Source organism: Coptis chinensis, chromosome 2 (genome assembly GCF_015680905.1).
Source record: "Coptis chinensis isolate HL-2020 chromosome 2, ASM1568090v1, whole genome shotgun sequence".
Classification (NCBI taxonomy): Eukaryota; Viridiplantae; Streptophyta; class Magnoliopsida; order Ranunculales; family Ranunculaceae; genus Coptis; species Coptis chinensis.
Genome location: NC_141457.1, coordinates 97,488,293 through 97,557,926, shown reverse-complemented (window position 1 = coordinate 97,557,926; position 69,634 = coordinate 97,488,293). Strand labels below are relative to the sequence as shown.

General features: G+C 39.7%; 7 protein-coding genes, 1 long non-coding RNA gene, 1 other non-coding gene and 1 pseudogene across 12 annotated transcripts in view; 8 read left to right on the top strand and 2 right to left on the bottom strand.

Annotated features, from left to right (window-relative positions):
* Positions 1–17,838: 17,838 nt before the first annotated feature.
* Positions 17,839–18,812, top strand: LOC147519413 (transport inhibitor response 1-like protein). Its single transcript, XM_086591013.1, has 2 exons — positions 17,839–18,461; positions 18,589–18,812. Exons 1-2 carry the CDS (start codon positions 17,980–17,982, stop codon positions 18,713–18,715), a joined length of 609 nt encoding a protein of 202 aa, XP_086447139.1. The 5' UTR covers positions 17,839–17,979; the 3' UTR covers positions 18,716–18,812.
* Positions 18,690–20,333, top strand: LOC147519412 (transport inhibitor response 1-like protein). Its single transcript, XM_086591012.1, has 2 exons — positions 18,690–19,089; positions 19,180–20,333. The coding sequence occupies exons 1-2, from the start codon at positions 18,811–18,813 to the stop codon at positions 19,936–19,938; spliced, it is 1,038 nt and encodes a 345-aa protein (XP_086447138.1). The 5' UTR covers positions 18,690–18,810; the 3' UTR covers positions 19,939–20,333.
* Positions 20,334–23,407: 3,074 nt separating this feature from the next.
* Positions 23,408–27,641, bottom strand: LOC147519411 (pyridoxin (pyrodoxamine) 5'-phosphate oxidase). The gene is made up of 13 exons (XM_086591011.1): positions 27,347–27,641; positions 27,244–27,282; positions 26,988–27,155; positions 26,792–26,897; positions 26,272–26,438; positions 25,917–26,159; positions 25,628–25,716; positions 25,402–25,452; positions 25,136–25,226; positions 24,741–24,845; positions 24,570–24,640; positions 23,907–24,002; positions 23,408–23,814 (listed from the first exon to the last, which is right to left on the bottom strand). The coding sequence occupies exons 1-13, from the start codon at positions 27,617–27,619 to the stop codon at positions 23,748–23,750; spliced, it is 1,566 nt and encodes a 521-aa protein (XP_086447137.1). The 5' UTR covers positions 27,620–27,641; the 3' UTR covers positions 23,408–23,747.
* A 3,551-nt stretch (positions 27,642–31,192) lies between these two features.
* Positions 31,193–42,695, top strand: LOC147519410 (eukaryotic translation initiation factor 3 subunit C-like; annotated as a pseudogene).
* Positions 42,696–48,914: 6,219 nt separating this feature from the next.
* On the top strand, positions 48,915–50,756 carry LOC147519409 (dof zinc finger protein DOF5.7-like). Its single transcript, XM_086594860.1, has one exon. It carries the CDS (start codon positions 49,256–49,258, stop codon positions 50,303–50,305), a length of 1,050 nt encoding a protein of 349 aa, XP_086450986.1. The 5' UTR covers positions 48,915–49,255; the 3' UTR covers positions 50,306–50,756.
* A 4,048-nt stretch (positions 50,757–54,804) lies between these two features.
* On the bottom strand, positions 54,805–61,458 carry LOC147519408 (Di-glucose binding protein with Kinesin motor domain-containing protein). 4 transcript variants are annotated; one of them, XM_086591005.1, is made up of 20 exons: positions 61,108–61,458; positions 59,921–60,219; positions 59,643–59,814; positions 59,486–59,544; positions 59,225–59,408; positions 58,941–59,050; positions 58,752–58,851; positions 58,578–58,664; positions 58,311–58,487; positions 57,957–58,230; positions 57,633–57,794; positions 57,302–57,517; positions 57,177–57,214; positions 56,874–57,037; positions 56,418–56,753; positions 56,022–56,090; positions 55,868–55,936; positions 55,714–55,782; positions 55,560–55,628; positions 54,805–55,426 (listed from the first exon to the last, which is right to left on the bottom strand). In XM_086591005.1, the coding sequence occupies exons 1-20, from the start codon at positions 61,322–61,324 to the stop codon at positions 54,914–54,916; spliced, it is 3,384 nt and encodes a 1,127-aa protein (XP_086447131.1). In that variant the 5' UTR covers positions 61,325–61,458; the 3' UTR covers positions 54,805–54,913. The 4 variants fall into 4 exon arrangements, with proteins under 4 accessions (XP_086447131.1, XP_086447133.1, XP_086447132.1 ...); XM_086591007.1 differs by lacking the exon at positions 55,714–55,782; XM_086591006.1 differs by lacking the exon at positions 55,868–55,936.
* A 169-nt stretch (positions 61,459–61,627) lies between these two features.
* Positions 61,628–65,287, top strand: LOC147519407 (Ribosomal protein L4/L1 family). Its single transcript, XM_086591010.1, has 6 exons — positions 61,628–61,963; positions 62,575–62,723; positions 63,390–63,497; positions 63,584–63,703; positions 64,451–64,624; positions 64,965–65,287. The coding sequence occupies exons 1-6, from the start codon at positions 61,729–61,731 to the stop codon at positions 65,064–65,066; spliced, it is 888 nt and encodes a 295-aa protein (XP_086447136.1). The 5' UTR covers positions 61,628–61,728; the 3' UTR covers positions 65,067–65,287.
* Positions 65,281–67,429, top strand: LOC147519406 (tRNA/rRNA methyltransferase (SpoU) family protein). The gene is made up of 4 exons (XM_086591009.1): positions 65,281–65,618; positions 65,696–65,975; positions 66,314–66,364; positions 67,013–67,429. Exons 1-4 carry the CDS (start codon positions 65,371–65,373, stop codon positions 67,403–67,405), a joined length of 972 nt encoding a protein of 323 aa, XP_086447135.1. The 5' UTR covers positions 65,281–65,370; the 3' UTR covers positions 67,406–67,429.
* Positions 67,430–67,722: 293 nt separating this feature from the next.
* Positions 67,723–67,808, top strand: TRNAM-CAU (transfer RNA methionine (anticodon CAU)). Its single transcript is given in 2 exon segments — positions 67,723–67,760; positions 67,773–67,808. It is a non-coding gene; the product is annotated as a tRNA-Met (tRNA).
* Positions 67,809–68,708: 900 nt separating this feature from the next.
* LOC147519404 (uncharacterized) overlaps positions 68,709–69,634 on the top strand; it is a 2,458-nt gene continuing 1,532 nt past the window's right edge. The window contains exon 1 of the long non-coding RNA XR_015214221.1: positions 68,709–69,469. This is a non-coding gene — a long non-coding RNA (uncharacterized LOC147519404). The remainder of the gene's footprint in view (positions 69,470–69,634) is intronic.

Sequence of the window (69,634 nt, the reverse complement as noted above, 5' to 3'; positions counted from 1 at the left end):
TACGAGGCCTCAAAGCCGCCACATGCCGGGGCGTTCCAGAAACGTCCGTCAAGATCGCCGCCAACCATCAAGAGGTCGCGAGTACAACCGAGAACCATCCACATGATCACTCTCCAAGATGATTCCGTCTCAAGTTCACGGGAAAAAAGAAGGCGCGTGGGTGCCCTCCATGAAGTATACAATTTCTCTTCACAAGCTGCAGCCGTGCCACGCAGTTCAGGGCGTAGAACAGGAGACATCACCTTCTCGAGGCCGACCTCAACAAGGTCTGCCTCCGCATAACGATGATGCACTCGTGGTCCACGTCAAAATCAGTGACTGGACCGTCAAGCGAGTTTTGATCGACCCCGGCAGCTCTTGCGATATTTTGTTCTACCACACGATCCAAGAGATGAACTTACCAAAGTCGGTCTTCATAGACCCCATTGCACCCCTCTTCGGATTCAATGGCTCCAGGGCCGATCCAATAGGAGACATCATCCTCCCGCCTCGGTGGGATCCCGGAAGACAAAGTCGGCCTTCAACACGCCAAATAAATCCTAGATACCAAGTTGTCCTACAACGCCATTCTAGGACGACGGTGGATACATCAGATGCAGGCCGTACCGTCCACGTTGCACCAAGTCATCCGTTTTTCTGGCCCAAGGGGAATGATGGAACTTCGAAGCAACCAGCTCGAGGCCCATCATTGTAACCAGATCATCGCAGCAAACAGTGTCTTTTCGGAGCGTCCTCCGGAAAATTTCTCGGATATCAGGTCTCGCAACGAGGTATTGAAGCAAATCCAGATCAGATTCGGGCGTTCTTAGACATGCCCGACCCGCAAACAAAGAAGCAGATACAGAAGTTGTCAGGCATGGTCGCGGCACTCAACCGGTTCATATCAAGAGCATCCGATAAGTGCCGACCGTTCCTACAGATACTAAAGAAAGGCGAGCAATTCTCATGGAACGATCAATGCCACCAAGCATTCGCCACCCTTAAGGAGTACCTCACAACACCTCCCGTCCTAGCCAAACCAACAGACGGAGAAACTCTGGGGCTCTATCTGGCGGTATCCGATTTCGCCATCAGTTCGGTCCTATTCAAGGACGAGCACAATTCAGAAAAGCCGATCTACTTCACAAGCAAGACACTCACTCCAGTAGAAGAACTAACTACTTTACATAGAAAGAGCGGTCCTTGCTTTGTTATACTTTCGGCAAGAAAATTCCGACCGTATTTCCGGGCTCATCCAATCAAAGTACTTAGCGATCTCCCTTTTGAAGAGGATTCTTCACAAAGAAAACAAGACTACTAGGATGGCAATATGGGCGAAGAGTCGAAAGCACCACATGGACTTCGTCCCGCGATATCGCGCAGAAGGTCGGTCGTTCGCGGACTTCCTAGCAGATTTCCCGGTCGGCGACCCTAATTGGGAGGTCAAAACAGGTCGCACCCAAGAAAGCGAGCATGCAAATAGTCCGGTCTCTCTCTCGTCGATGGTTCCAAAGAACCACAGAGGCAAAGTGGTATGGGAATCGTTTTAGTCTCCCCCAGGGAGCTATGGTAGAGAAGGTTTCAGATAGACTTTCGCAACGCCCAACAACAAAGCAGAGTCTGAAGCACTAATAATGGGAATCGCTGGCGGTGATCCAAAATCGAGTAAAGGAGATCCAAATCTTTAGTGACTTCAACCTCGTCGCTCGCCAAAGTTGCAAAAGAGTACACTACCAGCGAAGGTAACCTCTCCAAATACCTTCAAGTTGTTAACGATTTGCTTCCGTCATTTAGCAGAGCGACGATACACCATTTTTTGCGTGACGAGAACCGTCACGCAGATAGCTTGGCATATCTAGCCACTCAGACACCAAACTGTGTCCCTAGACAACTGATTATCGAAGTAGTCGATCGACCAGCTTACCAAGCGGACCAAGTCTTGACAATTAGCGACCTGTTCCCACTCTCTGAAGATCAGACGAGCCAAACCTGGATGCAGCCTATTATACAGTACATCCAGTACGGCACACTCCCAGATGAGCGCACCAAAGCCAAGAAGGTTCCACACCAAGCATGTAGCTATTGTTTGGTGAACGGCAGATTATTCCGCAAATCCGCAGGGGGACCTCATCTGAGATGTATCAGTCCAGAGCAAGGCCAGCTAATTTTTGCTGAAATTCACGAAGGAGAGTGCGGCAACCATGCTGGAGGTCGATCATTAGCCCACAAAGCGATCTCCCAAGGGTACTTCTGGCCTCGTATGCAGATTGATGCTAAAGCGTATGTCCTCAAGTGTGTCAAATGCCAAACATTTGGTCACAACATCATACAGCCAGCTCGCGAATTGATTAACATCGTGAGCCCTTGGCCGTTCCACATATGGGGCATGGACATTATGGGACCATTCGTCCCACAGAAGAGCACCGGCTTCCGCTTCGTCCTTGTTGCCACAGACTACTTCACTAAGTGGGTTGAAGCAATTCCATTAGCACACGTCAAAGAATCACACGTCAGAAATTTCATTTGGACTCATATCATCACCCGGTTTGGCTTACCACATACACTGGTGATGGACAATGGCTCCCGCCCAAGGGAAAAAGCGATCAAAGAGTTTCGCCAAATGGAAGATCGTTCATGCATTCTCTACACCACAGTACGCTCAAAGCAATGGACAAGCAGAGGCCAGCAACAAAGCCATTCTGGAGAATTTGAAGAAGAAAATTGAAAAGAACAAGAGCCAGTGGCCAAATCAGCTGGAGAACATACTATGGGCTCATCGCACTACAGCTCGCTCAAGCACCGGCGAGTCACCATTTTCCCTGTGCTATGGCACAGAAGCCGTCATCCCCACCGAGCTGACAATCACGACAACCCGATCCGAACTTGTCGAATCAGGCCTTAATGACTCGGTTCTAGCTCGAGATCGACCTCCTCGAGGAACGGCGCGACCTAGCGACCATCGTGGTGGCGACTTACCAACAGTCCTCAAGAGATCTTACAACAAACGAGTACATCCACGGTCTTTTCAACCGGGATCTCGTTTGAAGAAAACTCAAGATGACGCTAAGCTAGCACCAACGTGGGAAGGCCGCACATAGTGGAACGCGTCGTTAGCAACGGGCGTATTGGATTAAAACCAAGAAGGAAAGTTCGCCACCACCATGGAACACATACTTGCTAAAAGCAATTTTACCAATAGTTGTATTACGCATTGTAATTCTGCTCCCGTGCACTACAAAGTTCATATGAAAGAAACTCAAGATTGTTATCATAAATGGCGGATCTACTCACATCTCCAAACCATACCTCTCACCACGTTAAGCTCCATACGAAACACGCCTCTCATGCGAAAGCGGGACGCCTCTCGGGGGAGCTTACAGGCTTATCGCCTCTCCGAAGTCGCTAAGTTGAGGACCTATACTTCTAGGATCAGCTCAGCGAGAACGCTCTCAGGAGCACCACGCCCTCAGAGGCTAGACACGCTCTCATCGAAAGCGCTCGGGGAGCGAGACGCCCTCGGGGGCTAAACACGCTCTCATCGCGGCGGGGCGGACGCCTCGGAGCTTACAGCTTATCGCCTCTCCGAAGTCTCGCTAAGTTGAGGACCTATACTTCTAGGATCAGCTCAAATGAGAACGCCTCCGGGGAGCACCACCTCGAGGCTAGACACGCTCTCTCATACGGCGAGCGTAACGCTCTCGGGGAGCGTAACGCCCTCGGGGGGCTAAACACGCCTCATGCGCGGCGGGGCGGCTCTCGAGCTTACAGGCTTATCGCCTCTCGAGTCTCGCTAAGTTGAGGACCTATACTTCTAGGATCAGCTCAGCGAGAACGCTCTCAGGAGCAGAACGCCCTCAGGGGCTAGACACGCTCTCATACGAGCAGAACACCCTCAGAGGCTAGACACGCTCTCATACGAGCAGAACGCTCTCAGGAGCATTACGCCCTCAGCGGCTAAAACAAACTCTCATACGAGCAGGACGTTCTCAGGAGCTTACAGGCTCATAGCCTCTTTGATCCTCACTAGACGAGGACCGATACTCCTAGGGTTAACCAAAGAAGAACGCTCCCAGTGAGCAACATGACCCACGAACTCGCAGGGGCACGGTCCCCTTTCGTCCAAAAAGATCAAACACTTACATGTCGCGTTCCTGCGCATTATCATACCAGCTTAACATATAACAAGAATACATCTCAGAAGCAAAATCCATGGACAGAATCAAAGCCATGAACAAACCAGACCAAAAAGTATATAACATTAATCAAGTACTCACCAAAAGGAACACACATTTCGGATCCAGGGAAATCAGCTCTAAAGCACCGACCTGGCCGGTCTACCCGAAAAATCGTGTCGGCTACCAAATTACAAAAACCAAAGTTAACGGACTGCCACTTTCGTGGAAACCAGTTCTCCAAATTCAAAAGAAGCGAACTGCTCGGGCAAGCCCGAAAACGCAGCTCTAGTGTTTAACCCTCGTAGGGGCAAAGAAGACACACGTTCGTATCAAACACAAAAACAAATTCTCACCAGAAGACAGAATCGGCATCACGGAGCAGCGACCACATGTTTATCCTCGGGGGGGCGGTTGAGGGAACATGCCCGCGTTTCAGCTTGAGAACAACACGCATACCGGCCTCTCGAGCCCCATCTGCCTTCTTTAGCTGACAGTATTTCTCGTCCAGCTTGGCGTACTCACTACAGGCAGTGGTATACGCGTTCTGAGCCTTACGGGCAACCCTCTGGCATTGCTTCGCGTACTCGGTGACTTCCGCGATCTCCACTTGCAGATCAGCCATAGACGCAGCAAGTTTCGCATTTTCATCAGCAACAGCACGACATCTATCCGACATAGTCTCCAACCTTTTCTTGTCAGCTACCCGAGCAGCTCGCAGACATCCCAGCTCGACTCGGGCATCAACATCAGTATCAGAGCGTTGCACAACACTCTTCAACTTATCATAACCAGCAAGAAACTACAAGTACGGAAAGACAATGAAAATCAATCAAAGCGGACGACTAAAAAGTTAACAAACAACGTACTCACCAAACAGCTCGTCATGTCCATGGTCCCCAGGAGCGTATCCATATCTTCGTCCTCGACCTCAACTTTGTCCCCATCCAGCACGATACCCCTCAGGAGACTAGTCGCTATAGGCGCAGAGTGGAAGCTGCAGTCGGAGCGCTTTACAGCACGCCTCTTCCCCGTCTTCCCGACGTAGAAGAACTCACTCCCCACGTCCCCAACGTGAGAGTGCGGGCTCCCACTAGCGACGTGGCCCCCCTGGTCCAGGTCGTCTACCCTTTCGGCGAGGGACGATCGTCCTCCCCAGATGGGGCGACGATCCACAATACCTCCGATTAAGGGCCCACGACCTCCGGGGCGTTTAGCTTTTGGACCCCGACGCTACCACCTTCCTCTTGCCACGGTCCTCGTGCACATGAGGATGAAACTCCATTTCCTCCATCGGTGAGGAGAACTCTCGTGAGGACGCCTTCTCCCTAACAAAAGGGTAACACCGAGCCATAGGAAAAGCTAAAGCACAGGGAACAAAACAAAGCCAATGAGGGAGAGATAGCATCCAACATCACGATCAAAGAATGAAAGAGCAAACATACCTGAGAAGATGACCAAAGAAAGCAGGCAAGTTCAGAGGAGAAAAGACAGCAGCAACAGGAAGTCCAAATGTCGTCGCTCTCCCCGAACAGTTTATATTTATGCAAGGGAAACGTCTCTTCCCGAGGCAACTCATTATGGCATCGAGACGCCAAATGCCAATCCAACCGCAACCATCATTTCATATTTCACGCATCGTTCATATCCGCTGCGTGCCAAGCACTCATCAGTAATGGAGGTGACCATCGCTCACGGGGCGTTCGGCCCGTACCAATACCGGGTAACTAGAGAACGCCGTGGACCAATCAGACGATAATAGTTCAAGAGTGGCACAGTCCACCAACCTAGAACGCTCTAATAACCTACCACAATAGCAAGCCCAAAGGCACACAAACCAAACAGGCATATGATACGCAGGGAAGAGAGACAAAAGCCAATAGTACGTCCTTAATATAAAACAGTCAACAAATTGAAGACCACAGTTCGGCCTCAGTTCGCCGGATAGCCGAGCTGCTGGGTCTACCCAGGAAATCCAGCCCAGCTAAACATCAGTATCATAAAACAAGTAAAGGAAAAAGACAAAGCCCGCAACCCGGAAAACAAATCTATTGTTTTAGGCCGAGGCGCCGCTACAAAACACACAAAACCGGACATTGACCGCTCAAATAACATCATCGAAGCTTTTCAACAAGAGGGGACGGCGACAAGAGGAGGGGAAAATTCGGATCACCGGAGACGCCACCACTCCTTCCGGTTAAGCGTCCCACCCGGACCACCAACAACGGGAGGCGATCGGCAAACCACCACCTCACCGGGAGCGAGAACGACCGCGGGACCGGACTACCGACCTCGAGTGAATCGACTTGCCGGGTCTATTGTAGGTCCATGAGTCGCTCCTCGGGCGTCGCCGTATCTCGCCTCCAGCTTCTATTTTTCAAGACGGATAGCAAGATAGGCCTCTTCGCCTCCATCGCGGTAGCTTTTACAACGTTCAAATGAACGTATTAGCGGCAACGAACCTTTTTTCTTCGACGGATCGACCTCATGCCTCGTGATTGTCGCCTCGTTCGCTCACAACCGACGTCCTCTCCGGAGATAAGCGTGACCCGTTTCGCCTTGAGTATCCAGCTCCACCTTCTCCATTTGAGCTATCGCCGGAGATCGAGACCTCGAGCCTCAAGGACTCGACCTCCGACTTCTCCATTTCGATGAAACGGTCGGGTATCTTCAATTTCGATACCAAAGAACCACCGCAGCGGCTTCGCACATAGTACCATAAACAAACGATAAGCAGCGATTAATACAATAAGTAATAGCACAAACAAGTAACAACGCGTGACCACTTACCGACAAATCGCCTTTATCCACCCCTCTCGATTCGACTCCGGCTCCTTGGCATCAAGGTCCTTCCTATCACCATCAAAGCGTCATCCCTCCAACAAGCAAGCGGTATGGGTGCGGACTTGTAGCCGCGATCCGACCTCTTCACATAGCGCTTCTTCCCGCCACCTCATCAATGTACATCGGGTTGCGCGCTCGGATCGTCCTTGCCGATATTGGATCGCCTTTACCAAAGATCTCTTGAGCCAACCTTCCCCTTCATCTTGCCTGAGGCATCTCCAACAACCCGGGGTCGAGCGACCTCCGGGGCAACCTCCGGGCCGTCCTCAACTAGGACGCTGAAGTCGGGCATCGGCCTCGACCTCGGGTTGCGAGCTGCCCTCCCACCCGTTCGCACCTCACCACCCTGTGCGGTCTGGGCCACCCTCGCAGTCTTAGCAGGTCGGTACTCCGGAATGTCGGAGGGAGCGTCCTCCACATCAAAAGGAGCAACCTCCCCGACTTTTCCCCGATCCGGACCGGAGGCCCGGCCCAAAGACTTCGGTGGGTCGCTTCACCCCAGTACGGCCCCGGTTTCTATCCTCTCTGGTCACCAGATCACTCCCACGCTTCTCCATAACACGTTCCTTGGACGCTCCCTTACCACGAGCCCTTGTTTTCTGAGCTTCCCTTCTCTTCCGAACGGCAGGCCCTCCACGCCTTTAAAGAATCCGGCGACCTCGGCAACTTCGCCTTTTTCACCGAAGAAATTACTAGCGAAGCTCTCGATCACACTGCTTTCGTTCGTCTCTCGTGCGGGGACGGTTATCCGTACAAAAGACAAAATAACAAATGTTAGATCAATACAGGGATCGGTCGATATCGATTAGGAAACCTAAGAAAACGTCTTCGTACCCACCATAAAATCACACGCTTTCACGTCCACACTAAACCCGCCGCCGACGAAGTTACCGACTAAACAGAACGGTCTTTTATCCCAAGACTTCGTTACTCACTCCATCCGCAGGGCGGAGTAGCTTCGGGTTTGCAAGCTAAAGTTATATGCCCTAGATCGCTTCAAAGTGAAGTGCTCAATAATATCAGCGACTTCGATCTGGTATTCACCGCTGGCGTTCAACAGGTCGAACACCTTCAACAACCGCCACGCGTTTACCCACGAACCGCATGTGCTTTTTGCCACAACGGTTCAAAAATTCACAAACCAACTTCGAAAATGGTATCGTCATATGCGCCCTCAGCTGCCCCTCACAGACGATCACCCCGTGGTGCGGTGGGACGTACCTATCGCTAAAGACCAAATCGCCTCGCTCAGGCTCGTGGATCTCCAAACCGTCCACGTTTATACCATATCTCTTCCTTAGATATGGAAACGCCCTCAAAGCGTGTTTATCCACAGCCCTAGGCGGCAGCTCGCTCGAAGGCGACCTCTCACCGCGTCCTGAAGTGCTAACGTCAGCAACCACAGGAGCAGATCGAGCATCGCCTTCCTCACTCACAGCCTCATCCCCATCACCCTCACCCAAAGATACCAACCGATTCGATGCGTCTCCTCCTCATCTTCCCAACCGGGGAAACTTCCACGAACCTCGTCGAGCGAGTGTCATCGAATCCGACATCTTTCTCCTTTAAGCTTAACAAATCTAGCTACTAGTATCTAACGAGTACCCTAACAACTCTAGCACGGAAGCTTAGCACCAAACAAGGGAAACGGGTTCAAAATGGCGGAGAGAACTAACTCAAGATTGATGCTAATGAAGTTCTCTCTACCGCACGGCGACCAAATGAAGTCTCGATCAAGCAAGTAAAATTTTTGAACAACCGCCCCTCAATTTCCAAGGCATTATGATTACACCCCAGCCCTAGCCGCCCACGACTTCCAAACAACTGTCTTGTCTTTTCACATCCCGAAAAAACGGTGTGCCATGTTTTCTTCTCTGCAACTGCTCAGATCCTGTCACGTGCTGCACACGCGTCACACGATCGCACCAACTAGCTCACGCGGTTAACACTAGCTGTTCTACACTGATCGTGGCAGATTCCCACCTATCACATAGTACGCGCGTGCCACCGTTCTCTCTCAGCAGGTCGTTATCACAACCTACTGAGAGGGGGCTGTGTAGGGGAGTGATATTCTCTATCCAACACGCGCTTAACATGGTGGAACTAATACACCGACCTATGGTCTCAGGTCGCATCCATGAGCCAACATCGCGCCACAGGACAGATCGCAACATCATGCGAACTACGCCAGGCAGTGCGACCACGCACCCCCTATCCATAAGCAATCATGACTGAAGGTGTACTTGCACTCATCCTGACTGTCAGTCACTGGTCACGGCCGCAAGCTACTTGCCCAGACTGCCACTCCTCATCATCACAGCAGACCTATGTAGATATTTCTCACGTGCTCCCATGATCCACACCCCACGTTGGTGACATCCTTTACACGTGGAGGGTTAGGATACACTTTCAATCTCTATAAATACCTCTCCTATGAACTACGCCAGACCTGATTCTACTCTGACCCCAAGAACCCAGAGTAAGATACGTAGGCAGTTCGCTCTAAAAGCCGAACTCGGTCTCACCCATCCATCCATACCAGTCCCCCAGAGACTGTTTGTAAGGGAATATCACATCACACCTTTACAATTCCCATGAATATTTCGGAATCAAAATATCGAAAACTCTAAAAAATGTTAATTTCAAAATATGATATGAATATGATGTAGGATAGGATACCTATAGTTGATTCTAGAAGAATTTTAATTAGTAGTTAAGTAATTTCTAATTTTGTGTTTAATTATAATTAAAAGTAGTTTCTATTTTGTATTATTTAGAGTCCAAAAAACCATATCTACAAATATAGTTTCTACTTAGAGTCTAAAAAACCATATCTATAAATATGGTTTTCCCAATATTTTGTAAGAACCAACCTATTATGATTATTATAAATTGAATTACAATAAAAAATTCTCTCAATTGATTTATTTTTGTTTATTATCTGTCTTTCTACTTTAAAATTTTATCTTTTTCTTACTTTTTGTTCTAATTCATCTATATTTCTTATTTTTCCTCTTCACTTATCTACTAATTGAGATTTCCATATCTTTCTTATAAATCTCTATTTATTCTACGTTAACTGGTATTCAAAGCTACATTTTTTAGATCCCTATCTAGAAAGTGATCCACCACCCCCATATTTTTCTTTCCCATCACCATCATTTTTTTTTTCATCATCAAATCATTTCCGCTCACTTTCACCTTCAACTCACTTAAAAAAATTCATCCTCTACATCTTCACCACAAAAAAACGTCATCTTTCAAAAATTCTCCAATATGAATACTTTGAAGCAGAGTGCATGTCGTATATCAATACGAATCTTGTTGAATCTAGTTTTAAGAAAAAAAACGGATACACGTTTTGATATCGGAGTAAAAATATACATCAATTTTCGTCCAAGGTGTCAGATTTGAACTAATTTTGAGTTTGGCAAAAAAATAAAAATAAAGATAAGTTGTTCTACTCTCTTCACAATCTTCTCCTACCCACTCTTTATCACACCCGGGTGGAATTCCGGTTTTTCAACAATAATCTTGAACTATGGTTCGAAGACAAATTTTTAGCAATAGGTTAAAATACCATGGGATTGCTATCTATCTCTAAATCTTTTATACTTTTACATGATTAAAGGATAATAATAATACACGTTGTTTATGTTATTAATAACCTAAAGTGTTAAAAAAATTATTTCACCAAAGTTTCTACTTTCAACCTAAGCTTTAGTTAGGTAGTAAGTGACTTTATAACCAAAGGTTCAACCTAATTCAACAAAAGTAAATGTCACACCACTATATCGTATCCACTAATTAAAAAACTCCAAAATCTATTTAGTTTGCATACCACTTCACATTTCATTCAATCTTTGCGCTTGGGGCAATGACGCAGCTAGTGAGGGCTCCACATTTCATCATTTCTCAATTAACTACTTCTCATGTTGTTCGGTCTTCATGTTGCCTAGCCACTATCTATAAATATTGAGCATGTCTTCAGTGCGCAGGTCGTATGGTGCGCAGGTAATATGGGCTTTTGGATCAGTACTTTTACCATTAAATACACACGCACCCCTTGGTATGAGTGGCCGAGATGTAATGGCGCACTATACATCTCGCGCACCATAGATTTAGCCATAAATATTTGGTTATAATGATATATACTCTTAAAAAAATATTCAAGTTTTATAGATGATAAGTTGAAAAAATTTATTCAAAATCCAAAGCCATTGGGCAACAGGAAGACAGAACCCAATCTATCGGGCCAGTTCACTTATATTTGTTACATAATTTGAGGCTGTAGTCTTAGTTTGAGATTTCAGAATTGTTGAAATGTCAACAGATTAAAAAATCAAAATTCCGTTTGGTATTTCGCCTACATCATCAGAATTGACACGTTTTGAAAACTATGAGATTCAGTTTTAAGCTAATCTGGTTCGTCCATTTTAATTAAGGCAATATTCATCTCTTTCACTTCTTTAAACTTCACCTACTAATTTGCATAATCCAGTTTACCTAATCAGTCTCCATCTCTTTCCAGTCTCCATCTCTCACATTTGTCGCCATTACCAGCATAGCTATGCTTATTCATCTAGGCAACAAGAATAGAAATTGATGGTGTTGGCAGATCGAGTCAAGGTAGTTGATATTATCATAGCATGAAGAACATCAAAATTTAGCATTGATTCGTCAATTTCTGCTAAACAATTGAGAAAACAAACAAACTTAAACTTCATTCTACCATTTCTACACCAAGTTAATTAACAGTAATGTTTTACTAACATACTTATTTAATCTACTATTTGAATCTACTGATGTGTCGTAAGATGTTACAAGCTCCACATCAGCGCCCACAAATATTAGATGGAATACTGTACCGCAAATCTACCGACAAATTACTTCTTTTCTAAGGGCATCACCAATGGGGCCTGGATACGGGCCTCTATCTCCAAATTTAACGGACTTTAGCAAAAAACTGTTTCCAATGCAGCCTCTAAATGGGCCTCCAATTTAACCATCCTGAATATTTGTCTTCATTTCTACAGATGTTTATAAAGAACCTGAAGCCCAAAACTTTGCACATGACTTCACTTAAGTCAGCACGTGACTTCATTTTTTGATTTTTCAGTCTTGTTTTACATGTTATAAAGGAGCAGTCATCTTCTCCGTTGGAACACCCTTGATAAAGAGTTTTAGCTCCTCCTTATTGCCCTCCAAAACGCTGACGTGGCCCTTCAAAATGCTGACGTGGCCCTGGGTTTTAAAGGCCACCATTGGTGATGCCCTAAATTACCAAAAAAGAACAAAACTAAATATGAAATCATTCTCCTTTCTTCTTCGTCTATTCTTTTTCTTTCCCCAAACAGATTCAAACTCAAAGAACATCATTGTTCATGGAAGGAATCTCAAGCGGGAGATCGATCAGTAGTCATACAAAATCTCCATTAAAACTAAGATCTTAATAAAAACTGGACTCTCCATATTAAAAAACTTCACAACTTAAACTTGTATATGTTAACAAGTACATTGATGAAGACGATATACAGTGATATCAACATAATGAGATTTTTTTTCTTTGGAAATTGTGTATATTTCTTATGAAATATAAATCAATTTGTTGTATTTTAGATGTATTGTTAAGCTTCCTCCGTTTAGCATCAAACATTCCAATTAGGTTTTGAGGGGTAGATGGATGGAAAACACATGCAGCATAAACAGACCCACTTATCAGTGAAAAACCTTGGATAATTTAAGGCACTTTAGCATTCTCTCCTTTCGTACAAGTTAAATGAAACAAGATAAAACCCTGTCAAGTCCACAATTGAGATTCTCCTAATATAATATAGAAAACGTCACTGTTGCAGCAATTAACCTCAAAAGGTTTGAATTCCAAGAACTCAATCCCATCAGCCAAACATGTAGTTATTAATTTGGCAGATTGAGAGATCGACAGTTTCAAAGGAGGTCGGTTATCATTGATCTTGTGATGATGAGTGGTCGATAACGAGTGGAACGATTCGCAGTTTAAGATTTCTAGCTTGAGATTTCTTTAATGGAGATCGTTTTGTATTTGTTTGGGTTTGGGTAGAAGAAGAAAAGCCGGGAAAGAAACAAGGATTTCATTTTTATTATTGTTTCATTTTTTTCAATAAAATTAGTGGCCATTGACGTGGCTGCTACCTCTGTGTCCATTGACGTGGCTGCTACCTCTTTTGACACATAAGTAGGTTCAATTAGGGTTGTTAGTTCTATGTAGCACCACTTTAGCCGTCCAATACATTTTACACGCAAATATAAAAAACTCCCCAATGGCATGAGTGGCCCAGTGTATTCACAGCGTATGGTACGCCTTGCGCAGGGACGTCACTTAAAATAACGTCTTTTAACTTTTTCACTTCAACACACGTTTGATTTATTTTTTCATTTTTTCAATAAAATTAAATGGGGCGTCATTGACGTGGCTGCTTTAAAATCTTTTTTTACACTCTTCCATTGGAGTATATAGACACATATTTAGGTTCAAATATACTAATTAGAGGTGTAAAATCATAATGGCACCTAGTAAGTCTGGAGTGTAATTTTACACCCCCATTGGAATTAAAGAGTTCAAGCTTTTTGACAGATATGGCTCCATCTACTTATGTTGCTTCTTATTCAAAAATCTGCTAAGGGTATGTTGGAAAGTTTTCAATTAGAATTGGAATTGAAAATATAAATCAAAGACTTGCAATTTCAACTAGTTAAAATTTCTCAAAATATAAAAATCTCAAGTTTTTGCCCCCAATAGAAACTTGAGATTTATTGATTGGGGGGGGGGGGGGGGGGTTGGGCTTTCCACTCTAGCACACAAAAGGTTACCAAACGGAGTAACTCTTAATTCTCGAAAATATAAATATATATATATATTTTTTTGAATTCCCCCTTAAATCCAGTATTCCATACACACCCTAACTTGAATGTTTAATTAATTGTTGTTGTAGTTAAAATATTTGATTAGACTAATCAAGATTATTAATTTTAATCATTTAAAAAAAAAATTTGGAATTTCATTTTATTACGGTTTCATTTTTTCAAAAAACTGAATTAACTGTCGAAATTCCGACTTTCCGTTAGAAATCACGAATACTGGAATACTTATCATTTATGTGGGTAAAGAGCATCTCGTGGTGAGATCAAGTCCAATGGAGGGCTGCTATAATGGGTTGCTAAAATGTGCCACATAGGCCTTTTAGCATACCCAGCCAAATTTGGCAGTCCAAGCTCCAAACTTTTTAGCAGCTGTTAAGTTCGAGAGACGAACGGTTGAAACTCTGCCGTCCGTATGTTAAGTTGCAACAGACGGCAAAAACCTGTCTAGTCCAGACATCCCAACGGCTAGTTTTTCTGAAATTGTAAATTTATAGCAACTACTTCACACAACTCTCTCACCATTTGTTCCTAATTCTCATAAAATTTATATCTACTCAACTACAACAATCACTACTCCAAGTACAATAATGGATCCAAATGAACATGCAACCACATCAAAAAGAAAGAAATCTACAAGGTTCACCAATTTTTCAATTCAAAAAGACGAGGCTCTTTGCAAAGCGTGGATATATGTTAATGAAGATCCAATTGTTGGTGCGGGGCAACGAGTCACACACTATTGGGAGAGAATATTAGAGAAATTTTGAGAAAGAGTTGGCGAAAACAACAAGAGAAGCAAGGATTCGGTGTCCACTAGATTTGGACACATCCAAAAAGCTTGCAACCAGTGGGCAGGAATTATCTCCTCTTCGGAGAGGACCGCAAGAAGTGGCACAACAATCCAAGATCGGTTGGTCGAGGCAAAAATAATATATATATTGGCTCATAACACACATTTTCAATTTGAGCATTGTTGGGTCATCCTCAAAGATAGTCCAAAATGGAATGAAGAATTGGAGAGCCGGTCCACAACTACATCGAGGAGACAAACCAACGTCATTCTTGATGTAGATGACGAAGTTGTGCCTTCAACACCCACAACGCCGTCGGCAACTCTTAGAGGCGTTCCAATTGATCTATTTCCTACACAAGTTGGGGATGGAAGTAGAGGTGGAGGTGGAAGTGGAAGTGGAACAAAAAAAAATGACCACCGGGAACAAGGGGTGAGAAAGAAAGAATGAAGAAAGAATGAGATAATTACAAGATAATGGAGAAGTATTTGGCACAAATAACGAATGCCGCCGCCGATATGGTGAAGATGATGGAGCTCAAGAAGTGAAAAAGAAGACAACAAAATATTAGCACAAGATATTTCTACTATTGAGCCAGAAGTTACCGAATACTTCAAGACGATGAAAATAGAGATAATTCTCCAAAAGAGAGAGTGGAACTTTTGGAATTCCAAGTGGTGCTTCTAGTGGGGGTGGTGCTTCTATTACTTAGATTAATTTCAATGTTGTTTTAGTTATTTCATTTCCATTATTGTTGTTAGTTCATTTCCAATATTGTAATTGTAATTTCAATTTTAATTTGAATTGTCTTGAAACAACATAAAGTCAAACATAAATAATACTCAAACTATAGAACTACAAACATATAAATACTCATTTTACATTCCTTGATCCGCATGAAATTACCAAAGGTGATTGATGAGGTCAACTTTTAGTTGAATATTAGTTTCTCTACTATGAATGTGACGAAGTGTGTTGAGTTTTCTTGTAATTTTCTCATTTCAATTCCTGACAACATGCAATGCGACTGGTGGCTCCCAATCCATCTCAGTTTGTCAATCTTCAATATCAATATCTCGTTCATCCTCGACAATCATATTATGTAAAATTATATACGCCTTCATTATCCGATTAATGTCATTACTACTCCACATTCGCGCCGACTTCTTGATTATCCCCTATCTAGCTTGTAAGACACCAAATGCACGCTCCATATCTTTGCGACATGCTTCTTGCATCTTAGCAAATAATCCCTCTATTTAAGTTGTTTGGTGAGAGATTGTTTGTACAAGTGTAGCCTATTTAGGATAAATCTCATCGGCTAGATAATAATCCATTTTGTATTGGCGACCATTCACGGTGTAATTGCAACGAGGAGCATCACCACGTATAAGATGTGTCAAAGAGGTGAGAATATTGAAGCACGTTGACGTCGTTGTTTGAACCCGTCATACAAAAAAAATGTGCTAAATTCACAAGTCTTGATCAGCAATGACTTCCAAAATGATTGTAGGTTTCTTTTTATGTCCTATATGTGTACCTTGTTATGCCGTAGGACACATTTTCCATTGTCAATGCATACAATCCAAATTTTTAAGCATACCCGGGAAACCACAATTTTCACCTTGTACAAGTAGGCGTTGAATGTCTTTTTCGTTTGGAGCCATCAAATATTCTTCCTCGAAGACCGCCAATACGGCATCATAAAAATGCCTCAAACTTTCGAAAAATGTGTTTTTTGCGATTTGAACGTATTCATCCTACAACCACCTTTTGCATACTCGTCAAACATGACTTTCCAATGTCATCAACCTTGAATATGAAGTATTTGTCATAGTCAGAGACAACTTTCAAGATTCGGAGAAAGAGATGGCGTTGCATCCTAAACCTCCTACGGAAGATATCAAGAGGATACTTCGGATTTTGCATGAAGTAATCCCTCATAATCCTATTGTGAGCATCAATTCAATCATGATAAATATATTTTCTACTGGGGACCGAGCCTCGATGATCACGAGTAGCTTCGTGCATGTTTTGCAACAACAAGAAAATAGATATGAACATGTTCTTATTGTCATTCACCATGTTCTCATCTTCGAATGATGAGCTTGATTCAACATAACAAGAAGAAGCCATTTTGAATGTGAGAAGAAAGGTTGCAAAGTTGAGAATAAAGTTGAGAATAAAATTGAGTTGGTGGTTGAGGAGTTGATGGTTGAAGAGTTAAGGATTGAGGCTTTGATGACAAGTAAATGCATGTGAGTGAAAAATTGGTTGAATTTGGCTAAGTCAAAATAAATACACATCCATAATTGTTTGGAAATATTATAGGCGACCGCGTGTTCCAATAACTTGTTTTATATAACAAAAACTTGTCCATTTAATTAAAGCGGAAAGTCCATAACTTATTATTCTCAATTTCTTTTCTCACTTATTTATCCAATAGTTTCTAAAGGTTTCCTTTCCATACATAATAAAATAAACAGACCAAAAACACCCTTAAAAAAATGACTATAATCTCCCTCCCCCATCACTTGATTCAAAAGAACTTATCAAAGCATGGCAAAAATAGCAAAATTTTATGATATTACAAATAGTTTAACAACTTTGGCTGGGTTTTGACTTCTTCCAAATTTAAGACCATTTTTATCTGAGCAGGTTGAACTTTGAGTTTGTAGATTATTATACATTTTTTAAATATAAATGAGTTTTAAACTGATGTAGTAAAAAAAAATATATATATAGGCTCCTACCTAAAGCCCCACATTTTTGTGATTGGAGTGTTATATTTGCTTTTAGCAGTGTATATAGCCCCACTGGAGGAATGAGTTCATGTGTTAAACCTGTATGTCAGCTAGGGCCACTTATATATATATACCGTACACTCGGTACACACGAAGATTTTTAACTAGACAAATTACGGTTATATATATATATATATATATATTAGACAAATTATTCTCTCTTATTTATTTGATTTTCAAGTGGAACTTTTCCAATCTAAAATTTCATCTTAAATCTGGTACAATCAGTCAAAATCATGAAATGGAAAGTATATTTGAAGTTTGTTACGAGGAATGAACGTTCTCTAGTTGTATTTAAGAGAGAGAAAAAGTAGTTGAAAATAACGGAGTTGAGTGAATAAAGTGGGTGCTCACCTCACCTCAGCCTGGCGGCATTGCCTCATTGGATGCTCCAACTTTTATATCTTATTAGCTTATAGCCTTTATCCAACATACACTCTCCGGAGTTTATTTATATCCCGAGTTATTATTAGCAGATCCCATCGAAAAATGTCGGAAGAACAACACGCTTCTTCTTCTTCTTCTTCATTCCCCGAAGAAGTACTAGACAACATACTACACTTCCTCCCTACACGTCACCACCGAAACTCATTCTCACTAGTTTGCAAAACATGGTATAGAGCCGATACACTAACCCGACACGAACTATTTATCGGTAACTGTTATTCCATTACACCCCAGAGAGCTATTCAAAGGTTTGGTAATATTAAATCTTTGGTGTTAAAGGGTAAACCAAGGTTTGCTGATTTTAATCTTATTCCAGTTAACTGGGGTGCTCATTTTAAGCCATGGTCTACTTGTATGACTAGTGCTTATCCATGGTTAGAGAAGATTTCTTTGAAACGTATGTTGGTTACTGATTCGGATTTGCTTCTTGTTTCGAATGAGTTGCTTGGGTTTAAGGAACTTGTTTTGGATTTCTGTGAAGGGTTTGGTACTACTGGTCTTGCTGCTATTGCTACTAATTGCAGGTAATAACTCTTTTTAAGCTTTTACTGTTTTGAATGTTGTTGTTATTGCTTTATGGATTTAGGAATATTAAGCTGGTTTCGTATCGATTTGAAGCTTATATATTGTTATGAAATGTTTAATTTTCAGACAACTTCGAGTACTTGATCTGATTGAGAATGCAGTCCTGGAGGATGCTTGTGATTGGATATCCTGTTTCCCGGAGAGTGAAACATGTCTTGAATGTCTTGCTTTTGATTGCATTGATACCCTGTAAACTTTGAAGCGTTGGAGCAGCTGGTAGCTCGGTCTCCGTCTCTAAAGAAGCTTAGATTGAATCAGCATGTCCCCATTGAGCAGCTCTGGCGCCTGATGGTTCGTGCACCACAACTTACGGATCTTGGAACCGGATGCTTTGTTTCAGCCGACCCTATGGTACAAGTCGATGTACAAAGAGACCTTCCATTGGCTTTTGCAGCGTGCAAATCCTTAGTCTCGCTCTCAGGATTCAGCGTCATTGTGCCCGAGTATCTCTGTACCATATATCCTGTCTGTGCCAACTTGATCTCTCTTAATTTTAGCTATACCACCATCAACACCGAGCAACTCAAATCATTTATACGCCATTGCCATAAGCTTCAGAAACTATGGGTGCGTATCTGCTCTTGTTTACGTTTCCTGGTGCTATACATCTACTATTTGGTGGAATTTGGATTCTTAAGTAGTTGCTTTTACTTGCAGGTTCTTGACATTATAGGTGACGAAGGCCTTCAGGCTGTAGGAGCAAATTGCAAAGACCTTCGCGAGCTTCGGGTTTTCCCCTTGGATGTTCGTGAGGATGCTGAGGCTCTCGTCTCCGAGGAGGGCCTCCTTGCAATTTCTGAGGGCTGTAGAAAACTCCAATCCATTCTATATTTCTGCCAACGTATGACTAATGCGGCTGTCGTGGCCATGTCAAGAAACTGTCTTGAGCTTAAGGTGTTTCGTCTCTGTATATTGGGGCGCCATCTGCCGGACCACCTAACTGGAGAACCCATGGATGACGGTTTTGGAGCCATTGTCATGAACTGTAAGAAGCTTACCAGGCTTGCTGTATCTGGTTTACTAACAGACAAAGCCTTTAGTTACATTGGGAAATATGGGAAATCTCTTCGGACCCTTTCTGTTGCTTTCGCTGGGGACAGCGATAGGGGATTGAGATATGTGCTTGAGGAATGCCCCAAATTGGAGAAACTTGAGATCAGGGACAGCCCATTTGGAGATGCAGCTTTGATATCTGGTCTTCATCACTATTACAACATGAGGTTCGTTTGGATGTCTTCGTGTAAATTATCACGTGAAGGTTGTAAGGAAGTAGCTCGGAGAATGCCTCAGCTAGTCTTAGAAGTTATTGTGGACCCGCTTGTAGAGGATACTGGTGAAGCTGTTGAGAAATTGTACATGTATCGATCTCTCGGGGGACGAAGGAGTGATGCACCAAAGTTTGTGTCAATACTGTAGACTTGTTTGTTGGATTTGAGTATTGTATGAATAGTTCGATCACATGGATGCCACCAAGTGTGTTAATGTGGTTCAATCTTGTTGGAGGGATTTGTTCAGGTTGTATTTAAAATTGGCAAGAGATTCCTTCACTATTGTTTGAGTCTTTGAGATGATAGCACGTCTTATTCCTTTGAAACGTAACAGTTGATTCTCTATCTTAAAGTTGGGAAGAAGAACTGATGTAGTTCATTTATCTTTAGAGTAAGATAGGTTTATCAGGCGTTGTATTAGTAAGTGCATGTACATGTCTATTCTTCCTCCTAATTGTTAACGAATGGCAACATGACAAAGTCTGGACTGGTTCAATGTTGTAATCTGGTGAATATGTTAAATTCTGTCCGAGCTATATGTGCTCTTGTTGTTACTCTTGTTGTTAGCTTGTTCGGCATTTGCATTTGTCTTCTGTATATACATGGAGCTTGCTTGTGAGGAGTCAAAGATTCATAAGGTGGGATTGCAATTTCCCTACCATGCCATATATCATAAGTGGTGTCAATCCTGGAACTGTAAACACTAGTTTCAAGATTCTTACCTGCAAGTGAGACTTCGTTGACAAAGATTCGACTGGTAGGTTTAATGCCATTTAGGTAGTTTTTGACTTCCTGAGTGCTTGCCGTCTACATGTTCTCCACCCACTGATTGATAGTGATGGTTTGCAAGTGATGAGGATCAGATAAGCTTAATTGCGGTGACTTGTTCTATGCTTCTGTCATTCTGTTTGTATTTATGCAGGACTTAAGTCTTCCCGTAAGCTATCCAGTTCTTGAAGTAATTTTTTTACATGCCCCTTTCAATGGTTCTGACTTCTCACCAACACATCTATACAAGTTCGTTCTTTGACAAAGGGAGTCTTTAATCACTGATTCGCTGTCTGGCCTCTCTACGTGATGAGTTCCATTTGAAGGTTATATCTGTGCTCGATAATGTGGAGTGGTACTGTGAGCTTGTTTTTCACCTCATACTAAAACGTCAGAAGACTTGCTTTAAAAACAAGTTTAACAAAGGGACATAGAGCAAGACTTCAGATGACCTCGTATGGTCCATGGCTTTTTAACGTACAACACAACTGAATAGTTCAACTGATTCCCACACTGAAAGCTGTGGGACAAGCAGACCCACCATTCTACCGTTTCAAATGATCATGAAGTTGTCTGTACAATGTTGCCTTACAGAAAAGGTTAACATTAACAGAAACAGTCTTCAGTATGATGCCTTAACATATTGACTTCAGGGTCCCATTTCACTATACAGAAGAAGGGCATCCAGGTGATGAGCATCTCACGAGTCTTTAGCTTGGGAATCATGATCATATATACTTCAAATCTTGCCACAGGACGAAGGGATACAAATGCAACGCATGAGACCCTACCCGGCCACCCCCTATGCACAACGCATGTGAACCTAAACCACATAGCTCATAGTTTAACTCCCATATAAAAATATCTATCGTCAAGTTGCCGAGAGATCCCAGTTGCATAGACTTCAAATCCGACAAAGCTCAATCCCATCATCTGATCATCCAAAGACCAAAGTATAAGTTGAAGTCACACCAGAATGCCGGATATGGGAGAGAGAGGGCAGAAGGGCGTCCTTTTCCTATATGTTCAACTAGTTGGGAAACACAATAATTTTCTCCTTGAATGAAGTATTCAGTGATAATATAATAATGAATAGTTTTCTTGTATCCAATTATTGAATCCCATGAGTTGGTCCACGAAGGTTAGTGTTCGAAATAAGAAAAAAAAAACCTGTTCAAGTTACTGATTCTTTTAGGTTGTTTTCATACCACCAATTAGCTACTTGCCTATCTGATGTCACTGGAGTTCTTTCATTACTTAAGTTCAGTTGTCATGTTATCGTATTCGTGGTAAGAATGATATATAGATGGTTCCAAAGTCCAAACATCTAGAAATATCATCAATGTATTGATCATTTATTTATTGGAGGGTTAACTAGTATTATCCCACTAAATGAGCCAATTAGGATCCCCGATGAAAAAGGGGGGGCACTAAATGAGCCAATTATGGGGGGTGTGTGTGTAAATACTAGTTAACCCTTCTTTCTTTATTTCCACTCTGCTCACATGCACTGCTCTCTCTGTGCTATATGGACTAGAAAGTAGAAACCAGTTTAGGATAAGTGCTTTTGGAGTTGGTCGCTCTTCACACGAGCTTCAACAAAGTCAGGAACTAGATTCTATTCTTGTGGAGGAGATAAAAATCATAAAAGTAAAACTTCAACTTTTGCTGCTATACCTCCATAAAAAAGCGGATAGGGATGAAGGAATGTAATTGCAGTCTCCAGCTGTATAGAAGCTTCTTTTTCGTTCACAATAAAGCAATTTTTGTAATCACAATACCAATATCTAAGGATGTATCAAACCAAAATGCCATCTCAAGGGAATTGTCCGGAGTAGAATATCAGGAGCATCACCGATGTCCCGTTAATCTTTCTGCAAATTTATCTGTTGATAATGCCGTTGCATTCAAGTTTTACTTGTATGCAGTACTAGTCCATACAATGGGAGTTTGCATATCAAAACATCCAAGAAGTTGAGACATCCTTTTGGTTTTGGCTAATTATGCAAAGGGTGCTGTAGATTTGCATGAACTCTTCGAACAACCAAAAATCTCTATCCACTCATTCAGAAGAACCCCATCCAAACAAAAAGTAGTGTAGTCACCTTCAGTAGAATAGCCCCTGAAAAAAGTTGACACAGCTATGCCTTCAAATGGTCAAAGGGAAACTCGAACACCTAATTCCTCGAGTTCTTTTTCTACAGTGGGCCTAACTGACCTGAGAGCAACCATGCTCCGTGGCACGCCTAAGAGCATCTCAAATTAGGCATGTGAAAATATATAGAGATATCCACAGCCCTTTTGATTAGTTTCACCTTCCACAAAAATATTTCATACCAAAGAAGCTTTACAAACCTTAGAAGGTTAATCATTACATCCAAAAAAAGGTTTTCCAGCTGCTGCTGCAGCCACTGTTACTACTACTCCACCTCCTGCTCCTCCTACCACCACCACTACTACCCCACATGTCAAATATAAAAATTATAATAATTGAACTTGGAACTAAGTCACTCTCCTAACTTTCCCTTCTAAAACGTATTAAAACAGTCTGTATTTCCAAGTAAAATCACCAAATCCCACACCACGTCGGCACATCATACTCTACTTGGAGTTTGGGTTCGCACACCACTGCAATCGCCTCTTAAGTGCACAGTTGGAGATGCTCCACCAAGAGTTGAGACAGCAACAACAGGCCACATGCCCTTCCCTGGAGAATTTCCATTTGCAACGACCCAGTGGAATGGTTTTCTACTTTTCTAACTCCTGTTAGATTACAACCCCATTCACTAATTCTCCTTGTCATGCAAAAGGAATTTTTGTAAAGTAAATTGCATCAGTTGATGTGATTCTTTTACAAGAAGTGAGCGGTATTTCATTATACTGATCAAGCCTGATGTTTTTTACATCTACCGGCTCTATTTGTAATATATTATTGCCAGTTTCCAACACATAGAAATGCAAAATTTGCAATCATACAGGTATATTGGGCTGGGCAAGTAAGAATGTATGACAGGCTACCAATTTTTCACATATGAAACGCATAAGACCAGGTTTACAGGACATACCTAAAGGCAAGCCAAGCGGCCCCTACCCCCTAGATGTACCTATTACTGGAAGTCTGGCGACAATATCGGAAGGGGATAATTTACTCCAAGACTTGCTTTATAAGGAAGAAAGTGAAATTACTAGTCATGGGGCCAACCGAACTACACTCCATTCTTGCCTTCCATCAACTTCTTGAAGAGAATATTGCAACCTGTAGAAAGCGAAAATATTGTCATTAGTTTTATGTCTAGTACGTAATCACTTCATTTTATAGCTAAAGATCTGCACAAATTCCGAACGCACCGATCATGCAAGCGAGATGGCTGTCCTTGCCAGAATTCAAACATCTCTGGTTCAAGCCTGTATCCTCCCCAATGTTCAGGTTTAGGAATCAAGATGCTGCACGTTCAGAGACAGAGATTTGATTGTTTTGTCAGAATTTTCACTCAATGAAAATTATACGAAGCAGTGAATAGTATCTAGATATTAGTATATGACTGATGGCCAAAAATAAAATGATTTGATCTATTATGTTCCATAAGTAATGTTAAAATCCCTTTACATAGATATAGCCCAATCTTGTTGAATGATTAGGAAGTTCCAATCTTGTTAAACTCCCTTGTTTTTGGAAGTTCCTATTCAAAGAACACTGAATAAGGAAATATAAATGTCAAAGCCAGACGAAACAGAGGCTCTTGCAACTATGGCCTGGTAGGTTTCTTCATTACTTGATAAGCAGGAGGAAAGGAAGGACTAAAAAAGATACATAAATAAATAGAAGTTTTAAAACCAGACTTATCACATTTGAATTCTTTCAATTTGTCTCTACTCGCTAGGTGATTGTTTTCAATGGCCACAAAAGATCATACCAAAAAGTTCTACTCCCGTGTGAGCAACTAACTGCAAAACTTAAATTAAAGAACAGACGTTCTAAAATAAAGCTATAGAAATATTTGTGAAACTCACCCCTCGGAAAACTTAGCTTCCAACTCTTCATATTCCTGGTGAAGTATATGCCTTCCAGGTACGACAGTACTCTGAAATGATGCAACAAAAGTGGTTTTTATGATTGAATTTTATTTTTTTCGAGGTTCAAACTAGTTTAACAAATTCAGTGAATATTAAAAGCACACCGACCTGCTTGCTGACTATTGCGCCAATCTGACTTCCACGAGGACGACTATGGAAGTATTGCTCTGATTCCATATTAGAAACTTTCTTCACAGGTCCTTCGATTCTCACCTGCAAATTATTCAAGATTGCTTTTATAAAAGAAAATATTCCAAAGAATTACAGATTTGTTTTTGGTACTTAAATGATGTTTCAGCCCATAGTTGTTGAAAAGTGAACAGGTTCAGGAAATGCTTAGAGAACCACCTCCAAGTATTTTTTACTTCAGAGCGGTAGTCCATCACTAGTTTCCCCAAAGAAACAGCTGAAGGTAGGTTTCGATTTTATACTGTCAAAGTAGTACGAAATAGGCTACAAAGTCACAGTAACACAATGTGTAAGAGACCTTGAATGATATTCACCTGACGATTAAGACCACCCCAATAGAAAAGAATTGCTGCACGAGGATTTTCTGATATCTCATGTCCCTTTTTGCTGTCATAGTTGGTGTACCTAAAGAAACATAAAGCATGCAATAAAAGGTGGATTAGCATCAGTTTGAGAAACAACATTGCCATTTAAGCAATTATATGCTTTTCTAATTACAGGAAAACAAACGGAGGTTGAATTCAACTGAATCAGGTTAAGGTTTTTCAAAAGTAAGTAGCAGACGTAGAACAGTACTAACCAAACAAAACCATCTTTATCGAATCCTTTTAGCAACACCATTCGTGATGAGCTACAAAACAGAAAATAATATACCTTAACATAATCAGTATGTAATTCCTTCCACCAAATGATAAACTCTCACAATATGTAGTGATTCTGGTTCACATTGGCACTTTGGCAGTAACAGATGATGAGTATAACTTCTGGTTTGGGACAAAAGAAAAAGTGATAGAGAAGAGGCGTACGGCTTCCCATTCTTGTCAGCAGTTGACAAGGCCATAGCATTTGGTTCATGCAAGGCAGCAGCAAGTGCATCATCAAACCATTTGCGAAACTGCATGATATCATACACTTAGATCTTATCTTAGCTTCGCATAATTAAGATGAAAGATGCAGAAAACTACATTCATCGTATTGTCCTGGTTTCTTACTCACTGCGTCTATTATAGCTGATATTCATGGATAAATCTAAACTGCATCGGTCAAAGTGGCTAGACATTTCGATTAATGATCATATTAGGAATATTCTAGTACCTGATCTATAGGATCATCCTCTATCTGATCCTCAACAAAATCTGGAGAAATATAATTCTCTCTTAGAGCTGAAACATCAATTTTCGGAGGCTTTCCTATCCGAACACACATGGAAGTGCCAGGGTAAGATGGAAGATTAAGATTATACTTCTCCGCAATAGGTGGTGGAATAAATCTACCCCCAAGAAAATGGTGTGGACCACAGAATTTCTTGGCACCCAACTTTGGAGCAGTCAATGAAACCTGAAGAAAGCTATATCAGATAGCATGAACGGAAGATGAAAAAACATGTTTATATTCACGATTAAATGGAAACTGATAAGGAACACAGCATAAGAATAACTATAGCACAAACCAGTATATCAGGTTTAATCCCTGTGCCATCAATGTCTCCTTCTTCAACATGCCACCCAGAGGGGATATCTACAGATAGAATAACAGCTGATCTCTGATGGGTCTGATCATACTTGTTTAGAGAAACCAGCCTCTGGATGAGATCATCAAAAGGTGGTCTTGGAGCACCTGAAGATTTTAATATGCCACAGTGAGACACAATGAGATATAATATAGTTTGTACTTACTCGAGAAGACATTCGTATGGTCAAAGTAAGGAGATTTTTATTAATCTTGTTTTGCTTTGTTTTTCATTTTAGGAGAGAAAGAAAGAACCCCAGAAAGAAGAGTCCTTCCCTAGTGAATATCTTCATCTATAACTCTTTACTCTTATAATGCCTCTCACAATCTATGATAACTGTGACGATGAATACTTTGATTGATTTATGCATTGTCTGTAGATGTGTGTGTTTGATAATCAACGGCTCAACGCAGGGAGGCATAGGCACTCTTAAAAAAAAAACAGCCAAGCTAAATATTACCATGGAACGAGAACCCAAACATCGCATCTACTACAATGTCAAAGTCCCTTGACAAGTCCTCCGGTATGTCTTCAACTGACAAGAAAGGAATCGCTAATGACTCCAGCTACAAAAACTACATCGTATAAGTATATCTCAACGAACCAAGTCAAGTATAACACACACAAGCTATCGAGTTATAACCATATTAATATACCTGAGTAACTAGACCAGTATAAAGTGAGTTTGAAGTACGCTTGGGATAACATATACATGGTTTATATCCAAAATGGTATAAATGACGAGCAGCTACCAGTCCATCTCCACCATTGTTTCCTGGTCCGCAAATAGCAAGTACACGCTTGTACTCACTCGGTTTATAGACCTGATAAATATATATATATATATATACACTAATAGTTAATTAGTTATCTCAAGCTATACAAATGGTGAGCATAGGGCGACGAATATACCTCTGCAATTGACGTGGCAACACTTAAACCAGCTAATTCCTGAAAACAATGTTTTGAATTAGACGTAATTAAAGAAAAATGGAAATGAAGCATTTTATATTACCATTAATTGATCAACGCTAAAACCAAGTGGGCCCATGAGAAGTTGATCAATCTCAGCTGCTTCTTTTGCCGAAAGATAAGTGTCAGCCATTCCTCGAATTGACGTAGTACTAAAAAAGGTAGCACGAGAATATTGTAGAGGAGAAGGAAAGACTGGGAAATGATTGTGGAATGGGAGAAATGGAGACGGAGAATTGTGAGTAGTGTTGCTAACAGATGATAATAAAAATAATCTGGTGAATGTGCATGACATTGCTCTTCCTCTGCTTCCCATCTATTATTACTTCATTCTCCCTCATAGGAGTCATAGCTCATTAACTGGGTTCTAAGTTGAAATCACATAAGCCCATGACCATCAAGTTGGGCCTCAGGTCCAACCCGAAATCAATAAATATAAAATTTCCGTTCTCAAAATTTGCAAAAATATTCACAGGACCCAAGTGGACACTACTCAAAATGGAGGTTGGGAGAAGAAGATGAGCAAGAAAGATAAGCTCACGGATAAAGAGTTCATGAAGGACCCAAGTGAGATAACTTATGAAGTTTGAATCTATTTGTTGAAGTATGTAGTGTCGGTCTCACACATTCTATAAGTGTGAGACCGTACCTTATTTAGCTTGTTGCTATTTAGGTAATTCCATATCTAGTATAAATATATGAATTGTAGGTTAGGGTAAAGATACTCTAAACCTTACCTTCTTCTTGTGCCTCCATCTTTTCTTTTTCTTTTTCTACACACTCAATCCCTTTAACCTAACAAGCTAACCACCATATGTATCTCCTAGCATAAATAACATGGTATCGGAGCCGACTCTGTTTAGAGAATGTTAGGAGAGAGATCCTCAATTTCAAGGTTCCAGTTTTAGTATTAGTTGGTGTCTTAGTATTGTTTCGCTTCCGCAATCTCTCGGTATTGATAAAGAGGAGACGTCTGTCTTGCAGTTTTGCAGTTTCATATTCTTTTTCATCAAGTGAGTTTTTCTTCTCTTTATAATGACTAATGTTGTTCCAAAATCCGATAAATTCGATAATACGTCTGTTTTCTCTGTTGGTATGACCTCTGTCAAATTGGAGGGTGTTGCCAATTACCTTCAATGGGCAGAGGCAGTTATTGTTTATCTTACTGGAAAAGGTAAGAAAAATCATCTGACAGATCCCCCATATGATAAAGGAAAGACAACCTGGACAAAAGATGACGCCTTGGTTAAGAATTTCCTGTGGAATACTATGGAGAAAGATGTTTGTAATACTGTGCGGTTTTTTAAAACCTCGAAGGAGATTTGGGAGTATCTACAAGAATCATACTCTCAATCTCATAATACTTCTCGTATCTTTCAGTTGTATGAGAACATCTTTCATCTCACTCAAGGAGATATGTCTATCTCTGAATATTACAATTCTCTTCGTAGCAAGTGGGAAGAACTGAATATATATCACCCACTTACTACAGACATAAATCAATTGAAGAAACAAAGAGAGAATTTTCGAGTCTCCAAATTCCTATCTGGGCTACGTCCCGAGTTTGCTAATGTGAAAGCCCAAGTTCAAGCTGAATCTAAGCTCCCTACTCTGTCTGAGGCTTACTTTCGTTTGTCTCATATTACTGCACCTCCTCCAAGGCACAATGACAGTGCGGCTTTATTGATCCCTCCAAGCAGTAATAACAACCCCTTTTTTGGTCGTGGTAATGGCAGTAAAAGAGGTAGAAGGGGTCGTGGCCGTGGAGGTGGTCGTACCCAAAGGAGTGGACGTGGTTGTGGTATTAGCAGTTTTGAGCCTTGTGAGCATTGTGGGTGCACAAATCATAGTGCTGATTTTTGTTGGGATATAACAGGACCCCCACCTTTTCACAAAGCCAACAATGCCACAGTAGTTGATCAGAAAGTGACTGATTTTCAATGAGTTCAAGAAGACTTTGCAGCCCTGATGAAGCGGATACAAGCTATTCCCAGTTCATCGAGTTTGTCCGACTACCCCACTGCGACCCTAGCCGATTCAGGTAAAACATGTCTTCATATAAGTGGTAACAACTCTTGGGTTATTGACTCAGGAGCTTTTGATCATATGACAGGTAATCCCCAGTTGTTTTCTAGTCTTGCGTATACTCACACACCATCATATGTCACATTAGCAAATGGGGCTAAGGCTAGTATTCTTGGTCGGGGTACTATTCAGTTAACTCATAATATATCACTTGTCTCAGTCTTGCTTATTCGAAATTCCCCCTTTAATCTATTGTCTGTTCATCGTCTCACCCAATCTCTTCACTGTAATGTCATGTTTTCTTCCACTCATGTTGTGTTTCAGGATCTACAGACAAAGACACTAGTTGGTGGGGGGTATGAGCACGAGGGCATCTATTACTTTCAAGATGATTATGGACACTCTCACCAGAAGCAAGCTCTTACAGTCTCAGTCTCTCCTGTTCAGTGGCATAAACGTCTTGGTCATCTTCCTCTAGCTAGTTTGCTAAGTTTAGTTCCCAGTATTTCTTCAATTCTAGTATTCAGTCTTTAGGTTGTGAGGTTTGTGAGTTCGCTAAACATCGTCGTGCTACTTACAAAAATAGGTTAAATAAGTGTTCTAGTGCTCCTTTTCAGTTAGTCCATTCAGATGTCTGGGGTCCTTGTAGAACCACTGGCCTTTTTGGAGCCAAGTATTTTATTACATTTATAGATGATTTTTCTCGTGTTTTTTGGGTCTATATTATGGAAAATCGCTCTCAAGTATTCTCTCGTTTTCAAAAAATTCTATCTTTGAGATCACTAATTGGTATTCGCACGACACATGCATGTTTTTCGAATTGATAATGCCAAAGACTATACCTCTACAATATTCTAGAGTTTTTTAGATGACCATGACATTACACATCAAACCTCCTGTGTGAATACACCTCAACAAAATGGGATTGCTGAGAGAAAGAACAGACCCATTCTTGAGTCACCCGATGCTTAATGTTTCAAACAAATCTCCCAAAGTTTTATTGGGCAAAGGCAGTCCCTACTGCCACATACTTGATTAATCGTATGCCCTCTTCAGTATTAGGGGGGAAAACACCACACTCTGTTCTTTTTCCTGGTCAACCTTCTTTCCATCTTCCCCCTCGGATTTTTGGTTGTGTCTGCTTTGTTCATAATCTTCAGCCGGGTCGTGATAAGTTAGACTCTCGTGCTATTAAGTGTGTTTTCCTTGGGTATTCACGTACAAAGAAAGGGTACAAGTGTTATAGTCCTCATCTGCGCAAATCATTTGTCTGTGCTGATGTTACTTTTTTTGAAGATGTCCTCTGAACCATTTGAGGATTGTGTTATGCCATCTGGTGTTGCTGGATATGATCTTGGTGAAAATGAGGGAGCTCGTGAAGAAGGAGCGCGACCTGCGCTCCCTTGATGGTCAAGTTCCAAGCAATGGAGCGCACCCTGCGCCCACTATTGACCTTCCTAAGCGCGACCTGTGCTCCCTTGATGGTTGAGTTCTAGGCGATGTAGCGCGACCTGCGCCCACTGATAGCCTTCCAGGAGTGCGGGCGCGCCCAGTACCTTCAGTTGCCATTCCAGATGTTGAGGTCGAAAGTTCAATTGCTCCGCTGCCCCCACCTCTGCCCACTATGTCTGTGGATCCTATTGCCATTCCATCTGACCTCGATGTTCCTATTGCCCTCCGAAAACTTGAACGTGCACCTGCAAGTATGTGTCTTCCTAGTAAGTATGCTCAGTATTCGATGTCTAAGTATGTTTCCACTGATCATTTACCACCATCTGTCAAGTCTTTTGCTACATCCTTATTGTCTGTCTCTATCCTGTCTAACTACAGGGATGCTCTATCTCATCCTGGCTAGAAGCAAGCAATGGACGAGGAGTTGAGTGCCTTGTATTCTAATGACACTTGGGTTCTTACAGACCTTCCTTCTGGGAAGAAAGCAGTTGCTTGTAAGTGGGTTTTCACTATTAAGCATAATCCGGATGGTACTATTTCTTGTTTAAAGGCTCGTCTGGTTGCAAAAGGCTTTATCCAGACATATGGTATTGATTACTCCGAGACGCGTTTTCTCGGTTGCAAAGCTCGCCCTCCAGTATGTATTGTGATGTCTCTTGCTGTTCATCATCGTTGGCCTCTATTTCAGTTGGATGTGAATAATGCATTTTTACATGGCGATCTTCTGGAGGAAATCTATATGGTTCAACCTCCTGGTTTTGTTGCTCAAGGGGGGAAAGTTTGTCGATTAAAGAAGTCTCTTTATGGGCTCAAGCAGTCTCCTAGAGCTTGGTTTGCGAAGTTTAGTCGCTTTTGATGGCTAATGGAATGACTAGGTGTGAATATGATCATTCCGTTTTTCCGAAAAGACCCAAAGAAGGGGATTATTGTCTTAGTTGTGTATGTTGATGATATCATTGTCACAGTGGTCCGACAAACAAGGTATTGATCGACTTAAAAGTCAATCTCTCAAGACAGTTCCAAACCAAAGATCTAGGAGAACCGGCATTTCTTAGGCATTAAAGTTACCGTGTTCCCTGGTGAAATTCATCTCTCATAGAAAGTATGTATTAGACCCCGCCGATGAGACAGTAATTTAGAGCTCGCCCGATAGAGAGACTCCTATGGATTCGAACAACAAACTCGGTCCGGATGTTGGAGAGATGTATGCCGATATTGAGGGATACCGTAGATTGGTGGGAAAGCTGATCTATGCTACTATTACCGCCCGATATCTCCTTTGCGGTCGATTAGTATCTCAAGATATGCATGCACCACGCATTCCTCACTACCGGACATTTATTCGTGATTCGAGGTATTTGAAAGGTTCTCCGGTCGATGGATTGGTCTATCGTTCTAATGGAAATTTTGATGTTGTTGGATATTCGGATGCCGATTATGCGGGATCGGGCCAGATAGACGTTCCACCATCTGGTATTGTACTTTCCTTTGTGGAAATTTGGTGACATGGAAGAGTAAAAGCAAAACGGGTTGTGTCAAAGTCTAGTGCGATCTTTGAATATACAGCTATGGCTCGGGGATCGAGAAGTTAATGTGGATTCGTAATCGCTACATGAGTTAGGTTTTGAGGTACAAATACCGATCCCTCTTCATTGTGACAATCAAGCGACCATTCATATCACGCCTAATCCAAAGATTTCATGAGAGAACTAAGCACATAGAGGTATATTGTCATTATGTCGGACATAAAGGTTGAAACAAAGGAGATAAGTACTCCTTCTCGAGATCGGTTTAGGCGATATCTTCACCAAACCGATGATTCGGCCCAAATTGAAGTTATATTGGTAACAAGTCGGGCATGAGCGATATCTATGCTCCACCTTGAAGGGGGTGTTGAAGTATATAGTAGTGTCGGTCTCACACATTCTATAAGTGTGAGACCGTACCTTATTTAGCTTGTTGCTATTTAGGTTATTCCATCTCTAGTATAAATATATGAATTGTAGGTTAGGGTAAAGATACTCTAAACCCTACCTTCTTCTTGTGCCTCCATCCTTTATTCTTCTTCTTCTACACACTCAATCCCTTTAACCTAACAAGCTAACCACCATATGTATCTCCTAGCATAAATAACACTATTGTTTCCGCAAGGGGTCGTAGGGGAACAGGAAGAGTTGAGCAGGTAGAACAACTGACTTTCTTGACAAAGGTTGCAAAGACTCCAGCCCATAAGCTTGAGATCCTCTTTAGTGTCGTCTCTGCTTTGTTTGACATCAACCCCAGTCTCAGTGGACATATGTCGGTCAATATTTGGAACAAGTGTGTTCAGAACATGCTTGTCATACTTGATATCCTTGAACAGTACCCAAACATTGTGGTGGATGATACGGTCCAGCCTGAGGTGAATGAGACTAAGAAGGGAATAGGCTATAATGGATCAATACATGTCTGGGGGAACTTGGTTACCTTCCTTGAGAAAATTGATCTTGAATTCTTTAAGAGTTTGCAGTACATTGATCCTCACGCTAAGGAGTATGTTGAGAGGCTTAGGGATGAGCCCATGTTCTTTGTTCTTTCACAAAATGTCCAGCCTATCCGAACGACCGAAACTATAAAGTCAGCTGCTGATGTTGCAGACGAGGCGTGGGAACTTCGTGTGTTATAAGCCCCAAGAGGTCTACCATGTTGATGCGGAAGCTTGTTGAACACACTGAAAGTGAAGAGAATGGGGAAACTGATACCTACGATAAGCACCAAGTCGTTGATTATTGTGAATAGTACAATGCAGAAACAACGTTACCCACAACAAATAGATCAATCTTACACAAAGATCGATTCTTCTTACTATATAAGACTTTAACACCCTCCAAAGTAATCCCAACACTTCTCAATATCAAATAAACAAGTATCTAAAGTAAAACAATTAATGTATAAGAAGAACAAACCACAAGACGAGATATATCGTGGTTCGGCAATTTGCCTACGTCCACACTGCGAGTTCCAAGCTTTACTAGATGTCCGTAGTAATAGATTACAAGTCTCTCAATTCACTCACAAAAAATGAATACTCAACTCACAAAGAATTGCTCATTTATAATCTCTCTATTTCTTGGTTTTGGTTAAGTTAGGTTTCTACAGAAAAAACCTATATTTATACTATTTCAGAAAAAACTTCCGAAACAGTCTTTTCATGCTGAAATACGGTGGAGCGTGACCCACGCCCTTGTCCAGGCAAGAGGGAGCGCTGAAGAGCATAGAGTTCGACCAAGGCATGAGCACGCACCGCGCCCTTTGCCAAGCAAATCTGCAAAGTGCGCCTAGCTTACACGAAAAGAGAAAAAACACCCTTTTTCTTTACATTGATGAACCTAGGGGCCCACCAGCTTTCGTTGTTACTCCAGAGCTTGTGCCTCGACGACCGACTTTTCCAAAGAACTATAGGATGTTGATAGATGAGCTGGTTTCTCTTATTTACAAATATGGAGATGAGCGAACAAAAGCTTGCGCAATGTTATGTGATATATGTGAGGAAGTAATATTTACAATCCAATGAAGATCAAATATGTGTCCAGCACAGTAGAGTTAACAACCAATCTCATATCCTCGTCCTCAGAGTTCACTTCATAGTGACTCGACTCGGGCAAGCGACCTATGCAACTCGCACCCAGAGCAATGCACCACCAACCGATATCATGTACTCGTCTTGCGAGCTCGCTTCAAAGTGACTCGAGTACAGTAGACGATCTCACCCAGAAGCGATCTCCTCGATACTCACTCTCCCTATCCCACAACGGCTTGTAACGTATGACTTTATCATTGTCATCAAGACCGAAGCTTCAGGTACGCACCACAATAAATGCCCTAGCCTTAACTCGCCATCATGGCTCGTGAGACCTGAATTTGACCTGACGCGGGAGAGCGGAAGGCGCGGCATCTTGCCTATATAAAGAGGACGAGGAATTATGTGACCTGTTTCAAGTCTCCCCAGCAGAGAGAACTTGATACGTAGGTAGTTCGTCCAAACGAACTCGGTCAATTCAATCCCACAAACACCTTTCTCTCCAAAGATTGCCTACATTTGTAAGGTTAACCAGATATAACCTTTACAATATATATCACCATGCAATCATGGATGGGTTCTCAAATTCGAGAGATTTACTGTTGACGAGTCACTTGCAGGATGGGGTTCAACATATGGATATTTCAACCCAGATACTCTTCAACAGGGCAATGACACAACTTGGCTTATGCGTATTCAGAGTTGGACTTGTAGCAGATGCTCACAGTTGCCTTTCTGAGTTGTATGCTGGTGGAAGGGTGAAGGAGCTACTTGCTCAAGGTGTCTCACAGAGTCGGTTCCATGACAAGACTCCAGAGCAGGTACAAACTTCTGCTAATCTTACATTGGCAGTGCTTGAGCATACTATCATTTCTTTAGACATACTAAAAGCGCCTTATATTGTATGCTGTGTAATGAAAATTTTAGTTTGATCGATGGTAGCAGTGTTATCAGACCTGGCCTGGCCCGGCCTAGCAATTTGACCCGATGAACCGACAATCCGATCACCAAATCGGGTTCGGTCACATAGTAGATTGTTTAAGCAATTGACCCAGGCTAAATCCGGTTAACTCATCCAAACTTTGGGTGACTATTAAACAAGTATAGACTCGAACTTTAGTTTATTGGAAAATGAAATGGCTCTAAAACCACCTGGGCTACTAATGAAATTGTGAAAATATATATACTAAGTGAATTATATAATATTTTCAACTTAAGTATTGACCCACTGGTTGAACCAGTGACCTACTGATCGAACCGGTGACCCAGTTCTTTTGTCGGGTCAGTATCCGGGTTGGGTCTGATAACTATTGGAGGTAGTAGTATTTTCTTTTATACTGAATATCATATTTTCAGCGGACTTTGCTTAGCAATTTCTAGTCTTAATCTCTGTCTGCTCAAATCAGTACACTTCATACACCTCTTGCACACACTGGCAAAACTAATAGGAGTAGGTTTAGATTTACGCAGATAAATACGCTTTATAGAAACATTTGAGCTATTTGTTATGTGATGTTTGGGTTATTATTTTTGTTTATAGGATGTAGTTGAGCCCCTCGCAATTCAAGCTGCCTTTTTATTTAAACAAAGGGAAACGATATTGGAACTTGGAAACACTAAGCTCAAAAAAAAAAAAAAAAAAATCTTGATTTCCTAAAAGTGTTATTGTGAGTTGTTGTTGTTCCATGCTTAGCTGAAATTTAGATAGTGCCATGAAAAAAATATCATCCTTACTATGAAAAGGATGAGTAAATTGCATTTACTTGTTAGTTGTCGTCACTCACCCCAGAGGTAATTGACCTATACACAACTTTCATAAATTTTGTAGTTGTAGTTGTTAACTACATAGATTCTGTGGCTCCTCGCTAACCAAAGACTCCAACAAATGGCATGAAAAACACATCTCAGAACAGTCTACATTAAAGATATGTTTGTGCCAGCAGCTTAAATCATCTTGTTACTTTTTCACCACAGTTGTTGCAAGGCCCTAGTTTGAAATTTATGTTTATCCTGAGCAACTGAAATTGATAGGTTTTGATGGAGCCTTTAAGTTTACTTGTGTGACGTGCTTTTTCTCTCTATATATGTAGTTGATGTTTTTTCAGTTTTACTCTGTTTATGGGCTATGCATAATCTATTTGTTGAACGTGGCTACGATCACGTGAGTTTGTTTATTTTATCCTGTATTGATAATGGTCACTAGTTTGAGTTTCATATGTCTGCACTTTGTACTGATATTCAGTTTTTGTGTTCATCAGGAAAAGTTGGAATGAAGGAGGTGTTAGGAGATTTCACTAGAAAGTCACATTTCAATCTAGCTATTTTCTATCCCAAATGATTTCAACTTGGAGATCATACCAAGGAAATCACCCACCCAAGACTTTGGTAGTTATCACAACAAACTCAAACAAGCAAAACCATTAATTTATCATCACCCATAACAAGCAAACAATAAATAAGGAAGTAAATATGCAAAGAGACATAAAGATTTAGGTGGTTCGGTAAATATTACCTACATCCACACAAGAGCCGAGTTTCCTTTATAGCAAAGATTGGATAGTTTACAAGAGATATTAAGAATCAAGAACAAGAGGCCTCACTCAATCCCTAGCTCAATAGAGCTCCCACAATACCCAAGAAATGAATCTCTCAAAAGTTATCTCAACCCTAACCATAAGTTTCTTTATATAGGTGGGGAGAAAATTTCATGAGAAAATGGATTTGGTTATTGAAATTTCGATAAACTGTCAAAATTTCATAATATTTCATCAAGATGAATTTCGGTTGGTTCACCTGGGCCATCCAAACTTCTCAAGGTTGGTCACATCAGGCCGACTTCGAAATAGGAAGGAAGAAATGTCCATGGATCTCAGTTAGTTCTCTTGGGCTGTCCAAACTTCTTAAAGTTAGTCAGATCAGGCTGACTTCGATGCAGGAGAGAAAAAACAAACTACACAAAGGTGGGACAGTGCTGACGGGCCGTCCAAGAGTGAAAAAATTGGCTTAATCCAGCCATCTATGTTTCACAACTGTTAGTTCCTCGCTACCATCACCGGAGCAAAGCTCGGCGGTTCCACAAACCCAACAATCTCCCACTTGGAACCTGTCAAGATTCTACAAGCACATCACATCTCAATTGTAACAACTCCATCCAAATCCAATTAATTTACTAATGAAACACTCGGCTCATCCAATATGGTCTTCAAACAAGAAGACCCGACGAAGTTGAACACTTCAACTTCATCTTCACAACACCCCTACCATAACATAGACATGTCTCCGTGGTACTCCATAAATAACACAATATCCGTTTTACCGCTTCCCAATGATATTTGCCAAGGTTAGCTATAAACCTCCAAGCAACTCCCACTGCATGGGATATATCCAGATGCGTGCAAACCATGTACCATCGCCTAGGAGCTTGTTGGAAACCATGCAGGCTCTTTCTCAGCTTGCACACCATATTCTCTCTATCCTTCCGTAGGAAACCCAACAGTTGTCGCGTGTAAATCTCCTCAACATGGTCACAATGGAGGTGAGCAGTTTTCATATCTAACTGCCTAAGATTTAAACCTTCTGCTACAACAATACTAAACACTGACTGAAAAGTATTTGGGGAGAATATCATTGCCAAATATTTCTTGGAACCATCATGTTCCTTCTTGACTCTAAACACCCATTTGTTCTGTAGAGCCTTCTTGCCCCATGGGTAGTTTGGCTAACTCCCACGTGCCATTAGAGATGAGGGACTTCATCTCATCTTGTATAGCAAGCTCCCACTTGCTTGCATCACTCGCCTCCAATGCTTCATCATAGCATTAAGGCTCTCGCCACCATCCATGAAGTAGCGGTAATTCACATAGGTGGAGGGCGGATATCTCGCATCCCCGGTACATGTGGCCTGGATGTCTTCCTTGGGGCACGAGGTGGAGATGGACTCGGTGGTGTAATATCCTCATTATTTTCTGAGTCACTACTACATCCCATCCTCCACTATGGGCTCCTACTATACCACGACTTACATCGAAGTCTTCCAACTCAACATACTCTGTGCCGCTCTCTGTACCCGATTCCTTGGTTTGTGCTTCATCTCTGTCCTTGTACATCACCTTCTCATTAAACACAACATCTCTACTACGAATGATTTTCCGATTTTGATCATCCCAAAAGTGATACCCAAAATCATCACCGCCATAGCCGATAAAGGTGCACTTTAGTGACTTAACATCAAGCTTGCTTCTAGCTTGGTCACTAATGTGGACATAGGACACGCAACCAAACACCTTCAAATGGGAAAGGTTCACATCCTTCCCTCTCCACACTTCCTTTGGAATCTTAAAGTCCAAAGGTACTGATGGTCCTCTATTGATCAGGTAAGCTGTTGTGCTAACATTTTCTGTCCAGAACTGCTTGGGCAAGCCTGCTAGTGTACGCATACACCTAGCTCTCTCTGTCAGTGTTCTATTCATTCGCTCTGCAACCCTATTCTGCTGAGGTGTCCCTGGCAAAGTCTTTTCCATCTTGATGCCATTGTCAAGACAAGATTTTAAAAACCTAAATCCTCATACTCTCCACCGTTGTCGGATCTCAGCTTCTTTACTTTCAAGCTTGTCTCATTCTCAACCATGGCCTTCCAAGTCTTGAACACTTCAAATACTTCTGACTTGTGTCTCAAGAAATAGACCCACACCTTCCTAGTATGGTCATCAATGAAAGTCACAAAATATAACTTTCCGCCAAGTGAAGTGACATTAACTGGCCCCCAGACATCTGTATGAATCAACTCAAGCCTTTTAGCTTTTGGAGTCTGACCCATTCTTTGAAAACTCACCCATTTCTGCTTTCCAAATACGCAGTTCTCACAGAAGTCAATTTCAGTCGATTGTAACTTTGGGAGTTTACCAGAAGAGTGAAGGATTTTCATTCCTTTCTCACTCATGTGACCAAGTCTGTGGTGCCAAATATTTGGATCCTCTTTGCCATGTACCACAACAATCGACTCACACCCATGTGTAGTCATGTAGAGAGTACCATCTTTCTTACCATTTGTAACAACCATTGAACCTTCGAGACTTTCCAAGTGTTACTGGTGAAGACTGTAACAAATCCTTCACTTGCCAATTGCCCCACAGAAATCAAATTTTTCCTCAAATCTGGAACGTGTCTGACGTCCCTCAATAACCATGACGAGCCATTCATCTTGACATGCACGTCACCCTTGCCGACAATGTCACAAGGTTGGTCATCGCCGAGAAAGACCGTTCCAAAGTCACCTTCGGCGTAGTTCTCAAAGAACTCTCGATGTGAGGTAGCATGGAAAGATGCTCCGGAATCAAGTACCCAAGACTCCTTCTTTTGCTCCATCGAACATATCAAGGCATCATCTACCATCTCAACAACATTAGCTTCTTGATTATTTTTCTTGTTCTTATTAATGTTGTTGTTGTTTCTTGGTGCCGGGCAATTGGGACTATAGTGGCTAGGCTTACCACAGTTGTAGCATACAACTTCACTTAAGTCTCAAGGTTTGTGTTCAACACTTTGCAATTGGGGGGCTTGAGATTTCGATATCCCCCTCTACTTTTTCTTACTACGACTCCTGTTTGACTTTCTTCCCCTTCGGTTTGCTCAATGCCGACCACTCGGTTGATCCTTCCGATGATGACGGACAATCTCGTCTCCGGATTTCCTCGCTTAGTACCATACTAACAACGTGCTCAAACTTCAACTTGGTCATTCCCGGCAGAGCCACTAATAGCGCCATAGTCGCCTTCCAACTTGGAGGTAATTGTCCAAGTATCGCCAAAGCTAGCACCTCATCACTAAATGTAATCTCAACCAACTCCAATTGGTCCTTAGTTTGGTTGAATTCATTTAGGTGATCTTTGAAGGAGGTCCCCTTCGACATTCTCATACTAAATAGCTTGGTGATCAAATAGACTTTGTTCGCGGCCGAGGGTTATTCATACATCGTAGTAAGTGCCTCCATGAGAGACTTCACCGTCTTCTCAGTTTTAATATTGAAGGTTACCGACTTCGAGAGACTCAATCGGATTGTGGCCAATGCCTTTCTATCTTGCAAATCCCATTTGTCTTGCGGAATCTCATCGGGCTTCTCACTTATCAATGTTTCCATCAAATCCTTTTGATAGAATACGTCCTCAATTTGCATCTTCCAATAGCCGAAGTTTGTTCCGTCAAATTTCTCTATCTTGTAGCTTTCCTTTTTCGGTCGTCATGACTTCCACTTGAACCAATACAACGGTGGAGACTCTCTCAGAGGAATTTCTTAAAGCACCTAGCTCTCAATGCTAAAGGTGAAGTCTTTCCTCACACACCTTGTTCCAATGATTTAAAATCGTGCTCTGATACCACTTGTTAGGAGATTTTACTAGAAAGTCACACCTCAATCTAGCTACTTTCTATCCCAAATGATTTCAACTTGGAGATCACACCAAGGAAATCACCCACCCAAGATTTTGGTAGTTATCACAACAAACTCAAACAAGCAAAACCACTAATTTATCATCACCCATAACAAGCAAACAATAAATAAAGAAGTAAATATGCAAAGAAACACAAAGATTTAGGTGGTTCGGTAAATATTACCTACATCCACACAAGAGCCGAGTTTCCTTTATAGCAAAGATTGGAGAGTTTACAAGAGATATTAAGAATCAAGAACAAGAGGCCTCACTCAAACCCTAGCTCAATAGAGCTCCCACAATACCCAAGAAATGAATCTCTCAAAAGTTATCTCAACCCTAACCATAAGTTTCTTTATATAGGTGGGGAGAAAATTTCATGAGAAAGTGGATTTGGTTATTGAAATTTCGACAAAATGTCAAAATTTCATAATATTTCGTCAAGATGAATTTCGGTCGGTTCACCTGGGCCATCCAAACTTCTCAAGGTTGGTCACATCAGGCCGACTTCGAAACAGGAAGGAAGAAATGTGCATGGATCTCAGTTGGTTCTATTGGGCCGTCCAAACTTCTTAAAGTTAGTCGATCAGTCGACTTCGATCGCGAGAGAAAAACTACACAAAGGTGGGGCCAGTGTCTTGGGCGTCCAAGAGTGAAAAAATTGGCTTAATCCAGCCATCTATGTTTCACAACTGTTAGTTCCTCGCTATTATCACCGGAGCAAAGCTCGACGGTTCCACAAACCCAACAGGAGGCAGATGCCTTATCACATGCACATAAATCTTGAGCTTCTGGAGGCTGTCCATCTGATTTGTGCTATGCTCTTGGAAGTTCCTAACATGACAGGAAACACTCTTGACACTAAGCGGAAAGTCATAAGTAAGACTTTCCGTAGGCTGCTTCAGGTGAGTGAGAGACAGACGTTTACAGCCCCCCCTGAAAACGTTCGTGACCATATTATGGCAGCCACTGGGCCCTTAGCAACGGAGATTTCCGGAAATCCTTAAATGTCATCAAGTCCCTTGATTCTGGCGGCTTGTCAGGAACAGAGTTGATGTTCTTGAAATGCTCAAGAGTAAGATCAAGGAACAGGCTTTGAGAACTTACCTTTTTACTTATTCTTCATGTTACAAATCATTGAGCTTGGACCAGCTCACCACCATGTTTGATCTATCCGATGCCCACTGCCACAGCATTGCGAGCAAGATGATGATCATGGACGAGCTCCATGCAAGCTGGGACCAGCCCACTCGTTGCACTGCTTCCATAATTTTGAGCAAACAAGGCTACGGGCTCTTGCATCCCAGCTGACAGAGAAGTTAGCTGTCCTTGCAGAAAACAATGAGAAAGCCTTTGAAGCAAGGACAGGTGGTGGATTGGATGGAAACTATACTGGGAAAGCCTTTAAAGCCTTATGTAACCAAGGCGTAGGGAGGCTCAGGACTATGCTGGGGCAGCTAAAGGAAGGCAAGAGAACTTTTATCAGGGAAGACAGGGTGGTTATGGTGGGCGACTGGGCGTACAGGATATAATGCTGGTGGTAGAGCTTCTGGTCAGGCTTCTGGAAGAGGTTATTATAGAAGTGATTGGACAGGTCAGTCTTGTGGTACTGGAGGTTATTCAGCAGGCTATCAGAGCACTCGTTATCAAGATGCATATGGAGGGGTTGGAATAACTTCCTATCAAACAGGTTCAACAGTGAGGCGTTCACAGATGGATGGTTCGGGCTGAATGGTCAGTCTCAATAGGGGTGTCTGAGACTCTGAGTATAACTAAATCAGAAAGTAGAGATACACAGTTCACCACAGCTCAAGTTTTGTCTTTCCTGCTTTGCGGGAGCTTGAAGATTTGATTTGGGTCAATTTATTTGCAAGGGTAAATTTATTTGCAAATTTCTATATCACTGCTTGGGCAGGTCTAAACTTCGAAACCCTTTTAAATTGGTTGTAATGAAATGCTTGTTATGGACCACATTAATATGTTTTGTTTTTGTTGTCCATTTTGACTTTTCCTACTATTTAACTCCTCAGACACCGGGGAATTAGACGTATTAGTGCGGGTCACTGTGAAAGATTCATTCACATTTTGTGTTGTGCAACGAAACGATAACAACTACAAATGATGATAACAACAACAACTTGAGAGAAGTCGTGAATCATAACTAACCAAAGCAAACAAAGTATCAACTATGCAAGAAATAACCAACCAAATAATAAGAAATTTCAAATTAAGATTTAAATGGTTTGGTTTGTTCAATAGAACACCCAAAATCTCACAATCAAATGGTTAAAAAACTTTCAAATTAAGATAATCAAATAAGTATTACACACTCACCTTGTTCAAAAAACCCAACCCACCACCAAAAAAAAAGTCTCCTTTTAGTTATAGTGTCCAACTCATAAATCTCTCATCACATTTGGTTAAAACCTTAACTTTGTTTTTATAGTATAGCTGAAATTTCAAAAAAATACAAAATTTTAGCTCATTTCAGCATATGGCTACCAAAAGCCCGTTAGGCCCATCATCCCAACATTTCGTTGGTTGGTCCAGTTACCCATCTGTTATATATAGCTTACTGTGAAAAATTCATTTACATTTTGTTGGTTGGTCCAGTTAATAATTCATGTAAGATTTGGAGGGTATTAGGTGTAATCCTTGTGCATTCTGATAAATTCGACAAGAAATTGGTTTGATTTTAACCATTGAAATTTTGGCAAACAAATCCAATCCAGTTCAATTCTTCGACCTAATAAAGTACTAACCCGGTTGCCTATGAAGATGATCTCCTTGGATAAATTAGTTACCAAGAAAAGTTTCTGTCAATTGATAGTTGTTATGAACTTATGATTTCCAAACTGCAGTATTCTGTTCCGGAGAAATTTGCCTATGTGGGAGACCTTTATCTAGATTTGGCACCGTCTAGCATCTCTTTGGCTACATTGGTTTGTGAGTCATTTAGAGTTTAGACTACACCAAAGCTCGTTGTTTCCAGTAATTTACATGTAAAGTTGTGAATCATTGGTGTAGATACTAGATAGCATCTTGGGTAAGCTATGAAATCAATGACAAAGCCTATGTTGCTTACGTCGTCCATCTTTCATGATGTAATAATGCTACGAATCACATAATGCGAAAACGTCCAATGGATCTATACAAAATAAGTTTGATTCTTTACCAAATGAAGAAAGAAAAGTTTGATTCAAAATATTCATTTTAACCAGACATGCTTAAATAGACTCGATGTATTTCCAATCAGGGCTATATAGTGGCACTGATAGTTAAGCATTTCAATTTGTTTTATATTGAACATCGCAAAGATATGTTCGACGTTAAGGATATCATTGGGAATTTTTATTGTAGAAGAGTGTTGCTCAAACAGTGTACTGTAAACAACATCTTTCCCTTTTTTCTTAAGAATTCCTGCTCAATATCTGTGTGTCAATCAGACAGAGTGTAAGCTTAGATAAAACTAAAATTAGCTACACACGCAATCTCTAACTCTATAAATTAAACTCAAATTTTAGCTTTTAGATTATCATGTTCACAAAAGAAAACATGAGAGAAAAGAGAAGTAAGTGTCCAATTATACGCACTGTGGTCAAAGTATGTATTATTATAGGAATTTTGTGGATCCATATGAACAAAAGTAACTGATTTTTATGGATCCAATTAAGTTCTCGATATAGTTCTGATAAAAAGGTATCTCATAAATGATCGGATCTATTGACAATTTGACAGACAGACTGAATTTTTCGGTAAAAAAATCTCTGTAGTAGATTTGATTCACAAAGGATAGTGACACCTCAAAGAACTATTTGGTCGGAAATGGGTGGCGCTTAGAGACAACTTATGAACATTTCATTTATTATTATTATTTTTTGCTAACCGGGTGTCCGGACACTTATGAACATTTAAACAATTCGTACACCACGCTTAATGTACTTTTGTAGATTCTATTTCTATCGATGTTAATGCTTCAGCAAATGTAACAGTAAGTGCAGCATAAAATCATGGCTTTAGTTCAAGTAATTATTATCAACTGATCAGAGATAGATATTTGAGTTTTGACTTGAATTGAGAAAGTGATGATACAAGAAACGTGTTAACACTTAAGACACTGCAATACTCAAGTTGCTGGCGCTAATATAGAGTTTTTGGAACGCCAAAATAACAGCCACCAGCACACCATTATATTTCACTGTTCATTTTGTTGTAATTTTTATTACGTCGTTGTATAAATGTATAATACTAGAAAGCAATTTTATTTCGAGTCTTTGTTTGTGAATAAGTAGAGAATTGTAACTTTTTCCGTTTTTTTGGAAGACGGTCATCAGTTTTATCTTACAGTTAAACAATGGGGATGGATGTATAATGACCTAAGTACTTAGCCTTGAGCTGCTACAATTAAACGAGATCAGGGATGGATCCTAGTATCACATAATAAATTAATAGCCAAGCTGGCTCGCTGGCTATGTAGAGGGCTCGTGAGAATGCAGGTAACGTTGAAAAGAGGTAAAACGTGAATCAACATACAGATGATTGCAGTAATTGTTTGGGCTTCACGGGAATCCAGCCTCCTTTCTCACGAGTCCACCTTCTTACTAACAACTCTCTCTACAATCGTAACCCCTATGCTCTGTCATTTTATACCCTAGCTACAAATTACCGATATCAAAATTAGCATCCACATTATCTTGAATATTCCATATATAACTTAATTGAGCTAGTCAATTAGTCCAAAAAGGCTTAAAAATCTAATCATTCAATTAAAAATCTATATGTAGGTAAAACTAGTTAAAAGGTGAATTGAGAAATAAATTACAGCGCCTTAGTACAAATATAGTTATTGTTGCGAATATCGATATGAGAGTAACAACTCTCCATAACTAGATAGACGGAGCTCTATCATGTACGCGGTGCCTCATGTAAAGGCGGAGCGAGAGGATTTGTTTTTGTTGTTTTTTACTACTTGAAAGTTGAAACAATAAAAAGGTACTTAGCAGGTTAACCCCAGGAGGTTGCCTTCTGACTTGTGGTGCGTACCTTCTAAAGTTTAAACTAGCCATTGGAATCAAATTTTGTTTTCTTACACAAATGGTTCTCAAAGATCTCGATAGAATGATAGTTGTTGTGTCAGGCTAAATGGCTAAAATTATTGTTTTTACGTTGGCGGAAAAAAAGGGAATTTTGGATTGCAATGGCCGCTGTTGCTCTGTTTACTGTCGAAATCTTGCAAAGTTTAGGAAATTGTTGAGATTTTGACTCTTTCGTGAATTTCTTTCCAAGGACACGGCATGTTGGTAACACAAGAGTAAATAGTAGGACGAGAAACTGGGGTGTAATGTCTCTTAATTTGCAATGGTTCATCAATATAATGAACACATTATTTCATGAATCAAGATACACGTTGGGTTTTCACCAAAAAATAAAAAATAAATATACACGTTGGGTGTCCAACTGTCCATCCCTGAACATCATGAACCTGTGGAGTGTGGACCAAGGGCTCCATCAACCTTTCATACGGAGAAGCTAGGGTTCCTCAAACTATTTTCTACGAGTATTTTTTCCATTATATCTCCAAGTACTATTTCTGTTTCTTAGCTCTTTTATTTTTTGTGAAACGTGTCTTTACTCTGAGTTTGTTTGTTATTTTAAGTTTATTTTTGCCAAGCTCTTTATTCTTTGTGTAGTACGTGGTACTTCTAAAATAGTTACATGACTCTGTGGGTGTCCAGGAGTTAGCTCTTTCTCTTGTTATCATAGCTCCCATAATTTCACCAAAAAGATAAAAAGAAGAAAAACAGATCAAATTGATCAGCACCATTCAACACTAAATTTAGAACTGATTGATATGGGGTATCTTTGCAGTTTTAAGGGTGTTATCAGAATGTACTCTTTCTGTTTCTCTGACTCACAATATTACCATATAGCACTAAGCATCTAATCAACCACCCATTCATTTACTTTCAAATTTGATCAGATCAGTTCATCTCTCTTCCACAATAAAACATACAAAAGGAAACAGATCTCAAGTTTTACTACACCTTCCCATTTGACACCTATCGTTGTTGGATTATGTGTCATGCAAGAGAGCACACAGACCCTATTGGTACAGGACATAGCCAAATTTTTGTTATATTAGCCTATGCGGATTAGATGATTGTTATAGACTTATAGTGTGTACCGATGTGTAGTGACTACTGAACAAAGGTTGGGACGTTGGGTTTTGTTGTATTATGTAACTAGACATTAAGGTTTGCATTTAATAGGGATTTTATAGGTTTGAGACATCTCAAAGTGTTTTGAAGTGATGTGATAGACTTTGTGTTAAAAGGGACTTAACATGGGAAGGAGTAGACAAGGCTGCTGTGTGTGTCTGGCAGCTGCCTTTCGGTACTGCCACTGTTGCCTCTTGCCTCACTGAACTCTTCCACCCCTACACCTACTACTATCCCTGTCTCTTATTGCTAATCTGAGCTAGTACTCCCTATCTATTCTGTCCTGACTGAGCTCTCCAGATGGACCTATACACTGTACTATCAATAAGCCATGCTTTCATACCCCATCTCAGTTAAATCTCTTACAAATTACGGAGAACAAGAATACTAATCTGTTATGTTAACCAAGATACACGATATAGTGTTTCTGATTGAAAAATTGAGAATCAGGCCTTGCATATTAAAGTAACTGTCTAATGCAGGCGAAGATCCATGTGGCTTTATGATTTATCCATAATTTACTAATTGCAGAAAGCCATACATTCTGGTTAACCTTAGTTACAATGTCATTTAAGTAACGATAACAAGTCGATGAGTATCTACCATAAGGACATATGGTGTTATAATCTTTAAAGATATATATGGAAACGTAAAAATGTTAAGCACTGGATATTGGAAAATGCATTAGGGTAATAAAGAAAGAGAGGGGTTTAGGGACATATACTAAGAAAACACGTAAACAAACTCGTGATTGTTACAGCATTTCTAAGTTTTAGGTTTGGCTAATTTTTTGTACATGTGATATTCCAACTACTTTAAATATTGTTACAAAAAATTATTCAAATTTGGAACTTGTAACTCCATCGAATGTAGTCAACAAATTAAGAAAATTGACTAATTGTGGACCATTCATTTTCATGACTTTTGATACTATATTTGGTAAGTTTAGAATTTTTTTATTTATTTTGATCATTTGTGACAATGTTTAGAATAGTTAGGAGATTATATCTACAAATTAATTAACCTAACTCTGAACTTATAAATGTTCTAACGATTTTGAATTTGTTTATGTGTTTTTTTTAATATATGTCCCTATAACCTCTCCCATAAAGAAAAACCATCTCTTGCTTTTTCACAAGTTTGCCGGTTGGTTATGCACTTATGCTAGAATGCTAGATATATATTTTTTTTCGTTTTTGAAGTCTCAACTTTTTTTTTGTTGAATTTTATGCTTGAGGAACTAAACCAATACTCTTTCTTCCATCAAATAATCATAATATATTGGACTACCACATTTGTCATAATTTTTCGTTGGACTAGAACTTTTTTTTTTTTTACCTAACTGTTAAAATAGGGGATGAAAAACAGTGGTGTGCAGACAAACAATGGTGGGTTGAATTATATTGGGCCCTTGGGCTGCGGGGACCTAAACAACATATTTTGCTATAGGGTTGAGCCGGCCTGTGTTCATACTCCATACACATAAGAAAAAAAACAAAACTAATGAACTTTTGTCTACTTTATGTGTTGTTACATTCTTATGATGTATATGTTTGATCCAAATTTTGAGTGAATAATCAATGCAAACTCGCAACTCGCGAGTCCTATCTATGAGCTTTACTGGTGGAACCAACAATTGCTATTGTGGATTTGTGGATATTGGGGAATTAAATCAATGAATTGAAACTTATTTGTGATAAGAATGTTAAGGAGATAAGACAAAATTCTTGAGTGGTAATGTAGTGTATGTGTATCACTGCATCCAAGCAGAAAGAGTTTCAGTTAAGTTAAAGACAGTGGTAAATGTCTAAGTAGTGTATGTACTTACGTGTCCCGAGCATGTATGTAGTTATGTACTTATGTAGCCATATCATCCTTACATTCATTTGTTATATTTTGTTTTGCAGTATATCAGTATATGAGGATCAGATCCGATCCTCTCTCTTCTGCATATATATATATGCAATGCTTTTCTGTTCTGGTGAGAATATCATCTCTCTCTCTCTCTCATGATTCTTTTGTCTTAAAACACAATTTATTTTCATTTCTAGCTTACTCCTCCTTCTTTGATGAAGGTCACAAGCACCCATCAACATCTCTTTATCAACTCTCATGCATGAAACCACTGATTTACTAGGTGTCTTTCCCTCTCCAACAAGAAACTAAACAAACTAAACAACCCCCGCTTCTCACTTTCCCTATCTCTTTTCTCTACAAGCTCTCTTTATCTCATTCCCTCCAATCCCAATTGAAACTTTAGAAGAAAAAAAATAATGATGTCTTCAGATAATATTCCTGCAAAGCCAATCACCAACGAAAACCAAAGCTCTGGAAACAGGAAAACTGGTTCACCAAGGCCACCAGAACCACCTCTCAAATGCCCACGTTGTGATTCACCCAATACAAAGTTCTGTTACTACAACAACTACAATCTTTCACAACCAAGGCACTTCTGCAAGACATGTAGAAGGTACTGGACTAAAGGTGGCGCTTTACGCAACGTTCCCATAGGCGGCGGTTGTCGAAAAAATAAGAAGATTAAATCTAGTTCTAGACTCTCCGATGATTCATCGAAAGACTCTGGTGGCGGATCATTTGATTCAAGTGGATTTAAGTTCTTTAATGGCGTCTCCCCAGCCATGGATTTTCAATATGGTAGACTTCCTTTCTCTAGACTAACTTCTCCATCACCAAGTGCTGTTTATAACCAATTGTTTTCATTTGGAGACCTCTCTTCTACTACTGCTACAGCTACTTCAGCTCCTAGTCCATGTTTTGATGCCGATGGTGCGTCGAGTTCTGGTACTTTAATGGGGTTCAGTTATCCAGTTAGGCAAGGAGATCATCAAAGTGGTGGTTTTAATTGGGGGATTCAAGATAATGTTCCTATGAATATTCATAGTAATCTTGCATCTTCAATTGAGTCTTTGAGTTCTATAAATCAAGACTTGCACTGGAAGCTACAACAACAAAGATTAGCTATGCTTTATGTTGAAGAAAATCAGCACAAGGAAAATAGTACTAGTGTGTCTTCTGGTCATGGTGGTGGGGTGGAAAACCAGCTGGCACAAGGCCCACAGCACCTTTCATTTCAGAACCTGGAGATTTCAAAACATGAGGCATGTGCACCTGGAAATCAGTTAATGAGGAGTGGTGTTGTTGGTACTAATAACACTGCTAATACTACTGAATGGCTCTTTGAGAACTCTTACACCCCAGCAACTACAAGTACAAGCAGCAATGGGAATGGAAACAACAGTGGTATGAACAACTGGAATGGAGTTCAGGTTTGGTCTGATATGCAAATGGAATCAATACAGTGAGTTACTTGAACAGAAGGGACAGAACAAGAAACTTTCAAAGTAAAAACACCATCTCAGATACTTAATCTCAAAAGTTAAAATACCCATTATTGGGTGTTTTTATATATTTCTTTTTGTGCTTTCGGAGCAGCTCAACAAGAAAGAGGTGATGTAATTGGATCATTTTTTTTCCTTGTTGATTTTCTTCTCTTCATCTACTTAGTATTTTGATCAAAGTCTTAAAGCATAATTTAAAATATGTTTATTTGTGGCTGCACAAAAGAAAACCTACATTTGAAGATGAACTTGGAATGTAGTCTTTTTAAATAGTACCTTATTCACTCCTTTTTCTCAAAGTATATCTCAGTAGTTTTTATATTCATGTGATGAAGGCATGAAGAGGTATGTTTGTTCCATTGAATTTTTGTGTGATATAGAATCTAAATATTAATATGAAATGAGTTTTTGTATTGTTTTATTGTCTCATTCTTAACCTTTGGGATCTGTTATATGGATGTGTGACTGATATTGAATAGACTTAATAGCATATCTTTGATTTGTTTTATGTTCAGTCATCAGAACTCTCACTATCTTTCTCCGAACTTCACTTATCAGGAGAAACTGGCCTAATGTGAGCCTACACGGCTATATCCCTGCCTTGAAAACCTAGGCATCTCTCTCATCTCTCTCTCTCTCTCTCTCTCTCTCAGTCAGGGTTTTTTGTAATATTATTGACAGCAGGATAGTATGATGTGGTGGTGGGGGTGCCTGAAAAAGTGGTGGTTTGAAAGTGTGATTGAATGCATGGGTTTCCAACATTTGAATGAATTATGAATGCGAGATGGGCATCTTTAGGACCATTGTGGGCAACATGTTCTTCTTCTCCTTTAACTTTCTAGACTCTTGGAGAAAGAGCCTTCTATGGTACCAAGTATCTCATGATACTTGTTTGACCTCATTTTACTCTTTTCCCCTCCCTATTGTTTCATGTATATATATGGTATTTTGTGTACTTTCTTTCATTATATTAGTGGTTTCAAACTTTCTTTAAAAATGAAAAATCCTTGTTCACTGGTGTTACTTTGAGTCTTTGAGCTAGTAGAAAACTATAAGTAACTCTAATAAGTTAATAATAGGAAATGCATGTCTGCCCTCTTTCATGCAATTTATTTTAATTTCTTCTTGTTTCATCTCTTTAGCCTTTCATAAGATTATTGATGCAAAAAATGCTCTTTAAGTTGTATGCAAGTATGATTATATTTCTCTATTTTAAGCTTTCAACAGTTGCTTTGGTTACTGTTGGGAGTACGGAGGATCACAGGCTGTAGCTGTACTGTTGTAGTAAGGACACCCTGTTGATTCCAAATCTTCTCTTCTGTAACTGCAAAAATGCTTTTTATTGATGTTCTTCATATGACATGGTAGATGGTACTTTCCGGAATTGATTTTTTATTTTTTTGCTAACTGGGTGTCTGGGCGCTTACGCGCACCTCGACTAATCTCGGGCCTGGTTGGAAATTCGACCATACAATGCCTCAAAATAAACAATATTGATGATTATCTATCTATTCATATCGGAGGTGCTCTACGGAAAATTGAATTGTTTTAGATCCTGGCATGCATATAGGGTTAGTTGCTAGGAATCGTCCCTAAAATTGCGAATTTTTTTTTCGTTTTACTATTTAATAACTCATAATCAGATCCTTGTAAATAAATATTCACTGCTTGACAATTTAAAAGAGACTTTCCAAGTACTTAAATATTATTTAATGGATGAAAATGGGAGGATTTATAATCCCGATCCATGCAATAACACGATTTTGAATCCATTCAATTGGAATTGGTGTTTTCTCAGTGTTAACATTTGATACTTGGGACATTGGATTTATCGTTATGACATTGCTAGTGTGGTAGAGTGTTTGTATACTATAAAAGAGCTGCTTAAATTCCAAATTTAGAGACCAAATGAATGCAAAAATATGACATGGTGAAGCAGCAATGCGCCAACGCTAGCTCTGCATGGTGTAGTAAATTTCGTCTTGAAATGTTGCTAAAGTGGTACATGATCATGAATTTCCAACACAATATAACATTATATTTCAACAAACCCTTCCTCTCATATTTTTTTCCAAGCACGTATGACTTTATATATTTTTCACAAAGACTATTAATCCTGAAACTAATGGAACATTGTTTATTGGTTGAATTTTAATTGTGAATAACAGGTGATGACGGTACAAGTACAAAGTTTCACACTTTCACCACGGGTTATTGCCTTATTGGGGTATTTCATAATTACGCCAACAGAAATAATTTAGTAGTATATTGCCCAAGCTAGTTTCTCAATTTTTCCAAAAAGCGTTCCTACATTGCATTTTGTAGTTTTTTCAGGCACTCAGTGACTAGGATCAAAATGAAAATAACTGATTAAAATCATCTAACTAATAATTTAGTGGTTCGCCAAGAAAGATCCTACATTTCCTTGTGAGAACAGGTAGCTCTAAGGGAGTAAGGGATTTGCGCGCTTTGTTTGTTTTTCACTGGAAAGAGGTTCCCTTTTGTGCTCGTTTATTTCTTCTTGAGTTCTTGGCCATGCTATCACTGGAAAGAGTACGTCATGCATGGAAGGGCTTGAACATGCTATCAAACTCGATAAACTCCAAAGTCAAACTTGTACATACAAGTATAGAACCCAAATTTTTGTTAACTACCATTTGGATTTTGATGTTACAATATAGTAATCAAGACTGCAAAGTGATCCTACTGTGCAGAATTAGTCCAGCAGAAAACAGCTTAGGATGACTTTTGGCTAAAGAAAAAAGCGTAGAATTGAATAGCTACATAATTCCATGGATTACATGTTTTTTGGATTTTTACAATTAAATAAGTGGGCCTTGAAAAAACCGTTATGTGGTCTTTCTATCTATATATAGGTGGTATCATGTAATCAAACATGCCATCATCTTTATTTGGGTGACGTTTCATAATACTAGCAACTTGAATTAAAAGCAAAGATAGCAAGAAATCGTTTTTGTTTTGGTTCGGTTTCGTTTTTGTTGTGTGTATGGTGCTGTTGTTGCTATTGTTGCTGTGCCGTGATGAGCAAAATTTAACGGTCGAGTTAGAGAGCAAGCTAAGAACGAGGAAAACGCGTTCATGCTGTCACCTTCCTTTTGGATTCTTCTAAAATCTAACAACAAACCCCACACCTTCCATCATGCCAACCCCACCATATCAACATGTTTTCTTTCAAACGTCTCGTCTTCTGATGAGTGGGTCCCTAGCTACTTAGTTGGTATACTATGTTGAATGGTTGAGATCATTCACATTTGTTTAGATTTAGTCTATGTGAATGACTGTATCTGTGTATGTATCTTTGGAGGGATTTCTTAAATGATTGAAAGAACAAAACGATAAATGTTGTAGGAATGAAATTTGCATAATTGAGTGTATGGACTATGGACTACATACATGTTATTTCAAAATGAGATCTCTGTGTTAACGCAGGTCCCATGCGACATAAACAAACCTACTCGGACATGGCACTCATTTTGGCTCGTGGTCAAGTCTTTTCACGAATTCATGTTGCAATATGAGCCGAGTTTGGAAATAAGCCTGAATATACTGAAGCTCGACTGGATTGACTCTGTACAAATCAAAGCTTGGCCAAATTGCAGGAGAAAAAAACAAGAGGAAGAAAAAGAGAATTTAGGAAATAGAGAAAGATCTGTCAATGACTCAATGCATAGAGCACAAAGCAATTTAGCAATGTATGATAATACCAAAAGAAATTTGGGGGAGGTTGTGTGGGTAATAAATGCCTAGGGCTTGAAACCCTTTAGCCCTTCACGGTTTTGGGGCCTGATCGACAGAGTAGGGAGTTTTTCTGCCAGGGCTAACATTTTTCTCCCGCCCCGAAATTAAACCAACTTATAAAAGGCAATCAAGCAGTTTCATAGCGGCTTTTTCCCTAGGACGTACGTTTATAACTTATAAGCATCCATCAAGACTAACTGTGGATTGTCGTTGCTTCACATATATGCATCCCCACTTTACAATGCTACAACAACAGGCTTTCTCCAAGAGGACGTTGCTGGTCCCCTTCAAACATAACAGTACAAGCTTCCTACTAGACTGAAATCACTCTCAATTCCCACCTAGAGTCTCCGCTTTGCCAAGCTGGTTGAATGTTCAGTGGAACACCGCAACAGTGTCAGAACTTCTACTTTACGATAGGTGTATGCAACAAAAGAAGCGGCACTCTTGTCCCGAAAAAGAAACTAAAAACAAAGCACTTAAAACGTGCGGTATCATTGGTGCAGGTATAAATACCTGCAAGCTCATTAGATATGCACATTAGATACCGTAGCAGCCCTTAGCTCAGACATGCAATAGAGTATAATTTCAGGTCTGTTTTACATACTCCTCCGCTTACTGATGTAGATAAATAGAGTTGAGTGTTCCATGCCACCAGAAGGACAGAACCATCAATGGGACCAGTTGTGCATCATCAGACTAAATTTTGGCACACTTCACAAGACAGTTTACTGAACAACGCAGAGCGAAAGAATTGCTTATGTAACACTAAAAAAAAAATTACAATGTGCAAATTTACAAATCTTTTCCCTACTATCTTGACCAACCTCTTGATTTATCTCTGTCTTTATTCCCCACAACCTGATCTTTGGCAACTCTGTTATGAGAAGAGAGCCTCTGCGAAGTAACAGGTTTTGTTGTTCTCGTAAATCTAGCTAATGCTTTAGTTGGATCAACGTGCCTAGCTTTGTCCACTTCAGTTGGGATTTGTTTAGCTTTCTTTGCTTCAGTTTGGATTATTTTCTTCCCAAGATAAGAAGTCGATATTCCATAATTATTCTCTATTTCGCCACTTCTACTCCCCCTCTTCCTTCTTATCTCCCGTAAGGGGTCATGACCTCTTAACAGATCAGAGTCCTGAGTAGTTGGATGGTTGACAGAGTCTGAGCTCCTTAAAACTTGAGGATCAGTATCAAACATAGATTCTTCACATGATTTAACCTTAGTTTCTTTAGGAGTAAATCTTGATTTGTCTGCAGAATGTGGTTGTATTGAAGCCTCTGATTGCCGTTCTCGCTCTCTGAGTCGGTCTCCAAGCACCTTCACCTACCATAATGTATAAAGCTGAAGTTAGAACTTCTAAAAAACTAAAGGGACTTACTATATATACTTAAGCAGAAATTATTGAAACAATGACAAGAACAGAACCAGCAGACACTGATACTTAATCTCCAAATACCTTTTGTTGAAGAACAAGTGAGTCTGAACTCTGATCTCTCTCTTTCAATTTGCCTTCAAGCTCCTTTACCTGTTACATCATGACAAATAAAACTTAGTAGCAGCAATTATCGATAGTTTGCAATGCAAAAGACTTCTCTTCAAGTAACAAGTACCTTGTGTTGAAGAACAAGTGAGTCTGAACTCTGATCTCTCTCTTTCAACTTGCCTTCAAGCTCCTTTACCTGTTACATCATGACAAATAAAACTTAGTAGCAGCAATTATCGATAGTTTGCAATGCAAAAGACTTCTCTTCAAGTAACAATTACCTTGTGTTGAAGAACAAGTGAGTCTGAACTCTGATCTCTCTCTTTCAACTTGCCTTCAAGCTCCTTTACCTGTTACATCATGACAAATAAAACTTAGTAGCAGCAATTATCGATAGTTTGCAATGCAAAAGACTTCTCTTCAAGTAACAATTACCTTGTGTTGAAGAACAAGTGACTCTGAACTCTGATCTCTTTCTTTCAGCTTGCTTTCAAGCTCCTTAGCCTGTTACATCATAACAAAATAAAATTTAATATCAGAAAAACTAAACAATTTGTGAGAAGAAACTGCTCCTCAAGTTACAATAACCTTTTGGCAAAGAATTAAGAATATGGGCCAGTGATATGAGCTTGTTCCTTTAATGTGACTTCAATTACAGAAACAATAATCAATCTATCCTAACAAGTCATATGCCGTATCTAAGAAAACTCAGAGAAGTCGCCACCTCAATCTATTATCCGACAACCTAACACTAGCTTTATAGCACACACGCATGGCATATAATATATATATAATAGTGATACTGATAATAATAAAGACTGCCGCAGAAACCTTTTGAAGAGCCATGGACTCAGACTGTTCTCGCTGTCTCAGCTTGTTCTCAATCTCTCTCATCTTGTTCTCAAACTCCTTGACCGTATGTTGTAGGCTAATGTTAGCTTCTTCTTTCCCTTTCAACTTTTCCATAGTTTGCAGCAGTTGCTTCTCCAACTGGTTCAGTGACTCTATATATGAACCAAGCTGTCCTTCCAGATCTTTAACTTTATCCTGTTGATTTTTGCAAATCTGGTCTTTGGACCTGGTCCTGCTTTCCAAGTTCTGCAAATTCTCTTCTAGCTTGTGTAGGGCCTCATCTTTCAATCTGGATTCCTGCCTTGCTCTATCAAGCTTCATGAATGAGAAAATAATCAGGTAGTGATTTTGGCCCATTACTGTATATACGACATTTTAAAGTAGAAATTAGAATTTACTATTATATTGCATCCCCGATGCCAATACTAAACCTACCATTGTTTTCATCTTTTGAAGCTCACCCGTGTCAATCTGTTTCTTTGCAGGACCCAACTCCACGCCTCTAACCCGAGTTGCAAAGTTTAATGAACTGAGTGTCTCACCCAAGTCATTCTCTGAAGGGCTGATTTGAACAAACATTAAAGTTTTGGAGTCACCCCCTGCAATTCATATAAACAGATCATTTACTTACAGTCATCATTGGTGAACCAGCTGAATCTAAACAACTGAATCTAACTATAAAATTGACGCGGCAGCATAGGCAATCAAATAAGTATGACAGTTTGATCTTGGCCTTACCTAATGAATCTTGAAGTAGATGTGTCAGCTTGGAATTCCTGCAACATCCCCATGGTGTGTGGATCAGAAGAATAAAGTATGTCCAGATAAAGTCCAACGGAATAAGCAAGTTAGGCAAGAGCTACCTATATGGGATGTGGCTGCTTTTGTTTGCTAGAGCAGATATGACATCACCCAGAGCTGAAAGTGATCTATTGATGTTTTGAGCTTCCTTGAGTCGTTCCCCTTGCACATCAGTCTTTGCAAGCCTCTCGCTGCCAGCCAAATCTACAAGCCAAAGCTTGCTGTTGGTGCACTCCCCATTTATCACGTTCTTTGACTTAACCATTATACAGAGCATGCTGGAAAAGGTAGAAAATAAGTTTATTTTCTTCTAAAGTAACAGAGAAATGTGTTGCAGGGAAAAAAGAAAAGAAAAGAAAAGAAAAAGAATAAAGGTTCCGAGTGTCCACAGACCAGTGAGATCGGCTACTGTGCTCATTAACATTATTAGATCCAACAGCCCTTGCATTGCTTCCAGCTTGCAGTACATCCCAGACCTCCTTTATGTTCTCCACTTTTGCTTCAACAATTCCTGGAACATGATGAACCCCTTCAGAAACTTGCCTTATCTCCAACCTACATCCATCCAGCCGTTATTGGCAGAGATTCAATATTGATATTATTGATAACTTAAAGAGTAATTTGTAACTTAGCAGCAGATTCTAAGGCTGCTAAGTGCTGAACCAGTGAAATGGATCAATTTTAACTTTACACTAAAGGTAATGATGTTATATTTACTTTTTTGATGTTGGCGAGTTTGCAAGCAAGTCCCTAATCTGTTCATTATAGACTTCAAGCACGCTGACGGATATGCTGTAGGTAAAAGTCTCATTCCTTTCTTTGGCAATCTTGAACAATTCCTCTAGAGTCCTATAATTGACTCCTCGATTTCGCTCAATACCCTCCATTGTGAAGGTCTTTCCTGTTCCTGTTTGTCCATAAGCAAAAATACAGACATTGTAGCCATCCAACACTGAAACCACCATGGGTGAGGCATCCACAAACACGTCAACTGTACAAGAGAAGTTGAATCAAAGTCAATACACATATTTCCAAGTTTGTATTCGTAAACTAAGCATTATGTATGCATACCTTGATCATCCTTTGGCGTATACACTCTATCGAATTTAAAAAATTTCTTAGTAGAGCCTGCAGTAAGTACCCCAAGATCTCCATCTTTAGCTGCATCAAAGTCTACAACTGTTGAATACCTTGAGGAGATCTCTTCCTTGCTCAGTGGGCGACACCTACAAAACACTCTAATATTCCCTGAAAATAACAATTTAAGATATAAGTTAAAACAAAATAGTTATCAAACTAAAATAATTAAAATCCTCCACATGTCAGAAGTAACCCTACCTTTTGCTTCCTGAACTTGGTTATGAAGCTTCTTTATCTTTACAAGATCTTCAGTGTACTTCAACTTCAGATCCTCATATTGAGCAACTGTCAAGAGATTACATGTTTGATAAATAATATAAGTATCAGAGGACGTTAGCTACAAGCAATAGAAGTTATAGAACTAAAACTTACCCAGCACTTGAACTGCAGACACCATTTGATTCAGCTCGGGAATTGAATCAGCACATTCATGTGCTTCAAGGGACAGCTGAGATTGCTCTCTTTTCATAACCTGCAAAAACAATCCTACTTATGAAGCAATCAAAACCTGGGTTCAAAGACAGTATGGTCATTTAAGAAAATGAGCTTCTTATAAATTACCTTGATCCTTTCTTCTAGATCATTAACTCTTGTAAACAAGACCTTTTTGTCCCTTTCATACCTAGTAGAAACATCCTTCAGTCTTTCCGTTTGCTTTTCCACAGCTTGATCTAGAGAAATACAGATATGTCAAATATTTCCCATGATCCAGAAATGCAAAAAACTGAGAATAAAACTGTCACCATTCATATGATTATCAAGATCTCTGCATATACAAACCTATGTGATTGTAATCTCCTAATTAATAGTTTCCGGTTGTGGCAATGACAACTATATATGCTTACCTAAAGAGTGAACTTGGCATAGTTTATCACCAAGCTCCATCCTAAGCTTATCTAGTTTCTCATTAGCAGCGGTGAGAGACATCCAGGCTTCGTAACATTCATCCGATTTAAGCTGGCATTGGTTAGTCAGCTCCTGTATCTTCTTCTCATATCTAGCAGCAGCTTTGTGTTGCAATAGTTTTATCTACACAAATTATAAAACCTTATAAACAAAAGCTATTTTTTTTTAAAAAAAAGTGTACTTTGAAGTTGAACTCGTACCTGAGGAACTTCTATTTCAGCAGCACAGTTGTTACAGGTAAGATGCTCTGGTTTCACCTCTGAAAAAAAATTACAAATTAGGACAAAAATGTTTCAAATTATATCTCATTTGAAAATGTTAAAAAGTTCATTGGATGCCAATGAAACACGAAATTACCTGATAACTTGGATGATCTCCTAATGCAGATCCCACTTACAAGTGGGTTTCCACGGACCCCTTCAAACCTTAACAAAATTGTTCCATTCTCATCCACCGACACTCTGGCACCAACAAGCTGCAAAGGCCTATTAGCTCCAACTATTGAGTAAACATCAAGCTCAGACAGAACCTGTCATTATTCCCCCAATAGAGATCCTTCTTAGATATAGGCAAACACTTCGTAAAAAACAACTACTCATATAAGAAAATAAAAGTAATGATAAAATTTGTCTTGCCTTATCTTCTTGCATAAAAACATTAAAAACCCTCATTCCTTTAGGTCCATTAGTGTATATAATCTCTACAAAATGAAGATCTACAAAGTATTCTCCAGGAAGGAGATCCTTAAACTGGTAACAGAAGTTTCCGCATCTGGCTGACTGATATATCAAAGGATAATCACCAGCATCTATTATATTCTCTTCTGTTTTAAATACATTTCCTCCTTCGAAACATATATCAGGCTTAAATTTTATGCCGGAATCCCCTTCCACTGAAGCCCCACTTCCAGCATTCACAAACATCACAAAACCCTCTGGAAAAGATACAAGGAAAGCGTCATAACCCACACACAGAAATACAAGAAAGCATACTTATAGGGGAAGGAAACAATAGAACACAAAGACATCAAATCAACAACGCATTTAATTCTAAAAAAAGCAACTTTAAGGTTCCACGTCTGGTAATCGTAAACATCACAAGAATCCTTCAAAAATAAAACAAGCACAAATATCAAAATCTTTTATCTCAGCTTAGTTGGAAAAAGATAAAAACACTTTGGTTCTCATATAAAACAATTCAACATAAAACTCAGAGGCGAGGTACTACTCCAGCATTCAGGAACACACATTATTTATCTACACAAAACTAAAACTAAAATAATAAAATAATAGAGGTCTGTGTACATATACAAAGATGTGAAACTAAACCTAATTGCAGAGTAACATAGTATACAATATATGTCCTCAATAAAGCCTTTTAAACTGACAGACCCCAAAGAATACAACTTCTTAGTTAATAAAAGTGATAGAGACTCTTGAGCACAAACTGTGGATAGTTGAATATTCTAGGATCATTCTCTTTTACTAATGGTATGCCCTTTACATTAATTCTTTAACTAGAGGTGTATCCAGAAGCAAAATTATGATCCCTCAAATTTAGTGTTTCTAACCTCAATAATGCAACTCTCTTTTCCAATCATTTGCATTTTGTCGCCATAACATAATATACAAGTATATTAGACAACCGCGACAATTCAACAAAAACATTCTATCAAGTGTACCAGTCAAGTAACTGAGGCCAAAAAAAGAATGCTCAACATTACTCAATTATATACTTTTCTAGAACATAAAATGCAAATTAAACCCTAATTAAGAAATTATAATCAAGAAAGCAAATTAATAATGTGAAAAAAGATACTAACCTGTGCAATCATTCTGTATGAAACCTTTCTTAAGTAGCCTAGATCCGGAAACACATAACACTGAATCCATCGAAGCTGCGTCATCATCATCTTGACTAGTAATATTCTTCTCATAAAGTTTCAAATCTGGATCTTGATTAAAAGTATTCTTGGTTAAATCTTTGTCAATATCATAAACCCTTGAAAAGTGATCACTATTGTTTTGCTCCTCTGCCATTGAATCAAGAAACGTTCAAGATTTTGAAGTGTGAGTAAAAAAGGTTGGATCTTTTTTTCTTTTTTCTTTTGGTTTGGTGTTTGTTTTAGGAATGTTTAGGAGTTCGAAATTTGAATATTTAGGTGACCGTTTGATATTTATGAGAAAAATGACCGTTGCTCTTTTTACTAAATGAGAGTCGATGGTTGGAAATTTTTCACTCAGACCAAGGGCTCATGGATTTGGACCGGGCCCAACACTCGCAAAACTAAGCCCACACTGTTCTTCTTTCTTGAAAGAAATTAGAAGCCGCATAATAAGAAACAAGTTCCACCCTTTTCATGTAAGTAATTTCAGTGTTTTCTCCAATTGTTGAACTTTGGATTGGTCATTTTTATTCCCTTTATTTGGTTTAAGAGAGAGAGATGGCTGTCCCGTTGTCGAGAAAGATTCTTTTACGTTCTTTTGGTTCTTTGTCTGGGCTTAATAATATGCATAGATCATTTGAGTCACGCACTAGTAGTAGTGAAGGTGGTGTTTTGTCTTTCTTTGCTCGGCGTATGTTTTGTACTTCTACATTGACTCCTCAGTCGTGTGAAGGTGCTATTCCTCAAGAGTTGTTAATAAAGCAGTCTGTGTTAGCTCCAGATAGAACTCAAGGTATGAGTCGACCCCGCGTCATTGGTTGATATTTTTGAAATACTGTGTGAACTGGGTTTGTTGGATGTTAGAGTTTTGATTGACAACGTTGCTGTATTTATAGTAACACAATTGTTTACACCATTGCTTTGATTTTTTTGCTTTTTTATAGGATTACACACTCTGCACATTATGCCATCAATAGCGTGTAAAAAACTTAATATACAACTAATTCTGGTGACAACAAAACTTCAGCCCTTCCTTATCAATACTGATAGCTGGCCAAAACAATAAACTAGCTATAATTCCAATGTCAAGAATCTGCGTTAACGAATTTGTTACAGCTGAACTAATGATGCTTGCCTATAGCTTTTTCCACGGACGCATGAAAATATTGGCTTCAGTGTTCTCTGTGGATACATTCATACTTCATGCTTCTTTGTTATGGCTCTGCTTAGAGTAAGTGGTGGTCTAGGATTGGAGTTGGTGATATTTCATACTTGGAATGAAAGTGTGTAAATACTGTTGTTGACTGATTTCATATCTATAAGATGTGCGAGCATGGTTAACTGGGTAATGCTCTATAGAAGGTTCTGAAAACAATTTTATTTGCTTATTAATATGTTTTGTAGGAGGCTACGAGGACCTGATAATACCTGTGACAAATTTCCATTATGAAGATAAGGGATTCATGGTTTTGGCTGGTGATGTTTTTGATGTACCTATTAGGAAAGATATTGTTCACCGTGTTGTACGGTGGCAACTTGCAAAACGACAACAGGTACTACATAATGACTTTGTTTATCACATCATAGGCATATGATGTTTCAGTCTTTTAGATACCAAGCTTGATCACTAATGCTTCTTGTTCTGAAATGTATGAAGACTTCAGCTTGCTAGTCTTGCTCTATTTTAGCTTTTAAGTGGCTTCTTACCGTGGTCTGAAGTATCCAAAATATCAGTGATATATTGTTAAAATGTCCTTTCTGTCTCGATCTTTTGGTTTTAGCTTTATACAACAGTTTCTAAAAAAATATCTCTATGCCATCAGCAAAATAGATTGTTCATTAGGGAACCGTGTATTTTAATGATATCTTGATCCTTGCACACCTTATGTATCTTCTGTAACTGATGGTTCTGCTTCCGGTCTCTGCTGAAATATCTTTGGAAGTTCCATTATAACAAAAACTACTAAACAAGTATTAAGGCTAAACCAGGCATTTGTCTTTTGATTAATTACTTGATCATATTAGTTATTATTCGTTTGTAATTGCTTTCTTTTATGCCTCAAAAGCCAATGCCCCGGTGCATATTAAGAGTAGGTCACCTTACATACTGACTAATTGGCCAGTAAATTGAGTTGGCTTTGCCTTTTTCTTAAGGTTGTCGCTGAGTATGTATTTGACGGATGATATCTCAACCTTATATATGCTTATGAATGCCGCAGGGAACACATTCAACAAAAAGTATCAGTGAAGTTAGTGGCACAGGAAGAAAACCATGGAACCAAAAGGGAACTGGACGGGCAAGGCATGGAAGTTTGCGTGGCCCTCAGGTAATTTAGTAGTATCTACGTACGATAAACTAGTATGTGGCACTCACTCGATTCCAGTTAAATTTATTTATTTAATTCTTTGACAGTTCCGGCATGGTGCTGTCATGCATGGCCCTAAGCCACGAAGTCATGCGTTCAAGCTGCAAAAGAAAGTTCGCCGTCTTGGACTGAAAGTTGCCTTGTCAGCTCGTGCAGCAGAAGGGAAGGCAAGTTCCTTCCTATTGTAATTTTTTGTCTTCATATTGCTTGAAAAATGAAGGAAACAAATGTTTCATACAAATCATTATATGAGAATATGGTATGAGTCTAGAAGGTCAGTTCAACCTTTAAAACACAATACGGAAAAGGAAGGTGGTTGAATGACATGGAAAGTAGGATCATCTCTTTTAAATTTATTGGATGATATATGAGATTCTAATTACCATAGGTCTAATTCCAGAAAAATGGTTGAATCGTTTCATTTAAGTCTATTATTTAGAAAATTTTGTAATTGAATATGGAAGAATAAGATTATGGTACAAGCTAATGATTCCTAGATCCTTATTTATGCATGCGCGGGAGAAGTTATTGTGTCGGTGTAGTGTTTTACTTCATAAGCATTTAACGTAAGCTTGATATCCAGTTATCTACAAAACGAAAAATTGACATCAACAACCTTTTCTCTTGCAAAGTAAGAGCACTTGGTTCTTGTGTTGCAATTTTGAAAATAAATATTAGAACGATACTCAATTTTTTTTCTTTGAGCAAGTGCAATGGCAATGGCATTGTATACTAGCTCAAAAAATAATAATAATACTAGCTCCTTGTTCTCATTTGCTTTTATTTGCTGATAATTTTTTGTACAATCTGCACTTGGACTCCATTCGCTCTCTTTTGTTTTGGTAGATCATAAATGATTGAGTTGAATATCATTGGCCAGTAGCTAATGTAAAAGAAGTTACATGTTTTAACAGCTTTTGATTTTTGAGGATTTGGAAGTCCCCACCCACAAGACAAAGAACATTGTTAACTACGTCTCCCAGTTGGAGAGCACCAAGAAGCTTTTGGTGGTAGATGGCGGTCCCATCAATGAAAAGCTGAAATTGGCCACCCAGAACCTTCACTATGTCAATGTTCTCCCTTCAATTGTAAGTAGCCGATTCTGTTTATGGTTCCTGTCACATTTTTTTATATCCAATGAAACAAAATAAAGTTGTGGTCTTTAAGATAGGAGTTGCTATGTTTTTACAAACAAAGAAGGTAGAGGTGATTCTGACCACTTGATAACTTTAATATAAATGTCCATATTCCTTGGTGGACGATCAGTGAATATATGTTTTACGTAGGGAAACATGATATGAACTGTCATATTTGTGTTTTCTGTCTATGCAAATATGTGCAGAAGGCTGAGGACCCATAGATCACTGCCATTGAAGAAGTGCATAGTGCATATCTCTTCAGCATATAACTGTTTGATGATGTGTGCAGGGCTTGAATGTCTACAGCATCCTGTTGCATGATACTCTTCTGATGACACGAGATGCTGTTAACAGAATTGTGGAGCGGATGCATACTCCTATCAACCGCTGATGAAATCTTCATGACAAGAATTTACCTTTTTAATTTTAGAGAAATGCAAGACAAATTTTATCAGTAGCTTCAGTTTTTCATATTTTCTTTACTCTCCGCCGTTGAAGAAACAAACTTTGTAATGGAGTTATATGAGCAGAGGGAATCAGTATAATTAACTAAGTGAGGGGCAAATGTTTGTGATGACATTTAAAGCAGTGCAATTTGTTTCTGTGTGCCAAGCTGAAATTATCCGTTTGGCAATTATGTTGATATCCGATATTAACCGAGATAATGTTAAGCATTTCGTAATAACCCCAATCTCATGACACCATACGACACACAGTCCCCATTGAGAATGCCAACGTTGTCATCATCAGTTTCAACTACAACAAACCTATCATCATTCTCAAATCTTCCAACTCAAACAAAAATTATAATACCATCTTCAAATGTAGAAAAAATCACAAGTCCATCTAACCCATTTGTTAAGCACTGCATTAAACTTCGTCAAAGCTCTTCTTTTCGTCACTCTCAAGCTTCTGTTCTTGTCGTTGGTACTACCCCTATCAGGTACTTCAACTATTTCTCCTTGCTTTTTTTTTTTTTTTCAATGTTGTAAGTCAAAATGGCCATGAAAACGCAAGCAGGGAAATAACAAGGTTTCAAGACTCCAGTGTAATCCAATGTTTACTTGTACTTGACGGTGCTGAAGTTCCACTAGATGATTCAACTCTTCGTATTGTCCGTGTGAGCTCTATGGTTATGAAAAAACTCTGTGGGGTGCAATCAATCGATTCTATTGATGCAGTTGCTTTGATGAGAATTCCCAATAGTTTTTGCTACATGGATGACGACGACCATGGGGAAGAAAATTGTCGTTGTTGGTTCCCTACTCCACATCGAGTTCTAGTCCTTGATGGTATACAGGTACTAATCACATTTTTCATTTCTCGTGTACGAGGAACTAAATTATATGTCTTTAAACTTTATCTTTGAAATATGTAGATTGTGAGCTAAAATGTTATAAGCCGTCAGTCTAGGATAGCTGCTTGGGGGTTGAAGCATGAGAAATTGTGGTGGAAGAAACAAAGATGCATCACTGTATGTCAAACTAGAAAGTGCATCTTTGCTGCCTAAATATCAATTTAATTGGAAAATGCCACTGATATGCAAGTCAATTGTCAAAGTAGTGTCTCTGTGGTTCATTTCAGGTATCTTCCACAAGTTGCTTCTCACAGTGTAGTTCATGATTGTTGTTCATGCAGGACCCTGGTAACCTTGGTACATTATTGAGATCTGCTGTGGCGTTTAGATGGGTAATTTATTTCTTGACATATAATTAATCTTTCATCTTTGATGTGTAATTTTTTATCCTTGACGATGTGTCATAGTTTTTGGTTCATTAAAATCTTTGTTCTGCATTACGTTCGAAAGCCATATAGTAGACATTTCATTTTAAACAAATAACTGGTAAAATGAGAAGATACAATATGTATGATGAAACTGCTTATCCGTGCAAACAATACATAGATGGGCAGGAATTTTAATCCAGGAATTAGTGAAAACTGTCGTGAGCCCTTTCTTTTAGTTGTCCGTACTCCAGAGTCTTGCATCTGCATTTTGATGTGAAAGTAAGGAAACCGGCCCTCATTGATGTCAGGTTTAAATTCTTGCCATGCTTAATGACCATTCTGATATAATGTGCTCCATATTGACATATTGTGGTTCACTCGTTGAACTGCATGGATCTGTCTTATTTCAGACTGCTTTTGGATTGTCAAAACATTAATGCTCAGATGATGATTTGAGGGATCACAAAGTGATTTCATATGTATGCTAAAATAAAATAAGCACGTGTGACCTGGTGATTTTATGCATCATAAAATAAAATTGGTTTGTACGTCTGTCATTATATTGCGTTGGCCACTTCACCAGTGAATGATAACAATTCTTATGTTCTACAGAGTGGAGCATTTTTGCTTCCTGGCTGCTGTGATCCTTTCAACGATAAAGCACTCCGAGCAAGTCGAGGGGCCTCTTTTCAGCTCCCCATAGTTTCTGGTACTTGGGCTCAGTTAGAAAATCTCAGAAATGAATTTCAAATGAAGATGCTGGCAGGGCATCCAGAAAGTAACGATGGAATGAAGGGTTGTTCGTTGCTCTCTCAACAGCTTGCAGATTCATTAGTGGAGAAGCACGTGTGCTTGGTATTGGGTAGCGAAGGACAGGGCCTTTCAGAGCAATCTGAAAGGGCCTGTGAGCTCATTAGCATTCCTATGTCAGGAGATTTTGAGTCACTTAATGTTTCTGTTGCTGGTGGGATATTGTTGTTTATGCTACAACCCAAAATACTATAAATTTAACTTGAATTTGTTTCTTCACGCAGTTGACCCACTTCTTAATTTTCTTTTTATGTTGTCTTGTTAAGTCCTCATCATCGGACATCTTATATCAACTTACTTTTGAAGCATGATATTCTACTAGTGCCTAGGTTAATTAATCAGTAAGAGAGCGATTTATCCACTTGAATGATATTGACTATATCACTATATACAAATTACACAGACAAACTATGGGGGCGGTTCAAGTTTAATAACTCTCTGTAATGGTTATATTTCAACCACCCTATAACTATAGCTAATTTATTGACTAATATCATGATATTTACCATCAAGGGGTGGTGGCGCAGTTGGCTAGCGCGTAGGTCTCATAGCTTTCTGAGTGATCCTGAGGTCGAGAGTTCGAGCCTCTCTCACCCCAACAACATTTTTTATTTTTTTCATTCTGTCAGCACACTTTGACAGGGAGTTGAGCACTTCGATGGACTCTCTCTACAACCGGTACATCAACAACATTATTTTGATCCGAGTCCGAAATTTTTTTCATTCTTTTTTTTCATTCTGTCAGCACACTTTGACAGTGGAGTTGCACAGCACTATATAAGTCTATGGACTCGAGATCTCTACAACCGGTACATCTCTGTAACCGTGTTATCTCACCGTTGATCCGAGTCCGAAATGTATGTGTGTGCTTCGATACCTGTATGTGTACTCCGAGATGTGTGTGTGCGCCGAAATACGAGATGTGCGTGGTACAGAGATCAATCTTTGTACCCGGTTATGGAGGAACTGGTCTCTTTTTTTTTTTTTTTTGCTAAGTGAGCTGAGAATTGTATTAAGTATAGGAAAAGGGGAAGGGAAATTACAGAAAATGAAAGTGTAAAAGAAAAAAAAAGAAAACCAGAATCACAATGTGAAACTGTCATAGGTAATAGTACTTGAGGGAGTGAATTGCAACCCTACTAAGTAGGCCTCCAATATAACACTTCTTCAAGCACCTCACCCCTTCAGTCAAATCTAAAGTAAGTACTTGTACAAGCCTCCCATTTATATAACCACGGAGGCTTGCCATGATACAGAAAACGGGACTCAGAAGACATAGTTGTTGCTTTTTTTGCCGCTTGATCTGCTGAGAAGTTCGCTTCCCTCCAAGTTGATGTGATCATGAGCTGGTGCATTGCAGATTTACATTTGTTCCATCTATCCTTAATCTGCCATGGAAGTTTGCCTGACCCAAATGCCGAAACAGCTGCCACTGAATCTGATTCGACCCACACATTCTTCCAATCCCTTTGAATAGCTATCTCCACACTCTCTAAGTCTATAAGACTATTGGTTTTTAACGTCTAACGTCTAACGTCTAATACTATTCTACATCGATCCAATAGAAAAAACAATGCAGCAAAGAGCCAATACCTAACAATATGTAGAATCGTAAGCCTCTACAGGGCTACAGAAGGCTTCCTGTTTTTGTATCTTAACGACTACCAGGTGCAAATTGCGAAAGCACAAGAATGACTGAATGAGTCACAGTCAAACATGTTCCAAGTCAAAACAGATGTGGTAAATAATGTTTTCTGCAGCTCTAGTAACTAGCATGACCAATCTTTCAGAATGTTGCCTTGAGACTTGAGTCCCACACGCACAATGAAAATCGAACGGTGTAGTTTTTGGTTTTAATTGAGAAAGTGGTCCTGAGATTGCAAACAGACGTTTTCACCTGGGAATTGAAGGTGGTGCAGTGTATAGTCACAAATGTGTACAGTGTACTTGCTGTGTGTGTGTGTGTTAGTGTGTAGTAAATGCTAGAAAAATTACAAAAAAAGTTATATTTGTTTTCGGCGGGCATATGCTTAGAAGACTCTCTTTCCATTTGGGGGAAACTTCATACTCATTTTTGGGCTTCGTGAGATTTTAGTGTAACATCTCAAGATAAGAGTTCTACTACATCAGTTAGAAAGGCAGCTAGATAGGGAGATAGGGAGGGGAATTGAATGATGAAGAAGAAGAAGAAGAAGAAGAAGAAAAAGAAAAAGAAAAGGAACCATGATACTGGAGCTTGAACTCTTTTTACTGGAGCAGGTAATGTTTATCTCAAATTCTTAGCTACAATTGGAGAATACAAGAATAGGAGTAGACTTCATTACTATTTTTGTCAAGTTTTGCTTTCATTTTTTTTTTTTTTTTTTTTCATTTAGTTGTTATTTTTATTTTAGCCTTTGATTTCAAATTTAAGGTTGTAATCAA

Excerpts from the sequence above, each read along its gene's own strand:
- LOC147519406 (XM_086591009.1), top strand. The coding sequence starts at position 65,371 with ATGACACCATACGACACACAGTCCCCATTGAGAATGCCAACGTTGTCA. Across the intron at positions 65,619-65,695 it reads GTTGGTACTACCCCTATCAG|GGAAATAACAAGGTTTCAAG; the intron begins GTACTTCAACTA and ends AAACGCAAGCAG. Across the intron at positions 65,976-66,313 it reads TAGTCCTTGATGGTATACAG|GACCCTGGTAACCTTGGTAC; the intron begins GTACTAATCACA and ends TTGTTCATGCAG.
- LOC147519411 (XM_086591011.1), bottom strand. The coding sequence starts at position 27,619 with ATGGGAAGCAGAGGAAGAGCAATGTCATGCACATTCACCAGATTATTT. Across the intron at positions 26,439-26,791 it reads GTTTGGGTTCTCGTTCCATG|GTGCTCCAAGACCACCTTTT; the intron begins GTAATATTTAGC and ends TAAAATCTTCAG. Across the intron at positions 25,717-25,916 it reads AGGATGATCCTATAGATCAG|TTTCGCAAATGGTTTGATGA; the intron begins GTACTAGAATAT and ends GATATCATGCAG.
- LOC147519409 (XM_086594860.1), top strand. The coding sequence starts at position 49,256 with ATGATGTCTTCAGATAATATTCCTGCAAAGCCAATCACCAACGAAAAC.
- LOC147519412 (XM_086591012.1), top strand. The coding sequence starts at position 18,811 with ATGGTTCGTGCACCACAACTTACGGATCTTGGAACCGGATGCTTTGTT. Across the intron at positions 19,090-19,179 it reads ATAAGCTTCAGAAACTATGG|GTTCTTGACATTATAGGTGA; the intron begins GTGCGTATCTGC and ends TTTTACTTGCAG.
- LOC147519407 (XM_086591010.1), top strand. The coding sequence starts at position 61,729 with ATGGCTGTCCCGTTGTCGAGAAAGATTCTTTTACGTTCTTTTGGTTCT. Across the intron at positions 61,964-62,574 it reads AGCTCCAGATAGAACTCAAG|GAGGCTACGAGGACCTGATA; the intron begins GTATGAGTCGAC and ends TATGTTTTGTAG. Across the intron at positions 63,704-64,450 it reads CTCGTGCAGCAGAAGGGAAG|CTTTTGATTTTTGAGGATTT; the intron begins GCAAGTTCCTTC and ends ATGTTTTAACAG.
- LOC147519408 (XM_086591005.1), bottom strand. The coding sequence starts at position 61,324 with ATGGCAGAGGAGCAAAACAATAGTGATCACTTTTCAAGGGTTTATGAT. Across the intron at positions 58,231-58,310 it reads TACGCCAAAGGATGATCAAG|TTGACGTGTTTGTGGATGCC; the intron begins GTATGCATACAT and ends TCTCTTGTACAG. Across the intron at positions 55,783-55,867 it reads CACTTGTTCTTCAACACAAG|GTAAAGGAGCTTGAAGGCAA; the intron begins GTAATTGTTACT and ends ATGATGTAACAG.
- LOC147519413 (XM_086591013.1), top strand. The coding sequence starts at position 17,980 with ATGTCGGAAGAACAACACGCTTCTTCTTCTTCTTCTTCATTCCCCGAA. Across the intron at positions 18,462-18,588 it reads GCTATTGCTACTAATTGCAG|ACAACTTCGAGTACTTGATC; the intron begins GTAATAACTCTT and ends TTTAATTTTCAG.